Source organism: Elgaria multicarinata, chromosome 19, assembly GCF_023053635.1.
Source record: "Elgaria multicarinata webbii isolate HBS135686 ecotype San Diego chromosome 19, rElgMul1.1.pri, whole genome shotgun sequence".
NCBI lineage: Eukaryota > Metazoa > Chordata > Lepidosauria > Squamata > Anguidae > Elgaria > Elgaria multicarinata.
In genome coordinates, this window is record NC_086189.1 from 4,352,709 (window position 1) to 4,413,656 (window position 60,948).

The 60,948-nt window shown below is 49.9% G+C and overlaps 3 protein-coding genes across 3 annotated transcripts in view; 1 reads left to right on the forward strand and 2 right to left on the reverse strand.

The window, feature by feature from the left end:
• The window catches only part of NDUFA8 (NADH:ubiquinone oxidoreductase subunit A8), a 6,362-nt gene extending 3,528 nt beyond the window's left edge, over positions 1 to 2,834 (reverse strand). Inside the window, exons 1-2 of the mRNA XM_063144522.1 lie at positions 2,646 to 2,834; positions 1,128 to 1,291 (exon numbers count right to left, since the gene is read on the reverse strand). Coding sequence (XP_063000592.1) covers positions 1,128 to 1,291; positions 2,646 to 2,696 — 215 coding nt within the window. The 5' untranslated portion in view covers positions 2,697 to 2,834. The remainder of the gene's footprint in view (positions 1 to 1,127; positions 1,292 to 2,645) is intronic.
• Positions 2,835 to 3,008: 174 nt separating this feature from the next.
• MORN5 (MORN repeat containing 5) lies at positions 3,009 to 23,037 on the forward strand. The gene is made up of 5 exons (XM_063144716.1): positions 3,009 to 3,077; positions 4,905 to 5,052; positions 5,833 to 5,944; positions 7,259 to 7,390; positions 22,831 to 23,037. The coding sequence occupies exons 1-5, from the start codon at positions 3,031 to 3,033 to the stop codon at positions 23,007 to 23,009; spliced, it is 618 nt and encodes a 205-aa protein (XP_063000786.1). The 5' UTR covers positions 3,009 to 3,030; the 3' UTR covers positions 23,010 to 23,037.
• Positions 23,038 to 26,636: 3,599 nt separating this feature from the next.
• LHX6 (LIM homeobox 6) lies at positions 26,637 to 60,690 on the reverse strand. Its single transcript, XM_063144521.1, has 9 exons — positions 60,573 to 60,690; positions 58,676 to 58,861; positions 58,381 to 58,502; positions 46,495 to 46,715; positions 33,078 to 33,178; positions 32,879 to 32,974; positions 31,318 to 31,492; positions 30,263 to 30,366; positions 26,637 to 27,393 (listed from the first exon to the last, which is right to left on the reverse strand). The coding sequence occupies exons 1-9, from the start codon at positions 60,666 to 60,668 to the stop codon at positions 27,373 to 27,375; spliced, it is 1,122 nt and encodes a 373-aa protein (XP_063000591.1). The 5' UTR covers positions 60,669 to 60,690; the 3' UTR covers positions 26,637 to 27,372.
• Between the last annotated feature and the right edge of the window lie 258 nt (positions 60,691 to 60,948).

Genomic DNA, 60,948 nt, shown 5'->3' on the forward strand with positions numbered 1-60,948 from the left:
CGCCTGGCAGCAACGCTGTCATCTTTTCGGTGCCAGGTTAAGGCTGCCCTCTGCTCCCAGGCATTTAATACAATATGATGGGACATTCATGCCAGCTGTCAGAACAGGTTTAGTATTTTTACTCAAATTGTGTTTAGCAGTTTCAATTGTTCTTAAAGGTTTTCATATTTTAAATGTTTGTGCTGTATTTTATCTGTGAATTGTTGTGAACTGCCCAAAGAGCTTTGGCTATTGGCTGAGATGGAAATGAAATAAATATAATAAATTAAAAATGTGCTACAACATTCTTCATCAATCCAGCAGCCTTCAGAGGCATTGGATTTCAACCGCCCCCCCACATTTCCCAGTCAGCTATATACTATCAATTTGTATAAAAATATAAATGTTATAAAAATAATTTGTATATAAATGTTAATAATGACTAATAATAATAGTTCCATTTCACACTGAGCCATCTATGTGTTTCAATATGCGCATTCTCTCACATGCTGGATCGAGATAACAAAATATCAAATACAACTTGCCAATGTTGGCAAATGCTGTATTTCCAATTGGTTTCCACTTATTGTTGTTAATGCAGTTCTGCAATGGAAAAATTAAGCGCGGAAATTTTTCCGCCCCGCATCGCTGTATGCATCTGAATAAAAGTTGCTGAAGGAGAGAGGGAATAAATGAGGGGAATCTCCCCTCTTCACAGCCTACTTCTGGGCTTCCCAAAGGCACCTGGGCTGGCCACAGAAGGGAAATTGGGACGCTGGTCTAAATGGAGCTTAGGTGTGATCCAGGCCTCTTCTCATGGCCTTCTCTGCTCTGGCACCCCGGCTGTGGAATGAGCTCCCTAGAGAGGTTTACCTGGCACCTATGTTATACTCTTTTCGATACCAGGTGAAGACCATTTTATTTTCCCAATATTTTAACAGTTTATCATCTTAGTTTTTTAAAAAAACTTTGCTGTTTTAAATCTGTATTAATCTCTGCATTGCTGCTCAATTTTATCCTGGTTGTGCTTTTATATTGTATGTTTATACTGTTGTTTATTTTATACTCTGCATGGTTTTAATTTCTGTGAACCGCCCAGAGAGCTTCAGCTATCGGGCAGTATAGAAATGCAATAAATAAATGCATACCTGAAGAACTCCAGTGCACACTTGTTCACTTCCTTGCCTTCCCTTAAACACTTCCGCGGGTCCTTCTCCTCCCAGCGGCAAAGCATGAACTCCTTGTTGGGCTTGTCACACTGCGAGCCATAATGGTGGGCTGCTGCTTTCAGGACTGCAGAGCTAACGCTCACCTGCGGAGCAAGGCAGGAAGTGAGACACAGACTGAATGAAGAAGCAGCTTACGTGCACTCCCTTCTCCCACATCTGTAAAAGGGGGAAAGCCCCTACACTCAAAACAACACTGGGGGGCCAGAATGCAATAAAGGGCACCATGCAAGTTAACTGGAGTAATATGGATGAATAAAAATTGACTATCGCCAACATTAAGCAATTTTATACCAAGTTAGAGATAAATACAGAATTAGTGGAAATGCATAAATGCAAACAATAACAAAACACATACGCTATGTTTAAAGAAGGCAACTGCTTTGGGCAGCATGGCATTTAGCCAGCTATGACTTCTAGCACAGAAATAAGGCACCAATCCAGATTAACACATCTGGAGTGAGAGAATGAAATGTGGGACATTTTGTGGGAAGGAGGAGGAGTTAAACAGCTCTTAAGCCAATGGGCTGTGAATGTGATAGGGTTTGTTTGTTTTTTAAATCAAGGGTTTTTGTTTGTTTGTTTTAAATCAAGGAATTAAAAAGTAAATTTTCACATACATTGGACTCACACACAAGGCAGCTAATGCTTTTAATAAATCACTCTTCCCTTCCATGTGATCTCTCTCCACACACATACATTTAACACAAGGTGGTACATCTCATTCACAACGTAGCATGTATTGGTGAAAGAAAGGAAGGCTGTCAATCCAGATTAAATAAAGGGACAACCCTATGCATGCTTAGACACAAAATTGCTTTATAATTCCCAGCATTAGCACTGCATCCTAATTCTAATAAAACAAACAAAACCAAAAAGAGCCCTGTGGCATTGTAAAAAACTAACAAGTTTATTACAGCATAAACTTTTGTTGGACTACAACTCCCAGCATCCCCCAGCCAGGTTGGGAAAGGCTGTTGCACATGGTTTTACTTCAACATCAAAAAGCAGAATAAAAACATTTCAAATAAACAAAAGGTTTGAATGTGAAGCAGGGAGGGGGGGATGCTTCTGGAGAAATCCAATCCCAGCGCCTGATGTCTGGTCTGTAGTTGGGAAAAGAAGTTTTTAATTGGGGCGGGGTGGAGAGAAATAGCAGACAGGGCCCCTGACCTTGAAGTGACATGGGGAGGGGAGAACCCGATACGAGAGGGAGGGAAGTCTGAGCAGGGAGATCTGAGCCCCCTCCCAATATTTGGGGAGAGGAAAGTCATTGGGAGAACAGGAGACTTTAGGGGGGCTCTCTAGGGAGGGGGGGCTCTCTAAGGGAGCTCTTTGGGGGGAGTCATTGGGGGCGGGGCTCTTCAGGGCTGCTCTCCAAGGGGAGGGGCTGTCAATGGGGGGGGGGAGAGACACACATCCCCAATTCCGCTCCCTCACCTCCTCCACTTTGAGCTCCTCCAGTGAGGGCACTTCAATCGTGGCCGGCATAGCGGCGGAGGCGGCCGGCAGGCGAACGAGTTGACCCGGCGCGGCCTCCCCTTGAGCTCCCCTTCGCCGCCGTCCTCACGGACTAGGCCGCACGCCGACACTGCGCATGCGCCCTTGCCGCGGCCGGCTGGATGGAGATATGCGCATGCGCTCTCCTCCCTCCCCCCGAGGATTAAGGGGCGTGGCCAAGAGAGGTCTCTTTCACCTCATATAGCTCGCCGCGTTGGCCCCGCCCCTTCCCCATCTCTTCTCTCTCTCTGCCCCCGCCCTGCCTCCGAGCGGCGTGTTGCCGTGGTGACGGCCGCTTGACGAGGCCTAGTCGCCGGCCGCAACCATGAACTACACGGGCAGCTTTTACCGGGGGAACCGCGTCAACGGCAGGTGGGGAGGGAGCGAGTTCAACAAACACCTCCACCCGAAAAATGACACCGGTGTTAAAAAATAATAATTGCACGTGTGAACTATGCATCTCCCGTGTCTACGTGGCAATGACGTTTTAGTCATGGCATTATTCTCGCGGGAAATCTGAAGCTATTTATTTATTTATTTATTTATTTTAAAAATCGATTATTTTTCTACAGCTGCTAGTTTTTTACTTTTATGCTGCTGTTTCAATTTTTTTCCGGGTTTTTATGTTTGATAATGTGTTTGCATTTTATGGGTGTTTTAAGATTTGTTTTGTGAACTGCCCAGAGAGACTCAGGTATTGGGTGGTATAAAAGTATAATTAAATAAATAAATTGGGGGAAATTAAATACATAGGAACATATATAAACTCCACACAGGGATGGCATGGGAGTAGATGAACCGGTTTGCACGTAACGACAACCCAGGATTCAACAACAACCTATATTTACATGTACACTGGGTTGTTACGTGTCATCACTGCACTATGGTTTAACTCTGGTTTGTTAACCTCAAGAAGTTCAGGAAGAGAACCCATGGTTTGTTGTTGCGTTGTGAACTCTGGGTTGTTCATGGTTAACCCATAATTAAACCATAGTTGCAGGGTTTGCACATAATGGCAACCCAACTTCAAGCTTTACTTTGGGTTGCCATTATGTGCAAACCAGGCCTCTGTCTTAATATATCAGGAAAGTTCCTGACATGTAGTTTCCCCCACACACACTCCAGAGGTTGTTGGACTGCAGTTCCCATCAACCCCAATCACCATAGCCAATGGTAAAAGTTGATGGGTGTTGCAAGAGAAGGAATTCACACAGCCAGAAAGTACAAAAAACAGCATGAAAAAAGACACCTGTTTACATCTTCCTTGGGTATCTTACTGCACAATCCTACCCATGTCTACTCAGAAGTAAGTTCAGTGGAGCTTACTCCTAGGTAAGTGTACAGGTAGTATTGCAGGTGTTGGAAGAAATGAGCTTGTGGAATTGGCAGGTCATCTTTTAAACAGCTGCAAAATTAGTTGCAGTCATCAAATGGAGATTAACTAGCATTCCTTCATGAAAGGAATGGATTCATAAAATAGGATACATTGCCTCAATGATTAAATTAATAAAATTTGTTCACCTATTTATTACATTATTTTGATTTGTAGCTCACCTTCCCAACAAGAAAAACAAAAATTAGAACAACTTTGGATGGCTTTTTAAAATTTACAATCTAATCTGGATATTAATGAATATAGAGCTTTTGCCTTATCAGTGTTCATTTCCGATGTGGATAATGGCTTGTTATGTACCTTGTGAATTACGGGAGTTTGGAAAACTAGGGAGATTAAAGGTGCAATCTTGTGCATGTCTTTTTAGACAGAAAAAAAGTTCTATAACTCCCAGCATTCCCCAGACAACATGGCTGGCTGGGGGATGCTGGGAATTTTAGGGCATATTTCATGTCTTAAAATGCACAGGATTGCACTATAAGAATTTTATGTCCATGTGTTTTATTCTGTATTCATGTGTTGTTGTATTTTGGTAAGGTTTGTATTGTTTTGTATATTTTTTGTTTTTTAAAAAAGCCCAGCAGACACCCAACCACTCTTGCTGGGTAATTACTCGGTGTGGAGTATTGTTGGGTTGTATCCAGTGTTAGTCCTACTTAGATAAGACTGGAACTTAAGTTATACTAGCTCAGCCCCAGAGCCTGGTGTGTGTTTGTTTTTTGAGCTGAGGAGCAGGGTAAAACTGCTTTAACTCAATGAATGCATGAAATCCACTGCTTCAGGTTCTCTCTCCGGGCTTTCTACAGGTTGGAAGGCATGGGCACTTACACCCTCCCGACAGAAACCAAGTACGTTGGTGAGATGAAAGACGGGATGTTTCATGGTAAAGGGACCTTGTTCTTCCCCAGCGGAAGCAAATACGAAGGGACCTGGGACCAGGGGATCTCCATAGAGGTACTGCTATGAGCATATCTAAAGAGCCACCTTCTCCCACAGGAACATTCCTTGTTTTATTCAACTAGGGTGGAATCCTATACATGTTCAGACAGCAAAAAGTCCTACAATTCCTATGCATTTATAGACGGGCAGGGGGGGGGGTAAATCCTACAATCCTATGCATGTATAGATGGAAAAAGTCCTACAATCCTATGCATGTATAGATGGAAAAAACGTCCTACAATCCTATGCATGTTCAGACAGAAAAAAAGTCCTTTCCTCCAAGGTGGAGGCCCATCTCCCAGTATCCCCAAATTTAGAGGCGAGGCAAATGGGTGCTGGACAGCAGGCCTTTTCTGTGGTGGTACTCAACTTATGGATCTCTCTCCTTAGGTGTCATGTTGCAGTGCCTCTTTTGTCAACTTTCAGGCACCAGGCAAAGTCCATCCTGTTCTCTTGTGCCCATTGTCGCTTGGCCACCTCTGAATTGCCTTTCTGCTGTTTTTGTCTAGATTTCTCTCTTTACCGACCAGCTCTTTTGTCTTTTCTCTGCAGTTTTGCTATGTTGTTTGATAGCTCCCATTCTCCAAGCCGTCTAAGCGACAGCACATTCTTGTGAACATGAGGAAATAGCATTTACCTTGGGGAGATGGGAAGCGTTGGGGTGTCTTTAAACTGGAACGCAACCAGTGGATCTTGGTTTGTGGGCTTCCCAGCGGCATCTGCTTGTCCCGTGCGGAAGCAGGATGCTGGGGCTAGATGGAGCCATTCTTATGTTCTTAACCTTTGCCCTCACAGGGGAAATACACCTTTGCAGACGGTTTGGAGTACCAAGCTGAAAAATGGCATTACTGCGACGGCTATGACAGAAGGTTTTATACAGAAATCTGCAAGGGTCTGAAGCCAGCAGGTACCGCTTCAGTTAAATGTTTAGATGAACACTGTTTCTTTTATTTAAAGGATTTTTTATCCCACTGCTTAGCCAGAAAAGCTCCCATACAATCATTGAAACGAGTCCCTGCCCACTGGCTTACAACCTGAAAAGACACAACACCCAAGGAAAACGGGATGGAGAGGGAAGAGGGGGCAAATGAAGTCATCTTTCAGTGGGGTGGTGGAATGGCCTCGCTTCCCTCCCCCTCTGTTAGAGATTGCTGGAAGGGCTGCGGCTGCTGACTTCAGTAGCCTCAGCAGATGGCCAGTGAGCCAGCATGCCTACTGAGGTTAGCAAGCAAGTAGCCAAATAGGCCTCTACCCCAGAGTTCCCCAACCTTTTTGGACCCATGGGCACGTTTGGGAATTTGACAAACTGCGGTGGACACCTTCACAAAGTGGCTCCCATGGAGGGTGTGGCTAGTCACATCGTGGCAGCCTGGGTAGGCAAAGAGGTGGAGGGAGAGAAATAGCCAAGATGCAGGCTGGGAGGGAGGGGGTGTAGCGAGGCCAAAAGGTCAACAGGAGAGAAAGAGCAAGGTTAGAGGCTAGAGGCTAGGAGTGGAGAGAAACAGCAGGGTAAAGGGGCAAGTGGGAGAGAAAGGGCAAGGCTAGGAAGGAGGGAAAGAGTGAGGAAAGGGGCTGAGTGGAGAGAAAGGGCAAGGCCAAAGGCCGGGAGTGACGAGATAGCGAGGAAACGGAAAAGGTCCGTGTAGGAGGAAGAAGACTGGGCGGACCAGAAAACAGCTCTTTCCTTTTCCTGCCCGCTGAACAGCTGATCAGCGGTTCGTTCAGGAACAGGAAAGAGACCCCGGCACCCCGACGTTTTTCAAGCCTTTCGTTAGAAATGAACCGTGAAGAAGGCAGGGAATGGAGACCTTCGTTTGAGGTCCCCGCCGAGGCAGCGGTGATGGCCGTCACGGCGTTGGGGACCCTTGCTCTACCTCTTCCTTCCCCATCATCGCCATTTTCTCCCATACCTGTGTTTCTGCTGCCCACGGGCAGCCAGTCCCCGTCACTGTGTTTCCTCCAGCGCACAGCCCAGTGCCCTGAGCGAGCAGCTCCAGTCCACACCTGAGAGGCAGAGGGCTTTTCCTCATCCTTGAAATGAACGTAGGCGCCTCTGCCGACAAGGAGAACCAAGTGACCATTGGAGCCCCAGAAGGCTTTGGGTCAGGATCTCTGGTGTAAATGATTGTTTGTTCATTATAGATGTTCTGCTTCGAAGGCTTGGATATCTTTTTAAGTTGACTGTTTCATATTTTGTTATTGATCTATTATCACTTTCAAGGCATTTCCCAGCTTACGAACTTAGACCCTCCTCGGACCATCCCGGCAGGTTGCTATGACTGTGGCGACGGTTTCTATAATCCCAAGACCAGAGTGGTTGTCGATTACCAACACCGGTTTCTGAGGAATGCAGGTATGCTGTTGTTGGTTGGGTCGGCAGTGCGATATAAGGACATCAGAAGGGCCCTGAGGCTGGATCAGACCGAGGGTCCATCTAGCACATTGTTCACACAGGGGCGAACAGCTGTTGGCCAGGGACCCACAAGAAGGATGTAGGTGCAACAGCACCCTCCCGCCCATGTTCCCCTGTAACTGGTTTATACAGGCTTCCTGCCTCAGATACTGGAAGGAGCACATAACCACCAGGGCTGGTAGCCATCAATATTCTCCTCCTCCAAGAATTTATCCAACCCCCTTTTAAAGCCATCCAGATTGGTGGCCATCACCACATCTTGTGGTAGTGAGTTCCATAGTTTAACAATGTGCTGTGTGATAAAGCCCTTCCTTTTATCTGATTATAGCATGTGCTTGCCTTGTCATTCTTATTGCTGGGCCTTCTCCGGGACCCAGAATTGCCCCCTGTGATAACAATTTGAAATGTCAAAAGCCATGGGAACATACAAGAGCACACCGTGGCTTGCTCATTCTCACTTTACAGTAAACTATAGTTTGCCTCAAACTGGGGAACAACTATTGAAGGTGAACGAGATGTTGCAAGGTGAGGATTGAGGGGGTGGGGTGTAGAGAGGGGAGAAGGGGCAAGCGCACGGCTTGTCCTCGTCGGTTTGGTGTTACGTGTGAGCCGACATCTTGGGCCGTGCGAGGAGAACAGGATTGAGAACGCTGTTTGTGTTGTTTTGTGGAACAGTTTGTTGACTAAAACTCACTTTGCCAAACAGATCTATACATCCTGCCTCAACCCAGCCCCAGCCCCATCTCCACCCCACCCCCATATTAATATCATGGCTAGAAAATGGGGAATGCAGAAAACCATTTGTTTGCTCCAGATCGTAGAAGGGTACATTCCTGTAACTTTGAAAAAGCAAGCCGTTGTTGTTGTTGTTGTTGTTACAATGTTTATTTTTAAATTTATGTCCCGCCTTTCCTCCAAGAAACTTACAGTGGTGTACATGGGGCCCAAGGTCACCAAGGGAGTTGCATAGCTGAGGGTAGAATCTGAACCCAAGCCTCACCCAGTCCTAATCAAACACTCTAACCACTATACCACAATGGTTGACATTGGTGGCAGCAGCAAGAAAAAAAAGCCTGCTTTTAAAATCCCAAAGTTCCGTTTTACACTGAAATCTGGCAGTCAAAGGGGGCTATTTTAAAGCAAAATAGCCCCCTTTTGCTAGTGCGCTAACGCAGTGGCCACCAAGTGTTTTGGGCTATGATTCCCAGCAGTCCTGACCATTGACCATACTGGTTGGGGCTGGTGGGAGTTGAAGTCCAACGCAGATCAAGGGAGGCTACTTTAAGAGTTACCTGCGACTCTGTGAGGGGCTACGCTAAGCAGGGATGTGGACCTGGGTCTCTGACCAGCTCTTAGCAGCTTTTGTTCTGAAAGGTGCATAATAGAGTGGCCTTCCCCAACTTGGTGCCCTCCAGATGTGTTGGACTACAATACCCATAAGTCCCTGGAGGGCACTTCTGGTGGGCCCCAGGTTGAGAAGGCTGCAATAGATGCTGTCTGCCCACCCTCCCACCCCGCAAGAGGATTTGCGGAGTGTCTTCTACTTCCAAATACACACTGATCTAAATAGCTACTGTTGGCACCGGCCCAGAAATATTGGAACGCAGCGGCTCTGCTGATGGGTACGATAAGCACGCGCTTTCCCAAAACACAGGAACCTAGACAGATCAGCCCAGGCGGGAACGCCTAGGAATTCCAATTCTTTCTTTCTTTCTTTCTGTCTGTCTTTTTTTTAAAAAATCTCCGCTTTGAATTCTCCTTTGTTAGGTTTTATTACTATAAACTTATCAACCGTATCAGCCCCGATGAAATGGCCCATTGTACGCGACCCGTTTGGCCGAGCAATTGTCGGCCGAGCGTCCAGGCGGGCCCCCAGGTTCTTCTCTGTTTTGAGAACATGGGTGTGAAGAAGGGATGCAGCTCCAGCGTCCATCCCTTCCTTTCGGGGCATCGACACAATTGAAAGATCCAGGGCTCGCCTGACATCAGAGGAACTCCAGTAGCCCCAAGAGAAGTCGTTCGAAGCTGAAGGCCACAGAGGTGACAAAATAGGCGGGTAAATAGCCGGGCTGTGTGCGAAAGAAGCCGAGGACGAGGTCGGGAGCGAGAGGGAACGGATCCAGGACTGCTCCTTTACAGGAAAGGCAGGAAAACCCCGTCAGGCTGTTGGCCAGGTCTTGGAAGCATCAAAAGCAGATGGCAGGAAGCATTCAGAAACCTCTGGCAAAAAAACAACAGCACCTCCCCCCCCCCACACACACACACACAAAAATCCCCGGCAGGTTTGCTGAAATGATACCATCTTCCTAAAAAGCTGGGTTCGAGGAGGCCTCCCTCTCTCCACGGCTTTCTTCCCTGCCACCCCTCCTTGACATCGCTGAGCTTCTTACAAGGTTGTGTAAGGAGAGCCCAGACAGCAGCACTTACTGGAGAAGGGAAGCCATTGCTCTAAACAGAAGAAATCAAATCCTGAGCGGCTCTTCGCTACAGTTGAATACCTTTCCATGTATATTTGCCTCTGCGTGTGTCACAGAAAATGTCTAAAATGTCCCGTTACCCAAGTGGCTGTGATGTCGCAGAATGTCCATAAACATTCTGACTTCTGAGGAGGAAGCTTCAGCAACTGAAGGCTGACAGACCATGCAGCTCCTCCAAAAAAAGGGAAAGGTTGGTTGGACTAGGATAGAAAACAGATTCATAGAGAGACTAGGGAGAAGACAGGCTCCGTGCAGTAGGCATGAAATGGGGACAGAGTCAGACAGGCAGGGATGCTTTGGAGAATGGAGCGTCGATGAGATAAAAGCAGAGGACGGGAAGACCTCAGACGGGACCTGCAGGGGACATTGGAAGCTGCCATATCCCAGCTCAGACCTCGGGGCCGTCTGCATCGGTATTGCCTACACCAGCTTTCCCCAACCTGGTGCCTTCCAGATGTTTGGGGCTTCAACTCCTCTATCAGCCCCAAACTGCCAATGGTTGGGAGTGCTAGAGGTTGTCGTCCAAAACATCTGGAAGGCGCTCAGTTGCCTAGCAGCAGCGGCTCTCACCAAAACTTCAGGCCAAAGAAGGTCTTCTTTCCCAAACCCAGCCAGGAGATGATGCTGGTGACTGGGCTTGCTGCTTTCAGCATGCCAAAGCAGCAGCTCTGGCACTAAGCTACACCCCCTTCCCCAAAGCGGAGCGTCCTGTAGCTGTGCCCCCAAGGGGACACAAGTGTCCTTCCACCGTGGCTACCACCTCTCGCCCTCCCACACTGTCTGAGCCGGAGAATGGCTGCTTTTGCTCCCGCATTCCAAGGTGGGAGACCCTTGGCTTCACCACGCGGGTGTTTGCGATGCCACGGCCGAAGCCTTAGTTCTGCCGTGCCTGGGCTGGCGCCTGCCTTCGCCCCCTCCAGCAGCTCCAGAGTGCACACCTGTGTCTTTAGAAAGCAGAGCTGAAAAGTGGCCCTTGAAACACACAGGACAATTTAGCCGTTTATGTGACAGTCGCCTTTTTCTTCCTTGCGATTCCAAATTCAGAGGACGGCCACCTCCTACAAACTGAAACTATTAACTGCTCTCCAGAAAAGGGGGGGAAATGTAGTTGTTCAGATACTTTCGAAACTAAAGGCATTGGGTTTTGATCAAGCAGTGAAAGTCCCTCGCTGCTTATTTTTATTATTTCTTTCAAAAATGCTATGCTATGACTCTTTTTTTCCCTTTTTCTTTTCCTTTTTCTGTTTTTTTCCCCCCCTTTTGTATATTTAATCATTGTGAATTATAAGCCATGTGAAAGATTTCAGCTCCAGGGCATTTGCCAGATGGTTGATTCTGCTTCTTCTTTTTTCCCTCCTTTTTTTTCCTTTTCGCACAACAAAAGGCATAATGTTTGTGGCGAGCCCTGAGAAATTGTTGGTAATCAGTGTATTCTTCAAGGAACGGGCGCCAGACCTGTTTGCAAGAATGTTCAGCTTTTGCAGGGATTAATTGTGAGCACTTTTAGTCTCTGCTCCTGGGCACGGAACAAAACAAATTGTGCCAATTGTTTCGCTAGTTTCCATCGTATAAACTGGAGGAGATGGGACGTGGTTAGGTTTTCTTTAAAATGGGATATAATGTGTTGTCAATTCATTGATCATTTTCTGGCTGTGCTCAGATGTCGGGAAGACAGTTCAATGCGTAAACAAGCACCACTGTGTGGCTTAGGAACCTTGGAAGCCCTTATTAGACACAATCAAAGCATGTGTCTGTCAAGGCCGGTATTGCCTCCCCCAGCCTCCCCCAGCCTCCCCCAGCCTGCTGCCCTCCAGAAGTTTGTGACGACGACTCCCAGCATTCCCAGAAACCACCCATGTTGCCTGGGAGTTGAATTTCAAAACTTCTGGAGGGCTTCCAGGTTGGAGAAGGCTGACTTGCCCAGATGGACAGAGTAGGAGAGCCCAGGCCTCTCCCAAGGTTTCAGAGCGAGGACTTGCCCATTGCCTGTCACCTGAACCTTTTTCTCTATATGTATCTGGAGTTGCTGGCAATTGAACCTGGGCCCCTTCTGCATCCATACCATAACAACACGACGTGGGTTTCTAAAAAGCCATTGCTCCCATGTCCTGTTTCCGAAGCTTGTGAGAACTGAACTTACAACGGGGCAAAGGATTTATTATTTATTATGCTGTATTTTGTGGTTTTAATTTTTGTAAACCGCCCAGACAGCTTCAGCTATTGGGCAGTATAGAAATGTAATAAATAAAGCCAGAATGTGTTCTCTGCAGCTGAGTTACTGGCCCTTTCCGACCTATGGAGCCAATTGGTCGTAGCTCTCTGGCATGGGGAGGTCACGTTCAAGGCTCTGCTCCTCAGATCCTTTTTAACTGGAGATGCCAGCAGAGACTGAACTTAGAATCATAGAATAGTAGAGTTGGAAGGGGCCTATAAGGCCATCAAGTCCAATCCCCCACTTAGTGCAGAAATCCACCCTAAAGCATACCTGACAAATGGTTGTCCAGCTGCCTCAAGGCCTCTAGTGTGGGAAAGACTACAACCTCCCTAGGTAACTGGTTCCATTGTCGTACTGCTCTAACAGTCAGGAAGTTTTTCCTGATGTGCAGCCAGAATCTAACTTCCTGTAACTTGAGCCTGTTATTCCGTGTCCTGCATTTTGAGAAGATCATAAAGAGATCCTGGCCCTCCTCTGTGTGACAACCTTTCAAGTATTGAAACCTCTCATGTCTCCCCTCAATCTTCTCTTCTCCAGGCTAAACAGGCCCAGTTCTTTCAGTCTCTCTTCATAGGGCTTTGTTTCCAGACCCCCGATCATCCTGGTTGCCCTCCTCTGAACACGCTCCAGCTTGTCTGCGTCCTTCTAGAATTGTGGTGCCCAGAACTGGATGCAGTACTCTGGATGAGGCCTAACCAGGGCCGAATAGAGTGAAACCAGGAACTTGGGACTGTAAAGAACATCAGAAGAGCGCTGCTGGATCAGACCAAGGGTTCATCCAGTCCAGCACTCTGTTCACACGGTGGCCAACCAGCTGTCCACCAGGGACCCACGAGCAGGACACGAATGCTGCAGCGCGGGGGTAGAACACCATGCAAAATATTCCAGGTTCAGTTTCCAGTGCCTCTAGGTAAAGCTGGAAAAGAGCCCTGCCTAAAATCCCGGAGAGAGTTGGGAAAGTCAGAGTTGGGAATAATGATCTGGGGGTAAAGCACCTTATTTTATTTATTTATTAATTATTACATCTTTATACTGCCCAAACATCCTAGGCTCTCTTGGCAGTTTAAACCATAATATAACAATCCAAATTAAAACTTAAAACTTTAAAAATTACAAAAACCCAGAATAACTTACAGTCCATGGAAGGCTAAAAAGATACGTTTTTAGGACATTTTACATTTTCCGCCTCCCAAACTGCACGAAGGAGGGTTTCCAGAGGGTGGGTGCTGCTACAGAGAAGGCCCCGCCGTTGAGATTCTTCATGATGATATTCTCTTCGTCTCGGAATGGCGACCAGGGCCTGCTGGGTTCCCATTTCTTTTGGCCCTTTATTTAGAACCACGAGGACCGGGGCTGTGCTGTATTTGTAGTTGAAGGATCCTGGAGATGTCAAGGGGCCCAAACAAGGCACTCAGGAGTTCAGAATGTTTATTCTCTGCTCGGCGTCTTTTCCCCTTGTCTTCTGCCGGCTCATCTTTCTGGCGGCACATACACCTGTGTGGTGCCATTACGTCTGAGTGGTTCTGAAAGCGGGCCTCCCTGGGGAAGTGAGCAGACTTGGTGAGGAGCGGAAATGGAACATGACACTTATTTATTTCGTTTCATTTCTATGCTGTCCAATAGCCGAAGCGCTCTGGGCGGTTCGCAAAAATTAAAACCGTAAGGTATGGTGTAAAATATAAAATATGGAAGCTTAAATCCACAATATAAAAGTGCAACCAGAATAAAACTGAGCAGCAAGACAGTGATTTGAAATACAGATTTACAATACAGATTTAAAACAGCAGAGCTAAAAGACTAGGATGATAAAATGCTAAAATACTGGGAAAATAAAAAAGTCTTCACCTGGCAATGGAAGGAGTATTTTATTTATTTATTTCATTTATATCCCGCCTTTATTTCCTCCAAGGTGGCATACATAATCCTCCTCCTCTCCATTTACAACATAGGTGCCAGGCAAACCTCTCTAGGGAGCTCATTCCACAGCCAGGGTGCCACAGCAGAAAAGGCCCTCCTCTTGCTAGCTACCTGCCTCACTTCCATTGGCAGGGGCTCAGAGAGGGGCACCCCTAAAGATGATCTTAGGGTCTGGGCAGGTACAAATGGGAGGAGACGATCCTTCAGATAACCTGGCCCCAAGCCATTTAGGGCTGAATACTAATACCAGCGCTTTAATCGGACCCAGACCTGGACTAGCAGCCAGCGAAGTTGGAAAAGGACTGGTGTGATGTGGACTCATAAGCTACTCCCCGTTAACAGTCTTGCTGCCCTATTTTGGACCGGCTGAAGCTTTGAGACCATTTTTAAAGTCAGCCCCAAATATAATGCATGCATAACTGTAGCCAGACTACCTCTGTGCAGATCAGGGCATAGCCTAAGCTGAAATACCAACACCCCTTCCAATGTGTATCACACGGAAGACAAGAGAGATACTAAGCTACCTGTCCCAAGCAACGTTAGAGGCAATCTCTGCTTTGAAGCAGCTCTTTACAGCTATGGTGGCCAGAGGGCTTCCCCACCACCCCACCCCACCCCGGCCTCAGCTTCTTTCCTGCTCTCAGCTTCTTTTTGGACAGTTCTGGTCTGGCCGGTGGAAGACCCGCTGTGGCAAGGTCCCCAGCTCAGTGGGAGGGCACATGCTTTCAACATGGGATGTTCCTGGTTTACTGGTATGTCCAGTTAAAAGGATGTTGGGCCTCATCCTGTGACCTTGGAAAGCAGCCGCTAATCCAGGTAGTCAGTACTGGGCAACCAGTGGCCCATCGCAGTATAAGGCAGTGGCCATGTGTTTAAGGAGCCACAGGCTTTGGCTGAGATCTAAATCCTTGTGGTTTCCTCCAGGCCCTAAAATAATTACTGCTATGAAACCTGCAAAGGCTTAAATTCCAAATCTTCCGCTTGCCAAGAATAACAAGGCAGTGTTTGGGTTTTAGCTCTCCGCGGTGGATACTTAGAGGATTGCAATACAAGCCTCCTCGGAGCTTGTGGTCAACTGCGTTGCATAAGATTAAGAAACGTTAAAAAAAAAATCATCCCGGCTGGAAAGTTCCTTTTAATGGGCAATTTGTAATTGCACAAAGTTAAGTGGAAACGCGAGGCTAAAATGCCGCTTGTGGTTGTCCTGCACTGAGCACGTCTAAGTTTCCACTTCTTGTCAGCCTTGGGGTTTCAGAGGCCAGACACGGCCCTGGGGCTCTTATTTTTTTTTTATCAGGAGAGTCCTGAAAACCACCATCATGTCCTTAATTAATTTATTTTTTTAATCCTTTCTGGGACAAGGAAGTTCCCAGATAAATACATTTTTTAAAGAAGTAAATCAGATGTGTTCAGCTCAAATACACCACATTTCACTTTCAGAAGCAAAATCCTTAGGACAGGTTTGCGGAGCCTCTTTCAGCCCATGGTCTAAACCCCATTGCGGAGAGCCCTCGGGCAGGGCTGGTGCTACCATAGAGGCTACTCAGGCGGCCGCTTAGAGCGCCAAGGTAAGGGGGCGCCGAACGCCGCACCCGGAAGCCGCTCTCCCACAGCGGCTCTGAGAGGGCGGCTTCCGGGCACGCCGTTCCGAAGCCGCCCGCCTGCCCCAGCATCCTGGCTTCGCTTTGGCTGGGCGCCCACCCAGCCAAAGTGAAGCCACGCCCACCCACCCCACCCCAGCGTCCTGGCTTCGCTTCGGCTGGGCGCCCACCCAGCCAAAGTGAAGCCACGGCCACCCACCCCAGCGTCCTGGCTTCGCTTCGGCTGGGCGCCCACTCAGCTGAAGTGAAGCCATGCCCATCCACCCCCACCCCAGCATCCTGGCTTCACTTCAGCTGGGTGGGCGCCCAGCCGAAGCGAAGCCAGAATGCTGGGGTGGGGGGACGGGCGGGCGGCTTCGGAATGGTGCACCCAGAAGTCACTCTCCCAGAGCAGCTTCCAGCTGGGTGCACCGTTCCGAAGCCACCCCAGCGTCCTGGCTTCGCTTCAGCTGGGCAGGTGAGATGGCGTCCTGCGCCCAGGTATGCTGGGGTGGATGTGGGTGGGTGAAAGCAGCTCACTTGCCTAGGGAGCAAAATAGTCTGGCACCGGCCCTGCCCTCGGAGCTCACAGTTCAGTAGTGGGCAGGGCCAAAGGCAAAAGAGGCCCCAGATATTTTAGCTTAAAGCCCTTTTTCATTATTCCAAGCCCCTCCCTCCTTCCTCAGAGACATGTTGCCGAGATTGAAAGTATTTAGCAGATCTCGGAACTTGATAGCAGGAAGCAGTCGGGGATTGGTTACCTGGGGTCACTTGATTTCTCCCTTGCCAGTAATCCTGTCCCCTGGTTCTGAATATCCACATTATTCCGAGGAGGACCCTGTGGCTAACTCCCCTGCAGCTTCTCCTGTCCTTCACGGTCCAGAACCCTGGCCCCTTGTCCTCAGAGGAGTAGGCTCCACAGTTAACGGTTCAGGGAGAAGACATCAGAAAGGCATCATGAAGCTACCACCACCCCGGGTCTTAATTCTCCAGAAAGTCTCCAGGGATCAGCTCCCCTGCATCCAGAGGAGGTTGCGTTACTGTCCTCAGATTCTGAAGGGTCAGGCCGTGAGGAAACTAGCCTGTCACAGCAACACACACATAATCACAGCCTGAGATTGCTAAAACAGGCCAGGCCCCTTTAAAAGACAAAGCATGGAGGAGGGGCCAACCAGTCTAAATCCAGCAGCACTTCTATTTAAACCTCAGTCTTGCTCTGATCCTTGCTGGAGTAACATGGAGATAACCCCGTCTGGCTTCCAGGCCCCCTTAGAGCTTTCTGTAGTACTGATCTCTTTTTATCTTGCTTCTTGAGAAACCTGACCTAACCTGACCCCTGCTCCAGATCTGATTCCTAGCAGAACTCTGCAACCCAAACCACATCACAGAGCACCATCGGAAAACCCACAGCCTGAAATGTTACACAGCCATACAGGAGCATGAGACTGCAGAAACAGACAGCCTTTAAGAAATGCAGTCAGCATCCAACAGGGATGGAGCTGCTGAAAGGCCAAGCTCTGCCAGCCATCTTAAGGCCACGGATGGCTGCAGTCCTTTGCTGGGACAACAGCTACTTATAGGAAAATGCACCAGACAGCACTTTCTATTGTGGGTTATCCAAATTCCTGGTGTAACCCAGAACAAACATTGAGTGCCATGTTGCTGTCCACTTCCCCTGGGCTTCACGCCTAGTCAGGACATCCAGGAGTAGTCTGGCCTCCCATGCTCCAGCTTGAATTGGCTGCAATTCCCTCTTCTAACCAGTGTTGCTGGTGGGTCAGAGAGCAAGGAACTGGTGCCTGACCAATGGGGCTCTGACTCTGAGCTCTGCAGCACCTGATGCCCAGGTGATATGACCGCCCTTCACACTGCAGGGAGGGCTGGGCTTGCGCAGAAGAATTCCCTACTGAATCGTGCCAACGGATCTGATCTGTCTTGTCTCCCGCTGGGCTGTACTTTTGGGCGGAGCTCAAACGCAGTGGCCTCACTCTGAACGGTTCGTGTAGTGCCACATGCCTTTGACTAGCGCACCTCTCCAGTAAAGCCATTCCTTCCCTCATCAGGTGGGATACAGTCTTAAGCGCCCCCCGAGGAAAGCGGCATCTCTGTCAGGATTGCGCGTTGACCATGCATTGCATTTGCAAAATCTCCCAAACCTTGGGAGAACCCGGCATCTGGAACCAGCTTCCTGGAAAACTGGGTCGGCCTTTGTACATTCTTTTGACATCTGTGCACCCCTTGGGGGTGATTTAGAACATCTTGGGCTCTTGCCGTTGTTTCCCTTTTACTGCTACGCTTGTCGCGGGTCTTTCTCAACGCCTGCTCTACTAGGCGTTGAAACCCAGGTCCCGCTGATAGCTTCCATGCTTTGGCACATCAGTGGCTCTCCGTGCTACTCTGTCAGTGGCAAACAGCTTGGGGGAATAAGGGCAGAAGATGGAAAACGGAGATGATGAAAGCAGCCTCTCCTACGCCGCCACCTCTGGTGGGCTGCAGCCTGTTCTCATGGGCCAGGGACACGCGTGGCACAGTTCCAGAGCGCACTTCAATTGGCTAACCTTGGCTGGTGCCTTCAGTGCTAGGATACAAGGCCTACACTGTGGTGGGGGGGGGACATGGGGGCAGGGGAGAGACCGAAAATGTACAACGGTTACCTAGGTGCAGACCCCTCCAGTCTTACCTTGCAGTTGTGAAGCAGGTCACTTAGGAGCTCAGCCTGCATTTTCGTCAGGACACGCGGAAATTAACAAATTGCCATTTCGGGAGCCAACCACAATTACGAGCCCGTGGCCCATTTTTCCTTTCCATGCAGATCTTCTGCCTTCCTTTGTTTTCTTTCTTTCCTTCCGTTTGTTTCTCAAAGATGTCCAGCCCAATGGCTCCTGTTTTGACATGAATTGAGGCCGCCAATCAGGGGGCAATGGGAAAAGGATGCACTTTTAAGAGAATAAGCGGGCTCTGATGCAATCCTCAGGCATAATAGGAAGAGTTGCCTAATTGCACCAGGGCGATAATTTCCAGCTGATTAAAGAGTATTTGTATTCTCTCCCCACCCCCACCCCACTTTTTTAAAAAAGAGGAAATCACATCTGAAGATGAAGATGTGCTTTGGTGCTCATATTAATATAGCCCAACAATTGCCTTTGCAAAAAAAAAGTAATTACAACTTGCCGTCTGGGAGCGCTAATCAAACTCCGGGCTTTAATTCCGTTTTAAATATGGATGAAACCCAACTCTCCACGCTCACCCTGGTGTTGCGGGGTTACGGCAACTGCCGGGGATGGCACAAGGGGACCGGCGTGGTTAACAAGCAGCTGCCGCCAAGCCCGAACGGCATCTGTGATTTAAATTGTTAGCTGCACAGTCAGGTAGAGTGTAAAAAGGGTGGTCGAGAGGCTGTTAAGGCCCTGGCCGCCAATTACGAACAATCAGGGCGGAGTCTCGAAACTCGTTCAGTACAATAAACCCAGTTTGTCTTGTTTCAGGGGTTACCGCTGAAGAGGCTGCAGCTGCACTGATTCAAATACCCGGCAGCCACAGTGATTATCAGGCAGCCTCTTCCGTTCGGGTGGCCAAAGTCGGAGGCTCAGCCCGCGGGTTAACTCTTTAGCTCCTAACGGGCTTTGGACGCTTTGCACGTCATCACCGCAGCCCTGCGACGCTGCGCGCCAAGGACACATTTAGGGTGGATTCCTGCATCGAGCAGGGGGTTGGACTCGATGGCCTTGTAGGCCCCTTCCAACTCTGCTATTCGATGATTCTGTGACACAGGCAATGCCAGTTAAGAGGACAAGAAGCGCCCCAAGGGCCTGTCCAGGCCAGCCTCCGCCTTCCCACAGTGGCCGAGTAGATGCCTCCGGGAAGCCCACAAAAAACAGGGCTTGTAGGCCGTTAGCCCTCACTCGTTGTCGCCTCCTTCAGCACCGGACATTTAATGGCATATGGCCTCTTTACGTGGCCATTTCATATGGACGGTCCCCACGTTTCCATCATTCACGCGGTCGAAGCCACTGCCCCTCTTAGGTGGGCGAAAGGGTTTGCCAGACATGAAATGCAAACGCGGACTCAGCTTCCAGTTGGGATCTCTCTGTCAAATCCGAAGGGAGTCTCTGGCGTTCCACATCCCACACTTTGCAGCTTTTCTCCGGGGTTCTTGAAAGGCACGCTTAACGTCACTTGGGATTAACCAGGCCTTTCTCTCAGTCCCACCAACGCAGGAGAGGGCCTTCTCGGTGGCTGCTCCAAGGCTCCAGAACGCCCTTCCCAGGGAGGCTAGGCAGGCTCCCTCTGTGTAACAGCTTCGGAGGCAGGCAAAACCTTTTTGTTTCAGCAGGCTTTTGGAACTATGCTGGACCTGCGTTAATGTATTGGATTCCCTCCCCCTTTTTGATCTGTTACTGTTTTTTTAAAAAAAATTAACGTGTTTTTAATTTTACGGTAGGTTTAATTCTATTTTAACTTTTGTAAATTTATATTTATATGTTTAAATTGTACATGTTTTAATTTTGTAAACCACCTTGAGTCCCAGTACTGGGAAAGAGGCCTTCAAGAGGCAGCTGGACAACCCTCTGTCAGGGATGCTTTAGGGTGGATTCCTGCCTTGAGCAGGGGGTTGGACTCGATGGCCTTACAAGCCCCTTCCAACTCTGCTATTCTATGATTCTATGAAATATAACAACAACAACAGCAGCCCCCTTTGGCAACCCCTCGGCAGTAGTTGGGAGTTTTCCTGTGCACACAAAGAGAGTCACCTCAGCCAGGCTGCCTAGCTCAGTCATTCTGGAGGCAGGTTTAGAAGCAGCATAGTGGTCTAAGTGCTGGGCCCTCAGAGATCTGGGTTCAGATCCCTGTTCAGCCACGAAGCTCACTGGGTGACCTTCGTCCAGTCACTCCCCCCACCCCCGCCTGGTCTTCCTCACAGGATTGTTGCAAAGACAGAATGGGGAAGCCCTCATATGTGTAACACTGAGCTTCTTGCAGGAAGGTGTGAATAGTGATGTGGCAAATAAGGCCGCTGGTTCAGAAGGCACGGCTCTCTTTAGGGTACGGCGTTAAGTACACACGGGGTTGGGGACTGTCATTCCCCTGGTATATATTGAATTACTGCAGTTGGGGCTGCCTTTGAAAACAGTCTGGAGGCGTCACTCTGCCCAAACCAGGGAGGTTCTATTGTTCATGGGGATGGATCAATACGGTCACATTGATCTGCTAGGATCACCTTCTGCGCAGGCTGCCTGTCACTTCCAAGCCCAATTCAGAGTGTTGGCTTCAGGCTTTGAAGCCAGAAACAGCTTGGGGATAGGTTACCTGATGGAGAGTCTCTTCCCACATTTACCTTCCTGGACTCGCCTGAGGCTCTTCTCCAGGTGGCTACTCAAGACAGGGCCTTTACAGTTGTGGCACCCCCAGGGAGCTTCGCCTGGGGCCTACGTTTGGTCATTTCAGCACCCGGTGAAGACCGTTGTAATTGTCCTTGGCGTTTCAGGGACTGTTTTTAGTACTTTCAGATCTTCACACTGTTTTATCCCTGCTGCCCATTATGTCTTGTTTTTTATCTGACTTGTTTCATCTTGGTTGGATGTTACTTTATTGCTTTGTGGCTATTTTGCATTTGAACGTGTTTTTTAATTTGTACGCCACCCATACAACTGAGGTTACTGGGCAGTTTTAAAAATATAATAAATAAATACTAACTTTTACTGAGAACATTCCACTGGGAGGTTATTCAGCATGAGCCCTGCTAAGGGAGCACTGCTGTTTTCATTCATTGCTCTGCAGCTCGTGCAGGAGAACAGCCTGATGGATTTTGCCCTGAAATACATTATCCTGTTGTGTTGATCCTGATAGCTAAGCTACACTCTATGTTAATGTGTAGGGTATAGCTGATCATAACACACACACCCTTTTTAAAAAAAACTTTAGCAGAAGTGCATGTGGCCCTGATCTGGATTGGGACCACTGTATGCACTAATGGAGGTTTCTTTCACCTTTCTTTATCCCTTGCATGGCAGGGTGGACAATTTAGTTGGAGAAACCAGCTGGGTAGAACGATTTAACCTTCCTTGCCCCTGACTCTGGATCAGTGGCCTGCATAGTTAAACTAAAGTTAAAAAAAGAAAGAAAGAAAGAAAGAAAAAGGTTAGGATCAGCTACACTTGACGCATTTAACATAGCTTGTAGTTCAGCCCTGACTCAGGCCGTGACGTTAAGCATATGTCTTTGAAACTAAGTCCTGTTGACATTAACGGGACAGCATTCTTGAGTAAATACGTTAGGATTCTGTGCAACTGCACACCAACTGCACATTGTTGAAGGAATGAGGAATGATGTCATACACATCAATCGTGCGAAGAATGCTATCGTGCACAGCTACTTTAATGATGTCGCCCGCGTTAAGGCCGCCATCTGAGAACAGCAGACATTACGTTCTATTGACTTCAGTGAGACTTAATTGCCAATAAATCTAGGATCACAATCTGGTTTTATAGGAATACAAAACGGCAGGGCTTCACCCTTAAATTGGTTTAACAGATAAATCAAGCAATACTCTAGCTGATGACCCAACATGGTCCAATTTTAATTGGCACATCCAGAAGTTAAAGGCACATTAGTTTAAGGGATTCTTTTGGTTCAAAGCATTTAAATGAAAATGTTAAGAACGGCCTCTCTTTCTAGCAACATGTGGCACTTTTCAATTATCTGATCATGTTCTCTCTTTCACACTTCCTTAAATATGCTGAACAAAGGCATCTATATTGAGGTTTTGACAGTATGTAAAACGACCTAAATTAATTGAGCAGTTAAAAGGCATATTTAGACCGCAATGTTATACATCCTTACCTGGGAGTAAGCTCCATTTAACTCAGTGGGACTTCCTTCTGAGTAAACATGCACTATTAGTAAATGTTACTTTTACACGCCACCCAAAATACAGCTTAGTTTTTATTGTAAGTAGGCCAGATATGTGTTCTGGGTTCCCCAAATTCTTCCGTAATATTCTGGGTGGTGGTGTTTTTTCCCCATTCCCATGCCTTCAGTAACGTCTGGATAATTTTCTGTCTCTCATCTCCACTCATTTGATCTTTGCTAACATCTAGCAAGAACTGTGCCCCCCAAATCTGACGAGGCAAGGTGAGCAGTCTGAATAAAAATCTATTTTGATGCTCTTTTCTTTTCTCCACCCCACTTCAGATGACGATGAACACGAGTGGATTGTGAGGACCTGCCGGAAAGGCTGGGACGAATTTATTGGTTTTAGGCCGAGCGAGAGGGGTCCCCTCGAAAGAAACAGCGAGCAAAGCTCCCCATTGAAACCTTTGGCTTCCCTGTGCAAGGAGGACCCAGCACCTATAATTTCTCCATTAAAGTAGTTTTTGTTACCTTTTCTAACAAAATAAAACGTAAAACCCTCACTTCATCAGCTGCGTTAAGAGGAAATTGTGTGACTAATCACCCTCTACTTACTATAATATTCCCATGAGGTGTGCAACCTACTAGGCTTTTTATACTGTGAGCACAAAAGAATTAACTCGCTGCCTCGGCGCGCATTGTACACCCGTCGCATTTACACCCACAAGCCACAGTGGATCCCTGCTCCCCGCGCTTGGGTATCAATTGCCTGTTGTAACGGTGAGCTCAGGGGCGGTGGTTTTTAATAACCGGTTTGCCAAGGAAAGAACAAAACCGATTTGCCGTGCGCTTCAGAGCTCTAAACAAAAGAGTACGGGGCGGGTGGCCGTCGTCGGATTATAACTCTGCAGAAGCATTTCTGAAACGAAAGAAAATAGAATCGCACGGTTTCCTTGATGTAAGTGCCAGCACTTCAACTTGCGTTAACTTTATTTATTACACAAATAAGACATTTACAAAGCACAACAGTAAAAGTAGGTAACAAAACAGACATTGGTTTTACAATTTAAAAAGTGCTTTACATTTCCCCCCCCCCTTTCCGTTTCTTCTTCCTCCTCCTCCCCCCCACCACCACCTCTCTTTTTAAATAAATATCGAGTCCTGGCTGACTGTTTGTTCTTCGGAAGGGTATTTTTAGCCGTGGCAACCAAGACATCCACAATCGCAACATGCTACAAAGAAAACAATCTGCTCTTTTTCAAGAAAAAAAAATTGGCCAGGTCTCCACAGCCGGCAGCCTCACCTCGCGAGGCCCTGGCTGTTAGCGGGTGTCTCTGCCGTTTGCAGCCCCCTAACCCAGCTTATACAGCGATCTTAAGTGCTTCTTGTTTTGAAGTGCATTGCTAATCCAAGCAGTTCTTTTGAAAAGTGAGAGGAGAGGGGGGGGGCATCACCCTGGCTCCCAAAGCCCCGCCAAGCCCACCCTGAATCAGTTATGGAAATGAAGCCAATTTACATATATTTGCATGATTCCTTCTGTTTCTGCCAGGAAAAGACAGAGAGCTAGGCATGTAACGTATGCTTTGCCCACCCCAGTTACTGGAAACTGTTCTTCAGATCTGCTCTGCCTCCTGAGCAAGGTTCCACCAAGTTTCACCTTTTTCCCCAGCCTTAAGGGCTAGCAACTTGAGCTTTAAAAAAAAAAATAGAAAAGAAGAAAGAAATAAAAGAAACAAAATATTAAAACATATTATTTTGAAGAATCTGAGTTCCATAGCCAAGACCAAATTATGTATTTGCCAGGAATACTTATCGAAGCCATCCTTTGCTGTTTTAGGATTGGGGTTGTTTGTCAATGCATCAGGTGTTTAACCCAAAATGTCTGGGGGAAATGACATAGATGACATTTTAGCACCCATGTTTCAAATTACTCCATTTCCAGGCTGTCAGAAGGTTTTTGAGATTAATTTTAGCTCAAAGGTTTAGAAGCAGAAAGGCATGGACAGGAACACATTTGTAAATAGGATTTTATCGAAGTTTAGCCATAGTTCAAAGCTTCAGCGAGGTTCAAGAGGAGCAGGAGCCTGCTCATTCAGTGTCACTGACTGGAACTCCATCAAGCCATCGCATGCACATCAGGACCGTTGGATTGGGGCCAATGCCTGCTCTCGTGCGCTGTAGAACCCGTCTGGCAACCACTGAGTCAGTAAAGCGAGGACAAACCATGGTGGTGTTCGAAGTTTTCAAAAATGGATGCAAGACAGAGGATGATCTGAGCTAAGAGCTTTGTTCAACGCCATCAATCAATGTGGGACACGTTGGCTAACGAAAGTCACTGGGCTGTAGAAATCAGGGGATGCCTTACATTCTCGGGACAGGCATTTATTTTCCATAGACATAATTTAGCTAATGATGAATTGTTTCCAGTTTTGCAAAACCACCGGAGGGTTTTTTTGTTTAAACTTGGCAGAGGGAAAGCAAAATCCTCAAGTTTAAAAAGCTAGTCCTGGCTGCTTCCTGACATTCCCAAGGAATACAGCCCAAAGCTTCCTGCGGGGTGGGGCGTGGGGCTTGCAGCTCTCACTCTTAGATGAAGCTGCAGCTGCCCACTCCGGAATGGCCTTGGCCTTCACCTCTGGGCTGCTCAGTTAACGGCGCACGTGGAGCGCCCATTACGTTTCCCCCCTGCGGTACAAAGAGCACTTTTGCTGGAGGGGCAACGTAAACTGGAAACGTAGTGCGGGAGAGTGTTTAAGGGACTCTCCAAGAGCCATGGCCCCGATTCAGTTTGGGTGCCCATGCAGCTCCTCTTACCGTTACATTTTTAAACGTAAAGGCATCCCAATGTCCCTCTCGTTTGGCCCACAGCGTGTGTCCTATCTGGCCCTGCAATTAAGACTGCATTGCTATGCACACAAGCCACTGGAGAGCACTGGGTTCATTGCAGCCAAATGTCTCACACTCCCCTAGGTCCATGATTCCATGACTGCCTTGGATCCAGGCATTCTGGACCAATACAAACAGGCCTGTCATGCTCAGCCAGAAAGACAGGAGCCACCTCTGAAAAGCAGGAAACCTTTTTTCCTTTTCCCTGGGCATCCCCACGTAGGGAGCCATCTTTGCTGGCACTGCATTGATCCCCCTCGGCTGCATGGAACAGGAAGAGCTGGTGTAGGCAAAACACACACACCCGCCCCAAGCCTAGGCCACGGTCAAAAGCACTGGAAAAGCAGGCCTTAGCCAGGTTTGTGATACTCTGTTGACACCCCTCCCCTGCCTTTAGGGCTGTTCACACAACACGCCAACCCACCCTCAGTAGTTGAGTGTGGGTTGTTGTTGAACCGTGGGTTAGCGTGTGGACTGGACGCAGGACATTTTCCCCAGGGTGGCCATGCAGTGCAGCTCGTTAACCATCCTGAACAATTCAACAACGAACGATGGGTTCTCAAGGTGGCTTGCTGGAGAAAAATAAGCCACACGCCACCCTGCGGAAAATGCCACCTGCGGGTCGACAAACAACCCACATTCAACCACTGAATTTGGATTGGCGTGTTGTGCGAACCCAGTCCCTGAGTCAGCAGCCCCAAGAGAAAGGAGGCTAAGAAATCTCTGGCCTAATCAGCTCCAGCAGGGAGGGGCTGACGTAATTGCTCATGTCCCCTGAGAACAGCTATGGCATGGCATGGGGGCAGTGGGGTGGGTGGGGGGAGAATTGGATCTAAAGGAATAAGATGCGAGGAGGCCTTTCTCACAAGAGAGCCAGTCTGCATGCCAGGGCCTCAGGTGGCCCCCTATTTGTGGCGGGGCAAAGCTTGAGGCCTTGCAGAGGAGACCATGCTGTGTGCACCGCGGATCTGACTCTCGGCTCCATTTAGCAAGAGCTCTTCCTGAGAGCACCGAGCCCTATCTGTAAAAAGAGAGACCCTCCAATTGAAATTCCGGTTTTGCCAACCGTCTTTGCAGCGCTGTAAAAATCCCAGGCACCCGGTCACCCCAAGCCAGATCCTTAAAAAGTTGGACACCAAGGAATATTTAAGTATTTTCTTAGCTCTGTGAAGAGCTTTGGGCCTGAATGATTTGATTCTGGCTCCTAGGAGTTGGAAACATGTTTGTTTTTAAATTCCCCTCTCCTCCTACACAGTACTGCTGGACAGTTAGGTTAGAAGCGTACGTGCCGGTTTGTGAGCAAACGAGAATGGATCCTTCCAATACAGACCACGGGCATTTGGTTTCAGAACTGCAAACTCCTGCCTGTCAAAGAAGTAGACAGATGTTTCCGACAGGGAAGGTCAAAGACCCGATCATTTTAAAAAAACTGAAAGACATAGGTCCATAGTTCCGGCTGGTGACACTCCGTTGAATGGAGAAAGAATTTAGCCTCCAGGTCTCTGTTCAAAGGCTGGGCAGGTTTGTCAGTAGACTTCACTTGATTCTTACAGGGGTTTAAGATCAACGGTGACCAACACATAAGAAGGAACACTTTCGCCCAGGTGGCTCAGTTTCTTTTCCCCGTATGGTTTACTGGTAGTAATGGACACATCCACAGCTTGGCCACCAACTTTCCCTCTTCCTTCCATTCTGGGAGTGATTGCAGGTCTCGTGGCTTTCATGGGTTGGTCGGAGAGGGCACTGCCCTGCAATCTCTGCCAGCCAACGAGTCCCAAAGAGGAGGAATGGCAGAAGTACACAACCAGGCGCTCAACAGGTGGTGGTGACGGCACTACCGGAGGTTGGTTGAGAGCCAGGTGCCAGATGGGTCGACGGGACTCAGAATACCAGAGGCGGCTTCCCATCGCTCACGGTTGCCATGGGTCCAACGGCAGGTGACTTAGCAGCACGGCCGCACCGCAGGCATCCCCGGGAGATCAGGAAGAGCGTGAGCAGTCAGTACTGGAACAAGATGACCTGTCAGGAAAACCGCACAGAGGGACTCAGCGATGTAGAGGGAGAAACCCAGCAATAGACAAACGTTGGGGGAAAGGAATGGTGTTGCAAAGGGGCGGGCGGGGGGGGGGGGGCGGAGAGCCTGCCTGCCCATCCTCCCCTCCCCAGGATACAGATCAGTGCATTTTTCACCAGGATGGGGGTCTCTGCCCAGCCCAGATTCCTCGAGCTTCATCACCAGCTTCAGTCTGAGCCTTCTGGGAGGCAACTGTTCCCCTCCTCTCCCTCCTCCTGAGGAGGCAAATGAAGCGCCACACTGCAAAGGGCCAGGGGCTCTTGAGGGCGAGAGGCTGGGGGTTGTGGGAATGGCCGACCACGCCTCTCCAAAGGAAGGTATGTTTCTTCTGCTCCCTGACCATCCCTAGACAGGTAGCAGGTTAGTAGCCCAGGATGGTCAGCTGATGGGAGCTCACGGCCAGGGGAGCCTGTGAGTTCTGGATGAGGTTGGGGAAGGGGACACCTCTCCAGAGAGGGAGAAGAGCTAGAGAGAGTTGTGAGATGGTGGGAGGCAGCTGGAGAGAGAAGGAGACGGTCGCTCCCCCTGGAGATCTAATGGTTGAGCTATTGGGCGATCTAGAAATGTAATTCAGGAATCAATTGCTGCCTCGTAGGAGCGCCGGCTGTTTGCCTCCACTGATGCTCTGTTTGTGTATTTGTGAATGAGGGAAATGTTGCAAAGGTGCCGTAAGCCTCCAGCGCTCTTCCTCTCACCACAAGGAAGCTGATCCCTGGTTGCGCTGCTCAGGGCCTCCTTGCCTCTAGGGGCAGCGCGGAGCACAAAGCAATCTGCCACGTACTGGGAGAGACCTTGGGGCTGTCCCAGTACGGGCCCCCACTACTGGCTTCTCAGACTGGCGGCTGCTCTCTCAAGGTCTCCGGATCGTGCCCCGCAAAGCTGCCTCAGGTACTCTGGGGATTAAACTGGGGGTCATCTGCATGAAAGCAGGCGCCCCAGCACCGAACGATGGATCTTCCTTCTATGGAGTCAGATTCTGTGCGAGCGAGGGATTCACTCCCAAATTGGTTAGGGCAAAGCTTAAACTGGACCAGACCACAATCTAATGAACTGATGATAAATTGGGGGGTTTCCTCCTATTTTGGCCCTGTGTTTGATGTGTGCATCTCCCAAACGCCAACAGTTTCATAGAATCATAGAATCATAGAATAGCAGAGTTGGAAGGGGCCTACAAGGCCATCGAGTCCAACCCCCTGCTCAATGCAGGAATCCACCCTAAAGCATCCCTGACAGATGCTTGTCCAGCTGCCTCTTGAAGGCCTCTAGTGTGGGAGAGCCCACCACCTCCCTAGGTAGCTGATTCCACTGTCGCACTGCTCTAACAGTCAGGAAGTTTTTCCTGATGTCCAGCCGGAATCTGGCTTCCTTTAACTTGAGCCCGTTATTCCGTGTCCTGCACTCTGGGAGAATCGAGAAGAGATCCTGGCCCTCCTCTGTGTGACAACCTTTTAAGTATTTGAAGAGTGCTATCATGTCTCCCCTCAATCTTCTCTTCTCCAGGCTAAACATGCCCAGTTCTTTCAGTCTCTCTTCATAGGGCTTTGTTTCTAGACCTCTGATCATCCTCGTTGCCCTCTTCTGAACACGCTCCAGCTTGTCTGCATCCTTCTTGAATTGTGGAGCCCAGAACTGGACGCAATACTCTAGATGAGGCCTAACCAGGGCCGAATAGAGAGGAACCAGTACCTCACGTGATTTGGAAGCTATACTTCTATTAATGCAGCCCAAAATAGCATTTGCCTTTCTTGCAGCCATATCGCACTGTTGGCTCATATTCAGCTTGTGATCTACAACAATTCCAAGATCTTTCTCATTTGTAGTATTGCTGAGCCAAGTGTCCCCCATCTTGTAACTGTGCATTTGGTTTCTATTCCCTAAATGTAGAACTTGGCATTTATCCCTATTAAATTTCATTCTGTTGTTTTCAGCCCAGCACTCCAGCCTATCAAGATCACTTTGAAGTTTGTTTCTGTCTTCCAGGGTATTAGCTATCCCACCCAATTTGGTGTCATCTGCAAATTTGATCAGCGTTCCCTGCACCTCCTCGTCCAAATCATTAATAAAAATGTTGAAGAGCACTGGGCCCAGGACTGAGTCCTGCGGCACCCCACTCGTTGCCTCTCCCCAGTTTGAGAAGGTTCCATTGATAAGTACTCTTTGAGTCCGATTCTGTAGCCAACTGTGGATCCACCTAATAGTTGTTCCATCTAGCCCACTTTTAGCTAGTTTGTTAATCAGAATGTCATGTGGTACTTTGTCAAAAGCTTTGCTGAAGTCAAGATATATGACATCCACAGCATTCCCACAGTCCACAAGGGAGGTTATCCTATCAAAAAATGAGATCAAATTAGTCTGACAGGATTTGTTCCTGACAAATCCATGTTGGCTTCTAGTAATCACTGCATTGATTTCAAGGTGTTTACAGATTGACTTCTTTATAATCTGCTCCAGAATTTTCCCAGGGATGGATGATTCAACACAAGTTCACCCGTTCACCCGATGTACATAATATAGTACCACTTCTGCAAGATGGCAGAACAACCAGGAATGGTGTCCTCTGGCCCAGGAAACGTGGTATTAGGCTCCTAGCCAATCAGGGATCCAAGTACGGCCTAAGAGAGCCTGGATGAAATGGAGAGGGTTGGGAAAGGGCTGGGCCGCCTCAGGCCAGAATGGATGAGGCCTTTGCTTCTGGACCCCAAAGCACTGGGTTCAGGTCTCGTGACGGAAGTGTTGTGGAAATGGGATGAGAGGGGAGGACGTCTGAGACCGTGGAAGCAGCAGTGGTCATTGTCAAAGCGAAGGAGGCGTTACCTTTTCCCCCCTACTCGATAGGGGTCCTTCCATGTCGGCTTTGAGGTGCACAGGAGGGGCAGTGTAGGGGAGGCGGCAGTGCATTTGCCCACACTGGACCTGACCTGTGAATGAGAGGGAAGCGTCGGGCCTTACTCTTTTGTGCCAGAGACCGACACACCGTCCCCGTCCTGCCATTTAACAAGAAAGCCTCCCGCGCGTGCACTGAGCCAGAAAGGGGTCGAGGCTGGGAGAGCCACGACGGGTCAGAAAAGCACACGCTGGGGATCCTTTTGAAAAGGAAAAAAAAGCAAACCTCTAACAAGGTTTGTTGACAGAAGGTTGTCATCTGTCCACCACCACCACCACCACCCCTGTCCCGTACAGGAAGCAAAAGGCAGGGCCACAGCTGCCACAGCGCCCCTCAACCCCCTCGCCCATTTCCATTGCCTCCGCGATACGTCCCACTGCAGGCGCTGGTGACTGCTGCTCTGGTCCCCGCCGCCATCTTTCCGCACCACACTGGACATGCGCGGTACCCAAAGGAAGCACGATGTCCCCATCATCACAGTGGATAATTAAAGGCAGGGGTCAGAGGCATAACGGCAGGTGAAGCAGGATTCCAGATCCCAGAGGAGGACAACGCGTGCGCTATTGAGCCGCCACGAGGGAACGTTTTTCTCTGCCCCAACTTTCACAGAACTCACATCTCCTTTTCACAGGGTCATTTCTTTCCCCGAGAAATCCCTGGTCTCTCGCCAGCTTCCAGCACGACCGCGCTTAGCACCCTGTGTACTTTTATTTGTAAGAAAGCCCCACTGTGTTCATTGGGGCTCACTACCAGATACACGTGTTTACAGCTGCCACCTTAGCGTCTCATTCTAACATGATCTTGTTAGAATGAGGTGTATTATCACCATGAGGCCAATCGGAGAACTGAGGCTCAGCGAGCCAGACAGCAAACTGCCCAGGTGTTTGTGCAGAGGTTCGGTTCGGACCTGATCCGCACCTCAGTCTCCCAGCCACCGCGCTCCACCATCCAGGGCTACGCTTTAAGCGCGCGCGTCAACACTTACTTTCTATGTAGCTGTGCAGCGTCACCATCCTGGCCCTCTCGGGACTGCTGAAGGGGGAATAGTGGATGTCGTCAGGCAGCACCGAAGGGATGCGGGACTGGGAACCTCCCGACGGGGGCACCGCGTGTTGGGGCGTGTGCTTTTTATGTCGCGCCCTGCAGTTCTGAAACCAAACCTAGCATGGAAAATCCCCACCCCCAAAAGGACATTTTAGAGGGGAATCAGGATAATAATAATAATAATAATAATAATAATAATAATAATAATAATAATAATGGGAGGTCATCTTTTACGGATTATAGGTAAGATACTCTGGTAACCTGTTTGGCAGAGGAACAAGCTAAAAACACTCCAAATTACTAGGAATGGAGGGAGCTGCCCAATACTGAGTCAGACCCTTGGTCCATCTAGCCCAATACTGTCGACACTGACTGGCAGCAGTGACTCTCCAGGGTTTCAGGCAGGAGATTATTATTATTATTATTATTATTATTATTATTATTATTTATTTATTTATTTATTTATTTATTTATTTATATAGCACCATCAATGTACATGGTGCTGTACAGAGTTTTCCTAGCCTTACCTGGAGACGCCGCTCAGGGTTGAACCTGGGACCTTCTGCCCACAAAGGATATCTCCTCCCACTGAGCTATAGTGCTTTCCCTAAAAATAATTCTAGTCCTTATGTTTCTAAACAAAGGGCTGAATTAAACAGGAACGAAGCTGCCTTCTACTGTGTCGGACCATTGGCCCACCTAGCCCAGTGTTGTTGACATGGACTGGCAGCCGCGGTTCTCCAGGATTTTCCCAGCCCTACGTGGAGATGCTGCCATAGAGTGATCCTGGGAAGTTTTTCATGCAAAGCGAGGGCCCTACCTCTGAGCCACTGCCCCTCCCTCTATTCAGCACCCACAGTGAAGTAGGTCAACCTGGCGCCACACCGATGAACTACATCTCCCATAAGCCCTACCCAGCATGGCCAATGGTCAGAGGTTAAGAGAATGTTTCCGCTGGTCACAACAGCCTTCCACGTGCGAGTGGTTTTAGCCACCTCCTTAACGGCAGCCTAACAATCGTTTTAAATACATGTTAACGAAATGAACTGAAATATTTCCCGGTTTTGGGGCCTGATTAAGAAGGCCCTTTGTGTCTTTGCTGGACATTTAAATCAGCCCTTACTGAAACTTCACATTCTTAGCTTCCTTGCCCACCTTTTCTACTGCTTCCAACAACCCCTCATGCTCTGTATGGGTTCTTTCTCCCCCACCCTCAGCCAGACAGCCCTTTCACTTCCCTCACAGCAAGTAGACTGTTGGGCAGCATCCTGTGACTGTCACCTCCATATACAGAACGTTGATGAACATCCCACAACCCAGAACAACAACAACAACAACAACATGGGCTTGAGATTTCCACGGTGCCCTATTGGAAGTTTCCTGGGGCATCACTCTGGCTGCTCTCGGAGACTAAGGAGCTGGGCTAGACAAATATCTCAGTCTTACCAGGCCGGACAGGTTTGAGGGCACAGGGCTTGTCCTTTGGGCTGCCAGGGTCTCACCTGAATAACTCTTCTGCTCAGGCCCGTCATGTCCGCCAGCTTCTGAAGGGTCTGTGCGTCCGGGTTGTTATCCTGAGCGAACTGTGCTTGCATGACCTAAGGGGAGGACGAAAGGCAGAGTAATGGGGCACATGGCCAGCCTCTCGCATCTCACCACGGTTCCGGAGAGAGCCCTGCCTCACCCACCCGGGCTCGCTACCTGCAACTGCTCCGCCGTGAAGGACGTCCGGGCTCTCTTCGCCGGCTTCGGCTGGCTGTCTTGCTCGGACGGGACCGCCCCTTCCAACGTGATTCCATTGCCTGCAAGAGAGTGACGGGTCAGCATGGACCCAAATTCTGAAGCTGAGTCTCTTGGGGATGTGTGTTGGTCGGCAAAGCCCAAAGGGGCAAGAGGAGGGGACCCGGACATTTCATAAAGACCAGTGAGACTCCCCTGCTCCAGCCTTGACATCATTGCTCAAGATCCTGCCCCTTCCTCCACATCTGAGGTTAGGCAGCTGTGAGTGAAGAGAAGCCCTCTTTGATGGTGGCACTCTGTGTATGGAACACCATCCCATAGAAGCACAGCCAGCGCTGCTTTTGGGATTACTTTAGAGCTAGGCAAAGATAAGAGCATCAGAATTGCCCTGAGGCTGGATCAGACCAAGGCTCCATCTAGTCCAGCACTCTGTTCACCCAGGGGCCAACCAGCTGTCAGTCCACAAGCAGGACATGGTACAACAGCACCCTCCCACCCATGTTCCCTATATAACTGGTGCGTATAGGCTTACTGCCTCTGATACTGGAGGTAGCACATAACCATCAGGGCTAGCAGCCCTTGAGAGCCGTCTCCTCCAGGAATGTATCCAATCCCCTTTTTCAAGCCATCCTTAATGGTGGCCATCACTGCATCTTGTGGTAGGGAATTCCATGCGCTGTGTGAAGAAGAACTTCCTGTGATCTGTCCTGAATCTCCCACCAACCAGCTTCATGACATCATCCCAGGTTCTATTACCATGGGAGAGGCAGAAAAATGTCTCCCTCTCCACATTCTCCACACCAGGCATCATTTTGTACACCTCTCTCATGCCTTTTTCATTCTACCGTGAAGGCGAAGCTGGTTTTAACTGCGGTTTTATCCACGTTGCTCTTGCATATCCACATGCTTTCTGCTATTTATACGTTATGTTGGCTGGGAATGATGGGCATTGCAATCCAACACATCTGGTCACCAACAGGTTGGGGAAAGGCTGGGTCATGTGATTTTATATCGGTAGGTAGATTATTTTTTATTACAATAATTATTTTATGTATGTCATCTTGAGAACGTGATACCAAAGGGCAGCATAGAGATTTCCAAAACCGAGAAGAACATAAGAAGAGCGGTAGTGGAACAGACCAAAGGCCTGTCTAGTCTGGCTTTCTGTCCCCATGGTGATCGACCAAAGCCCTCACAAGCAGGACATGGTGTAACAGCACCCCCATTGAGCAGGGGGTTGGACTCAATGGCCTTAAAGGCCCCTTCCAACACTACTATTCTATGTTCCCCAGGAACTGGTACCGAAAGGCATGGTGCCTCCAGTACTGGAGGTAATATATACCCATCACGACTAGTAGCCATGGATCGCTTTAGCCTCCTCCATGAATGTGCTTAATCCCCTTCACAAATCACCCTAGTTGGTGGCCATCATGACATCTTGTGGTGGCACGTACCATAGTTTAACTCTGTGCTGTGTGAAGAATTGCCTCTTCTTTATCTGTCCTGAATCTCCTACCCGTGATCTTCATGGGATGACCCTGTTGGGTTCTAGTATTATGCATCTTCACATCATGCATAACGTTATACACCTCTAGAATGTTATACACCTGCTGCACTGCCGCCTTACTCGCTTTTTTATTAAGCCTAAAATGCCCCCAATGCTGGATCCTTTCCACATAGCAGAGTTGATCCACCCCTTGATCATTTTGGCTGCCTTTATGTTATTCAGAAAGCTTCTAAAAATGATTTGGGGCGATGGACTGAAGCTAATTGCAAACCAACGGGGTCATCCCATGAAGCTGATGGATGGGAGATGCAGGACAAATAAAAGAATCATAGAATCATAGAATAGCAGAGTTGCAAGGGGCCTACAAGGCCATTGAGTCCAACCCCACGCTCAATGCAGGAATCCACCCTAAAGCATCCCTGACAGATGCTTGTCCAACTGCCTCTTGAATGCCTCTAGTGTGGGAGAGCCCACAACCTCCCTAGGTAACTGATTCCATTGTCGTACTGCTCTAACAGTCAGGAAGTTTTTCCTAATGTCCAGCTGGAATCTGGCTTCCTTTAACTTGAGCCCGTTATTCCGTGTCCTGCACTCCGGGAGGATCGAGAAGAGATCCTGGCCCTCCTCTGTGTGACAACCTTTTAAGTATTTGAAAAGTTCTATCATGTCTCCCCTCAATCTTCTCTTCTCCAGGCTAAACATGCCCAGTTCTTTCAGTCTCTTCTCATAGGGCTTTGTTTCCAGACCCCTGATCATCCTGGTTGCCCTCCTCTGAACACGCTCCAGCTTGTCTGCATCCTTCTTGAATTGTGAGCCCAGAACTGGACGCAATACTCTAGATGAGGCCTAACCAGGGCCGAATAGAGAGGAACCAGTACCTCACATGATTTGGAAGCTATACTTCTATTAATGCAGCCCAAAATAGCATTTGCCTTTCTTGCAGCCATATCGCACTGTTGGCTCATATTCAGCTTGAGATCTACAACAATTCCAAGATCCTTCTCGTTTGTAGTATTGCTGAGCCAAGTATCCCCCATCTTGTAACTGTAAAAGGACATCTTCACACAGTACATAGTTAAACCATGGGATTCACTACCACAAGTTGTAGTGATGGCCACCAATTTCGATGGCTTTAAAAGGGGTTTGGTTAAATTCCTGGAGGAGAAGGCTATCCATGGCTATTAGTCCTGACGGTTATGTGCCACCTCCAGTATCAGAGGCAGTAAGCCTGTATACACCAGTTGCTGGGGAACATGGGCAGGAGGGTGCTGTTGCACCATGTCCTGCTTGTGGGTTTCCCATGGGCAGCTGTGTGAACAGAGTGCTGGATTAGATGGACCCTTGGTCTGAGGGCTCAGGGCTCTTCTTAAGTTCTTATGATGCTGCCTTGTCACCATTGTTGAAATGACATTCAGCTGGAATGAGGGGGGGAGGGGTCATTTTGTCCTTCAACACAGTCAGGAAAATGTCTTAGTCGCACCCTGCTGTAGTGCCAAGACAGACCAAGCCTCCCCCATCCCACTCAACATTTCACCCACGTCCTCAGAGTCCCGCGGCCAAGGCCAGTGCTACCATACAGGCCACTCAGGCGGCCACCTAGAGTGCCAAGCTAAGAGGGGCGTCGCACACCGCACAGCAGTCACACGCGTTGTTGGCTGTGAGCCAGCCCAGCCCGAGGATTCAGCTGGGCCTGGGCGGGCGAGATGGCGCCCAACGTCCGCCCAGCCGAAGCGAAGCCAGGGACGCTGGGGTGGGGGGGTGGCTCCACATTCGGACTTCCACCTGGAAGCCGCCCTCCCAGAGCCGGGAGGCCGCCGCCAGAAGAAGAAGAAGCAAAAGCACATGGCGAGCTCGGCCCTGGCCCAAGCCAGCCTCTGCCTTACTCCCGAGGAAAGAGCACCAGGTCGCCTCGCCTCTCTCCTCAAACAGGCCGCGATGTCCAGGCAGGTGGGCAAGCGGGACTCCCTCTCCCTTCCCCCAGGAAAGCTAAGGACTTGTGGACTCCTCGCAAGGGAAACTCTCCTGCTTCCCAATCCTGCGCGCGTGGATCAACGGGACTTGCATCCGAGAAAGCGTTGCACCGGGAGGCACCAGTGCGGCCCGATCCGCCTATGCCTCCTTGCTCGGAAGCCTTATTCCCCCGAGTAAATGTGTGGAGGGGATTGGGATGCCAGGCTGCATAGCGGGTTGCGTTTGCACAGAAGTGCAAACAACCTAGGGAGGTTGTGGGCTCTCCCACACTAGAGGCATTCAAGAGGCAGCTGGACAACCATCTGTCAGGGATGCTTTAGGGTGGATTCCTGCATTGAACAGGGGGTTGGACTCGATGGCCTTGTAGGCCCCTTTCAACTCCGCTATTCTATGATTCTATGATTCTATAAGTCCTGGTGAATTCCAGACGGCTCGGTCCCAAATCGAAGTGAGCCAGTCCCAGCTCTCCACTCGGTGCACACGTTCGGACTTCCGTGCAATTTGGGGGGGGTGCAAGTAGCTCGCCTTGCCTAGGGCACAAAATAGTCTGGCACTGGCCCTGCCCGCGGCTTTCACTTTAAGGATTTGCTCTTTCCTCCACATTTCTGGCCCTCGCCTTGCCCTAAAAACCTCCCCCCATCCCCAGGAACCAGAAGCCCTGCGTGTCCCAGAGACAGCACTCAATAACAACAACGAAAACCATCCACCAGTAAAAGACCTAGAGGATTAGATCATCCAGTTCCTTCCCCCTGGTTGCTCCCCCCTCCCCCGCTAGTCATTTTGGGGTGGGGTGGGGCGTTTCCTTGTATTTTTCCCATCTGCATCCACCACTACAATGACTTTAATGGGGAAAACAGAAGTGGGGGACGGATATTATTATTACTCCTGCGCACATGGATGGTCTTTTTCCACCCAGAGTCAGTCTGTTAATGAAAGACAGGTCCAACTCACACTTGAACCGCCTACTAATATCCAAGAGAAGATGGCGGGTTCCCGGGAACACAGCACTCCAGCATCGAACACGATCTCTGCTCAATTCTACAGCTCCTCCCAAGTCCCCAAACCCCATTATAGCTTTGCAGCCACAGCCCTTTTTTCCTTCCAATAGCTCACAGTCCCTGTCATATATATTTCCCCAGCCGGACTGACCTTTCACTTCCCTCACAGAAACTGTACTGTTTTCCAGCATTCAGCAACTGTGCCCTCCACGCATAGAACGTTCATGAACATTCTGCACCAATGACCAAAAAAACCCCAAAGCCCATGGCTCAGCCCACAGTGCTGTATCTATCCTGTGGCTCTTTCCACCCGCCACGAGGCCATGGCAGTTACCTCCTGTTTTGAAGGCACATGTTGCAAGTGGTTTAACAAGCGACGGCGATTCGAAGCCAGCCATAGAGGGAGACTCCAGCAACTGTGGGAACCCATCACCCGCTCAGCTCAGGCGTTCCCTCAGCTCTCTGAGATGTTCGGTTTGGAGGCAAGACTTGGGATGTGATTATCTTGGCCCAAGTTGAAGGAATTTTCCTTTTTTGTTTAGCCGTTTGACTCATTGCTATAGGATGATTAATGGCATTCAGCTTCAGCAACATCTGTTTATTTTCCCTTCTATAGAAAACCCTCTCGCGCAGGCGAAATCGCTTTGTAATTCCCGGAGGAAACATACACTCTAAATGGAATTGCCGTTTTCGCCTTTGCGTCCCCTCCCAGGAGCTCGCAGGAAAGGGCACAGCAGACCACCACGCCCAGCTGCCACCTGGCCTCTGCCCACCGCCTGCCCTCAACGGTGACATCTTGCCCTTCTGGGAATTAGCATCCTGAGCCATAGGAAGATCTGGCGGGAGTTGAGGGGGGCAGGGCCTTCCCTGTGCCGAGACGTGGCTCCAGGTTAAGGCAGGCCGTGGGATGGCTTCGCTTCGGAGGCGGAGGTGCAGCCAAGCTGCCAAGCAGCAACTCCATTCGTTGGGTCTTCAGCTGAGCCAGGCCAAGCCCCAGAAACGATTGGCTGAGGCAGCAGGACGCGCCAACCCACTGTGCACAGGCCTGCTCAAATTTGATGCAAAGTGCTCAGCCGTGCACTCAGAGCAGAGCGGAACTGTTGAACGAGAGCAGGATGCTTTCAGCTCCTACCTCTGCCTTAAGCAAGCTCCGCTCCTCATCCGTAAAATGGGGATAATATGGATCTCCACCTCTGCTATTTCTTTATTTCAAAAATGTATACCTGGACTCGCAAGGGATACCCTTTGCCAATTAAAAACTCCACAGAGAGTTTTGTGATAGAGAGCCCCTGTCATCAGTGCCAACCAAGGACATGTGAAATAATAAGTGTGTCTGAGCATGTGGGAAGTGCATTTCCCATGCTGTTATCCCATCCAGTACACACATGTTTCTCTTTCTTCAGAAATGACTCAATCCTCATTTTATGAGTAGCTGCTTATAAGCACTGTAAGGTCTAAGACAATGTTACGCAACGTAACGTGATCCAAATGCTTTTAGAGGACCCCAAAGCGGTCCTCTGACCATCTGCTTGCCAATGAATCCACTATAATCCAGGCTACTGAATTTGCCACAAGGAAAGAACCACGGATAAACCTGGAAGAATACAAGCGGAGCAAACCGCTCCAGATGGCTTGGTCAAGCTCCACCTTACAATGAAAAATAACTAAACGAAACCCCTGGGGAGCCCTGAACCACAGGTCCATCCAGTCCAGCATTCCCCTCATCACAGTGGTTAACCAGATGCCTCCAGGAAACCTATTGAAGCAGAATATGAAGGTCGGATCCCCGTCCTGCAATGGCTCCCAGTAACTGGTATGTAAAGGAATATTGCACCTGAGCATGGGAGTCATATGGATCTCCACCGCTGTTATTTATTTATTTCAAAAACGTATAGCCAGTCTTGGAACCTAGACATCGACTAGCTAAGAGCCCACCTCTGTGATACCCTTTGCCAAATATAAACTCCAGAGCTCCCATGCCTGGTATCCATTGCCAGAGCATTTCCCCAGGAGTTATCCCTTATAAAGCTTAGAGGAGAACTCCTTCCCAGTCCCCAATAGAGTGATCCATTAGACCTTGAGCAGGAGTGAAAAACCAACCAAGACGCTCCCCGCCACCTCACACAAAAAGCACATGTGGGGCGCAACTGTTATTGGCATGTAAGAAGAGGGCAGTTCACTGCAATGGAGGCTAGACGCACGAGGGGCAGCCCGTCCCTATAGGTGACCTAGGCGGTCGCCGAAGACACCGAGTGAAGTGGGGTTCTGAATTCAAGAGGGGGAAAATACAAACGAAAATGAAAATTTTCTCTCTCTCTCTGATCTCAGAAACATTGAACAGATGGACGAACCAAATAATTATGGCTCTGTTTACATGAATACACTTAAAAACATTAAGTGGAAAGGGGGCAAAATGTTTGCCAAGAAGCTCAGCTAGTTCTGCCCTTGGGGTCTGGGGGGGCTGCGTGGTTCACGTAGGGCGCCAGTGACTGGCAGCTAGTCCAGAGCGCCCCTGAGGCATGCTGAGTTTAGTCCCTAGGAGACTCAAGTGGCCCCAGATGATTCCACGAGGCAATGTGTCACCCCAAATGATTCGCTTACGATCATTTACATGTATGGATGCACATTTAGAAATTGTTTTAATAGACATACAATACATCTCAGCGGAGTCCACAAGACTGTGACCAGGGGAGCTTTGTGCCAGCCTGCTTCGCCCACTGCCCAGGTGCAGGCTGTGGACAGGCAACCCTTCTTTGTGGATGGGCTCTTTTATCTTTAAACCAGAAGTGAGCAGGACAGCCTTTCCAACAGAGAACACCGTCAAATAGAGGACCATCCTCTGTAAACAAGGACACCTGGCTATCCTATACACAACCAGAGACCACCCAAGGAATTTTGGGCAGGCCAAAACAACAGAGGTGTTGATCTAAGGCGAAAAAGTAAAATCAATAAATAAACATCCAAATAACACATACAATAAAAGCAAAGTAAGTAAAATAAATAAATAAACATCCAGATAATCCACACACCACTCCATAGCGGTGAAAATATAAGCGTAAGTGACATGGCGGACAATTTTGCTGCCCTGTAACAGCACCACAAAATCTGGGTGTGATGGATGCCTCCTCCGGCCCTCTGTGTGCGATTGCTGGAAGGACAGGAGCCCTCGCTGAGCCTGGGCCTGGCAACCCAGAGAGCAAGACCCCCCCTCCCCCCCCGCCCCCACCCCCAGCCTCGTTTCCTCTCATCTCCTAGAAGAGCTGGAGACACGTCGCCATTCGCACCGCCTCCTAGCGCTGGCCTCCCCCATTTTAAAACAATGCGCTCAAGAATGCGCTCTCTCACTTGTTAGCTCACTTGTCTTGTCTTTTCCTTTTTTGCCGGCCGCTCGCAGTCCCCTTTTACAGATGGGAGGTCCGAGGTCAAGGCAAACCTCCATTTGTTCAGGCAAGGCCACCCAGCAAGTTTCCATAGCCCAGAAAGCATCTGAACCCGGGTCCAAGTTCAAGCCGCTAACAAGCCGCTGGGCCACACTGGCCGGGGTGTCCCGCCAGCGAGCAACTCCGACGCCCAAGCCCCCTTCCTCCAGCCCGCTTGGGCATCTTGTTTTGATTTTGTTTTCATCTCCTCGCTTAAACCTTGTAAACAGAAACACTGATTATTTTCATTTTCAAATTCCCCCCTTCTTCTGCTGCTTCTCCGAAATCGTTTCCATCTGCTGCGCAAGACGGCCTGCTGAAGGCCCCCATCCACCCACCTCTCGCATTTGCTCAGAAAAAGGGAAATCAGACAACTTCCTAACACTGGGGCAAAGTTTTATCTCGCAGGGATCACACTCAAGCTAATTTGGAGGGTGAGGGAAACACCAGGGTTGGAGGAAGTCTCATGGGACCCAAGTTTGAATCCTGTTCTCTTAGAATCATAGAATAGCAGAGTTGGAAGGGGCCTCCAAGGCCATCGAGTCCAACCCCCTGCTCAATGCAGGAATCCACCCTAAAGCATCCCTCACAGATGGTTGTCCAGCTGCCTCTTGAAGGCCTCTAGGGTGGGAGAGCCCACAACCTCCCTAGGTCACTGATTCCATTGTCGTACTCGCCCTTTGTAAAAAATGGGAAGAACCAGAAAACTGACAGCCTTAGAAAGACAAACACGGGCATCCCTAAGACGCCAGCTGTACGTATTCCAAATAACTATCGTTTTAGCATATACGCAAGGAATCTGGTATCCGGCACAAAACTTCCGATAATAAAGACGTAGGAATAGACACAACACACACTCTAAATTGGAAATGGCTGCATCAGCTCAGGTTCAGCTTAGCCAGACAACGAGCCTGCTCTTGCAGTTTTTCCTCTGTGCTGTGACAGTCTCAACCTGTCCAAGGATGGCCATGACAATCTTGAGTGGTGCCCAGCATCTGGTGCAAGATGCATCATTGAAACACAGAGCCATCCAAAGATCAAGGTGAGGATTGCTCCAAACGGAGGGCCGTTTGGCGGTTTTTTACAAATAAAACCACAAATAAAATGAATCACAAATAAAACATGTCCCACGGATTAGAAAAGAAAAAATTGTCTCAAAAGGATGCCAGCATGATTAAAAGTGCAGTATCAGGAAAGGTGTAAAATAAAAGGGCCTTTCGTTAAAAAGTGGAGGTCTGGCCCAAATAAGAAGGAGTACAAATTCTGGTAAAACACACGGATTCAGATCTGCCTTTCCTTCTATCCAGGAGCAAGCACTTTTGTTTAATAAGGTGTTCTAGAGTTTCAGTTAGAACTGTGTTTTTTATTAAGTCATCTCTTGCCCTGCATGGAGAGAGAAGCATCTTCAATATCAACCCGTGATGCGACCACGTTCAGACAAGCTGGAGCATGTTCAGAGGAGGGCAACCAGGATGATCAGGGGTCTGGAAACAAAGCCCTATGAAGCGAGACTGAAAGAACTGGGCATGTTTAGCCTAGAGAAGAGAAGATTGAGGGGAGGCATGAGAGCACTCTTCAAATACTTAAAAGGTTGTCACACAGAGGAGGGCCAGGATCTCTTCTCGATCTTCCCAGAGTGCAGGACACGGAATAACGGGCTCAAGTTACAGGAAGCGAGATTCCGGCTGGACATCAGGAAAAACTTCCTGGCTGCTAGAGCAGTATGACAATGGAAGCAGTTACCTAGGGAGGTTGTGGGCTCTCCCACACTAGAGGCCTTCAAGAGGCAGCTGGACAACCATCTGTCAGGGATGCTTTAGGGTGGATTCCTGCACTGAGCAGGGGGTTGGACTTGATGGCCTTGTAGGCCCCTTCCAACTCTGCTATTCTATGATTCAATGATTCTATGATTCTATGTCCTGCTTCTGAGCTTCCAAGAGGCTTGGTCACTGCTGGACACTTGATGGTGATGGACCAGATGGACCTTGGTTCTGATTGAAAAGGGCTCTTTTTATTTGACAAACAGTAGAATAGAATGTGTTGCCCTTTCTGAACTCTAGCATAAGCAAGTGATAAGGCTCATATGGCAGCAGGAACTATGACTTTGGGAATGGATCCCATGTCTGAAATTTTGCTGAGTTTGCAACACAAAGCTGTTCAAAGGAAAAACTACTGAACAGCGTCTACTGGAGACTCACAGGTGAACTTGCATGGGTGTTACTGGCAATGGGCTCCTCTGGAAAACATCATCAAGGTGATGTCACACGGTGTGAAATTTGATCTGCCGGAGATTGGTTTGCAAGGACTTTGTGTTGCATGTGTAATTATTTGTTGTAGGCATCATCAGGGAGACAAGCTACATATAAATGCCTTTATTAGGCTGACTCAAAAGTCACAAACAAGATAACACACCTTGGAGATATCCAGGTCTCTTCATCAAGCAAGATGTTACAAAAATCAGGTTTGCAACGGAGGGGGAAAGGCTGAGTTGATGATGAAGTCCTCTGAGTCAGAGGATATGGAGGAAGAGACTTCGGAAACATTCAAACAGGGCTCTACCAAGTGATGGGACGGTTTCTCATTTCAATGTCTGTAACACCAAACCTTGCACACTTTTGCAGCTTTCAGTCAAAATTCTACTGCCGTCCACCCAACTCAGTTTGCATTTGGGAGCCAGGCGCTGGGATTTCCCCAAACTCCAGAGACTATTCCTGTATTTGGGGGGGGGGGGGGCTATCAGGTGCAGTTTACACAAATAGAGATTTGTACAAGTTGTAGACAAAAATTGCATAATTTGTGCAAACTGCACCAGTACTTCACACAATTTGTGAAAATTCCGCAAAATTCTGCAAAATTCAGCCGTAATTTGCACAGATAAAAAACACACACCCCAAAAAATCCACTAACTGGTCCGGCTCACAGCAGACCAAAGTCTGGGAGGAAGCGGGGGGAGGGGTGAACTGACACAAACTCATTGAATTCCATTATCCCATAAGTGGACGACTGCAGCATCCCTAAGTAGTTACGCAAACAAGGATTTGGGGTGGCTTTTTTTCTTAGAGCCAACATGGCTCCCTTTGCTTTTTGCATATAAATACTAGCAGTCAGAGGAGGTAAATTGCACTTTTCCCATCATAAGAACATTAACCCTGGATAGACATAAAAATCAAAGACTACCGGAGCCATTTCTGAGCTGCTTTAGGGTGGATTCCTGCATTGAGCAGGAGGTTGGACTCGATGGCCTTATAGGCCCCTTCCAACTCTGCGATTCTATGATTCTATGAGACGGCCATCGCAAAACACCCAATTCCGCCACTGCTGCCTCCGCCACCCTCTGCCAAGCAGCTCCTCTGTGGCGTCTCCCGGTTCTGTGCCAGAAATGAATATTCACAAACCTCCCAAACTGGACAAGCAGAACCATTTCCATATAACCCTGCTGCTGCCTGTCCGCCTAGGTCAGCCGGAAGGGGCCCTTTTGGGCAGCTCTCGCTTCTATCTGAGGTGCAATTGGCTCCACTGGTATCGCTAGCCCTGAACTCATGGGGCCCCAGCCCCAAATCTCTTCCCCATGACCTCAGAACTCTTCCCCATGACCCTGAGTGTCCTTTAGCGCCAATAGACATTTTGTGGTGTACAAAATTATGCCTGGAGAATGTGAGTAGGGAGGGATTTTTCTCCCTCTCTCATTATACTAGAAAGCGATGGGGTCATATCCCATGAAGCTGAATGTTGGGAGATTCTGGACAGATCAAAGGAAGTCCTTCTTCACGCAGCGCAGAGTCAAACTATGGAATTCACTACGACGAGAAGTAGTGATGGCCACCAGTTTGGATGGCTTTAAAGAGACACCTAAATTGCGTGAGAAGGCTATCCATGGCTACTAGCCCTGATGGCTCTGTGCTACCTCCAGTACCAGAGGCAGCAAGCCTGTACACACAAGTCACTGGGGAACATGGGTGTCCTGCTTTGTTGGTCACTGGTTAACAGCCGGCCGGCCCCTGTGGGAACAGAGTGCTGGACTAGACGGACCCTTGGCCTGATCCAGCCTCAGGGCTCTTCTGATGTTCTCCTCAGCTTAATTGTCGTGCAGGGAGCAATTTTCCGGGGAAATTGCAGCTGGGCAAGGCAGGGTTAATCCTGCCTCCTCATATGTTGCAATGCCCCCCCAATGCCCCCCTTCTGCATGGCAATTAAGCCTGGGGGGGGGAATCCTATTAGTGCCAATAGGAGGTGTTTCCTAAACTAAGCTGCCATGGGGGAGGCGGAGGGAGGGATTTCCATGGGGAACACGGTTAGGGAGAAAAGAGTTAACCCTTCCCTCCCTGTACACTCTTCCCCCTCCCCAATTTCCCCCCCCCCCAGCATTCCATCTGGTCCAAAGTCTTTTCCATCCCTAGCAATGCCCCTGATTGGAAACATAGAAGGCTGCCGTTGAGTGGGGGGTGGGAAGAAGACAATTGGCTCCGCTGAGACACCACCTCTACCTGGCTCATCTTCTTCTCCCTTGGCTGTTGTCTCCCAACCGCCGTTCCACCAGGGCAGGGGGCCCCAAGGTGGCGCAAACCCCTTTGTTCCCTGCCCCCTTCAACAACAACATTTTTTTTAAAAGGAAAAACATTGAGGGGAGGGGCAGGTTCTCTTTCCTGTTCCTGAACCTGCTGCCGATCAGCTGCTCAGCAGGCTGGAAGTGAAAGCAAGGCCAGCGAGGGGAGGGGAGAGAGAAAGGGCGAGGCCTCGGATTGGGGAGAAACCATGAAGGGCAGGGGGGTGGGGGTGGAAGAAGGAGGCTGGCACTAGGAAGGGAGAGAACGAAGATGGCTAGGGACACGGACGGGAGGGAAAACAGCGAGGCAAGTAGTTGGGAGAGCGAAATAGTGAGGCTGGGTGTGGAGAGAGAGGGGGCGAGGCAACAACACCCTCCATCCCCCCCCAGCCTCTAGCTGCATTATTTCTCTCTCACCGCTACCTACCGCTTGAGTAGCCAGGCCCTCCAGGGCATCCTTCGTGTCACTAGCCACATCCTCCACGGAGGCCATTTTGAGCCTTTTCTCCCATGTCCAGTGGTCGTGGGAGCCCTGCACAAGGGACTGCCTGGATTGCTTCTGACCTTTCGTCGGTCATTGGCAGCCCTCCAGATTTCTTGGCCTACAACTCCCACAACCCCTCACCATTGGCAATGCTGGCTAGGGCTGGGGTGTGTGTGCTGCTGCAGGCCCTAACATCTGGAGGGCCACAAGATACTTTCCTTGGTCTTCAGAAACCGTCTCGAGGGGGAAAGGTTAACCCTTAAAGGCAGCATTTCTGATGAATAAAAATAAATAAATATGAACCAGACTCAGGGAGAGACCAACGCTCTGGTTTTCCTATCTGAGCTGCAACGAGGCCCCACTGCGTACCAATGCTTTGTTACCAAGCCAGGAGGGAGGGGTAGCCCACCTCTACTCACGCAGAGAGCAAGCAAGCTTCCCGGAGAGACCACGTACCGTTCTCTGCCGCCCGTTTGAGATTCTCGATCATGGTGTCGTAGTGAATCCGGCAAAGGACTTTTTCCTCCACCAGGCCGAATTCCTCGCCGGTAGACAGCTGCCTCTTGCAAGAGAAGCAGGCGAAGCAGGCCAAGTGATAAGCGTTGCCACGGGCTCTCCTGACCCAGTCGCTGGCATAGATCTGTCTCCCGCACCGGGCACATTTTGTACCAAACCGACTGAAAAAGGAGAAGAAACAGAAAGAAAAATGTGGTCAGCCCATGGATGGAGGTGTCGAGCAGCCACCTTTACATACCCTTTAACCTTCAACGGCAAAATCAAGGCATCTCCTTTTATAATATTATCGTCAGACTACCTTTCTGCCTGAAATCCAGAAATGGTTGCCCCAAGAAGGTGGGTCTCTGGGACAGTGAATTAAGACTGGCGGTCCCAATGAAACTCTGGTCCAGCAAAGAGATGCAGTGCACCTGTTTCCCCTAAGTTAGATACCCCTGGAGGTGTTGGTAGGTACATCTGAACCCAGAAGGAAAAGCCACACTAGAAACCCAGAAGGAAAAGCCATGCTAAAAACTCAGAAGGAAAAGCCATGCTAGAAACCCAGAAGGAAAAGCCACGCTAGAAACCCAGAAGGAAAAGCCATGCTAGAAACCCAGGAGGAAAAGCCACGCTAGAAATCAATTTAAGCGCCACGTTGTTCCACACAGAGAGAACCCTGGGATGAACATTTTGCAGAAGGCTACAGGTTTTCTTGAGGGAGCAAGTTGGTCATGACAATTAAACCAACTCTAAGTCACAGCATAAACAATCAGTTCATGACAAAACATGACCATCATTAAGGAAGGGAGACGCTGAGGGTCTTGCCATGTGTGGCTGCTCTCAGACCTCCCCAGCTGGTGGCCTCCAAAGGTGTTGGACCCCGTGGAGGCTGGTGGCTCCAATGTCAGTGGGGTTGTAAATCCGCTCTGGGTTTCAGTCAGAACCAGTCAGAACTCTCAAGGAACTCTCAAAGCACCACCCTCCATGGGTCATACTGCAACACCCATCATCAAATCTCAAGGACCATGTTGGCTGGGAGTGATGGGAGTTGCAGTCCCAACACATCTGGAAGACGCGAGGTTCAAGAAGGCATGTATCAAGAATGAGGAAGCTGCTCTCTCCTGGCTGAGGAACCACCTCCCTCTGCAAGGATCTGCAGCTTTCCGCCATGGCTCAGGCACTTCTCGTTATTCCGTGATGATACTCCAATGTCAGTCCAGATGATCCCTCTCCCTTCCTTGTGGATGACCTGAGCGCAGTGGTGTAGTGAGACCAGGGCCCACAGGAACGGGGCACCAGGGCACTTTTATCAGCAGGGACACTGACTACGGATGTCAGACAAATCCACAGTGGAATCAAATGAGTTTGAATTTCTGCGAATCCGACCCCTGAATTCCGCAACGGACGTTTTCCCCCCAAGTTACACAGATTCCATGAACTTGCAGAATGCTTTGTTTACTTTCTGGAATTTTATGCAAATTTAGTCATAGAAAAATGTGTAAAAAAAACCCACCCACTGGCCAAAAATGTGATTTCCTTCGTAGGCCAAAGCATGAAAATGTGCACAGGGGAGATTTGCACAGTTTCGCAACTATGATTTTGCACATATACAAATTTGCACAAATTTGGAAAATTGTGGGGGGGGGGATCCAATTCTGACAATGAGCAGACAAGAGAACGAAAAGCACCTGACAATCCACGAAACACAGACGACACCGTTTGACAAGATCCATGCATCCCTCATGTTGGCATCCTCTGCCATCTCCCCTCAGAATTCTGCATTCCTTCTGGGCGCTGGGGGGAGGGGGAAATCAATTTCCCCAGTGGCACTATATTGCTCCGTTTTGTCATGCAAAAGAGTTTGGGGGTTGGCTTGATCTCAAATGGCCGATTCAGGCCCATTCACTTTGCAAAAGACCTGCTCAGGCAGCCGGAAATTCCTAGAAGCAGTTTGTTGATATGGATCAACTCATCCGGCTGCATTTGACTCCCCTTTGGAGGTGTGGCTATGGGGACGGTCATGATGAGCGCCTGCACACCCAAACGTCCCCGTACACCACTGGCTGAGGACTCCAATCCCAAGTCTGAGGCTGATGGCTCCACATCTCAACTATGGCCATCCATGACTCTGTGACGACGGATTTCATTTTCTGTGCCCATCCTTGGCCTCAAGCAGCAAAGCATATTTGGCCCTCCAGCTGCCAACCCCTGGACCAAAGAAGTTTCCTCCTCACCCAAGAACCATCATAAAGGTCAGCATGCAGTTGAACTCAGTGATGTATTCAACCATACAGTTTACGGTGACCTGTTGGTGTGTGGATTTTGCTCTTATCTGAGGCTAAGAGATTGCTAATCTGTATACAGGGAAGCAAACATAGGTGTACTGTTGGCCTGGGACTCGGGTTCTAGTCCCCACTGTGCCAAAAAGCTCGCTGAGTGACTTTGGGTCAGTCTCAGACTCTTAGCCCTGGCCTACCTCACAGGGCTGTTTTAAGGATAAAATAGGGAAGAGGCAGGGGATCATGGAAGCCGCCTTGGCTTCTTCAGAGGAAAGGATAAATGTAACAAATCATATTTAGATTTTTACAAAATCTAAATCCTGGAAAGGATTTTTACAAGAGGCCTGATTTTTACAAGAGGGGGGGCAGGAGGGAGAGATGACTGGAGGAGGTATGAGGTACGACGGCTGCCTTCCTTCCACATGTTGCTCAGCTCATTTAGTTAAGTCATCCCTGTGCCCTCGCAGAATGGTGGTCTGCTCGGCTCTGGGTCACGACAGTTGCCCTGCGGATGGATGTTCAGGACTGAGCACCTTTTGGGCTCATCCAGCACAGGGAGCCTGTGCACCAGGTCCGGTTGAAATGCTCCACACTTTTTGGGATGAACACACACACACCCTATTCTTTTGAGGAATTTCCACTGGATTGGGGGGCAAAAGCGAAAGGAAAAATTGACTAACAAGCTCTTTGGAGCCGCTTCCAAGAACGACAGCCGGCGTTTGGCAAAAGCAAGCAACCCATCGCTGGCAGCAAAGTCGTTCCTGCGACGGGCCTCACTCAGAAGCCCTTGAGCCAAAAACACTCTGGGCCACAAAGCAACTGAAATCCATCCCAGAGAGCCTCACCTGAGCTGGCGCCCGTCTCCCTTCCATCCCTCTTACAAAACCGGCCGTGCCTGGGCCAGATTTTTGCTGCTGCTTTTTAAAAAAATGCAAGTGAAGATTTTTGCTTGAGCAGAACCAATGCCAATTCGGGAGGGGGGGAGAGAAGAGGAGGGAAGAAAAAAAGGGCAGGAAAAGCTGCGGAGGAGCCGAGGTTTTGCTAATTTCTTGCATATGGGGAATGTAGCAAGCTGACGACGCAGCGCTTGGTTTGTGCGACTGCACAAACAAAAGGACCGTGTTAATTAATTGTTCATTCTTGCAACAGATTCGGAAAAGCTGGGGTCTGTCAAATGGGACCTCGCAAACCGCATCAAAAAAAATGTAAAAGGGGAGGAAGGCTGCAACATTTTTCTTTGTCCTGTATAAATGCTTTACCTAAAAGGGCTGCAAGCCTTCCTCCCTTTACTAGGTAGATCAATCAACTTGAATAGCTTCATTGGTGGGGGAGATTATTTTAATTAGGGAGGGCAGATTTATAGCCACCGATGGGCATCAACGTTAAAAAAAGAATCGTCTCTTCCTGTTCCCTGTTTCAATAGACCCAGACCCACCTTGAAAAAATGACCTTTTAACAACGAGCAAACGCTTTTATTTAATCAACTGTATTCGTATTTAAGTTAGCACTGTATTTTTATGAACTCATTCCCTGCCCTCTGTGGCTGGAGTTGCTCATGACTCTCTTAACAGTTTGTCCAGTTCGAGATGTCATTCAATCCCAACAGAAGCAAAGCAGTTAAAACTAAAACCATCCAGGTAGCATAATCAGGAGTAGAACCATTTCTTTGCGTTTAAAGAGAAGGAACAGTCAGCTTTCCCTTTAGTTAGATCTGTTTCACATTCCGAATAAGCCCTGTGATTATTTCTTTCTGCCAACAGAAGTTTGAAATACACACTGGCGCAGCAGGAAAACCCGAAGCGCGAAACCACGTCGCTGGTGTGGCCAAATCAACATGTCAAAAACACCCCTGCGGTGTTTGCCTTTGTGGATTGATCTAGGCAACAATGACTATGCATCCTTGCTTTCAGGTTTAAATTACAGCCTGCATTCAAGCTTAGCACCCCAGTCGATCAGGATGTGTTTAATTTAAACAATTCACATTTAAGTCGGTGCTTTGGTGGAACAGGAGGAGAGGTGCTAATAGGAAGAGAGTCAGTCTAAGCATGTTCTGGGCAGCTTCTGCTGTCCACTGAGGAACAGATGCCAGCTCACACATAACTGGGACCAGAGAAAGAGCTTCTCCAGCCAGACGAGAGAGATACAAGCTCCCAAGCAATCTTAAGGCTCACTTTTAGAAACCAAGCCGTGGTGTCCTACCTCACAGGGCTGTGGGTGTGATATATTAATAGTCCAAATTAATTTCGAGAAGATGTATTTTTCAATTAGATCTCTAAGAGACTCTCAACCCCCTGGGTTGGATTCCTCTCCTAAGAAAAATAGTGGAGTCTTGTAACATCTTAAAAACTAACATTTGTTCTCGCAGATGTTTTCTTGGTCACTGTCCGCTTCGTCAGAGGCAGATGATGAAGCGGACGGTGTCCACAAAAGCTTCTTCCATAATAAATTTGCTAGTCTTTAAAGCATCACCAGATGCGGAGAGATTGACAGGGCTGGAAATTTTCCTAATTTACTTTCTCAGTATGCGATTACATGGCTGCATCTGATCTGCTTCAAACCTACCTGCCCTCACACACGACCAACACACGACCATTTCTGGCTCTTTCTCACACGTGATGCTCAATTCTACACACACCCCAAATCTATAATCAGAATGTAATGTACCTAACCTTGCCTAGAACATTTCAAAATCCTTCTATATTGCTTCATATGCCGCATTAGCACAATTCCTACCCGCCCCAAATAATGCTAAAATTATTATTTCTCCTCTGATTGCCACCAGCTTCTCCGAGAGATGCCAGCTTCTCCCAGATTCTGTGCTGAAGTTGAGTCTATATCTAAAGTTAGCGGAGATGTCACCTTTCGGTGACATGGGCTTTGCTGCTAGGAGGAAGGACCCCATACTGTTTTTAGAAAGATCATTGCTCCATTGACAAAATCATCCCTGTGCAACTGTTTTTAGATGTGGAGCTTTGACAGTAATGCAGGGACTTGGACTTGTGTCTACTCAGAAATAATTCCCGTACTTTCTCCCAAATAAGTTGCAGCCTAAACAGTGTAAGTTATTACGTTCCTTCAGTTTATTATTTTTCTAAGCACACTAAAATTAAAGTATTGGCATGTGCAGCACATGAAAAGTGAAGTGATCAAACCATTAAAAATTAACAACAGTGCAATCCTATGTATGTCTACTCAGAAGTAAAAAAACCATTGAGTTCAGTCGGATCCCCCAAGTAAGTGTTATGTAGCACTACAGTCCCATCATTTTCATTGGGGCTTTTCCCCATATCACTTACATAAGTCCAAGGGAACTCAATAGGGCTTACTTCTGAGTAGACATATATACAGTTGCACGGTAAATCTCTCACTGGTTGACAGCCCCAACAGACGAAATACAGAGGACTGTAGAAACCTTTTAAGTTCCAAAGAACTAGTATCCCACTTTTAGAAACCAGCTCTGCCCCAAATGAAAATATTGTTCAAGATTTCTAGGCACTACACCAGTAAACTCTGGGGAACTCTTAAGGCATCGCGGAGCTCTACAAAATATACCGTTACTAGGTTATACATCAATTATCAAATTCCACAAAAATAAATGGAACTTAACCTTTATCCAAAGTATTATTTAAAAAATTGTGTATAATTTGCTGCAAATTAAGCCTGTTTCTTGGTTCTAACTGAAGAAAGGTTCTTTGTCACTGGAAACCTTGCACAATTTAACTCAAGCAATAGTCCTTGCTTTGATGGAGGACCAGTCAGCATAGGGACTTAACTTATAAAATTGTTCCATCACCCGCAAAAAGTCCATGTAATTAAAAAAAAACACAACACCTTTTCATTTCGCTTTTACTGCCTAACCTTCACTCTCATTTTACAGATGAAGAATTGGTCCAGGAATTAATCTATGAGAAAAAATATTCCAAAATATTTTTGGAAGAAGCCATAAGAAAAATTCCAAAATCCATATTCCAGCAACTTAACAGTCACAAAATAGTATGCAAGCTTTCAAGTTCTCCAGAACTCTTCATCAGGCAGATAGTTAACAAAGCAAAAATGGGAGGGGGGAGTGGCTGATGTTGATGCTATTCAGGTGAGGGGTGGGGGGAAATAAAACAAATTATTTGTTGAGAAATCCCAATAGACCTTGAGGGAAGTCAGGGGGAAACCATTTTGGGGTTGGACGTTGTGCGCTTTAGATAGTTCAAACTAATTATATAACACCAAAGATGCATGTTGCCTCCACACTACCCTCAAATCGAACCTCTGGTGAATGACCGTTCTCACTTCTGCGTTGCCCTTGGAAGTCCTAAGATTTATAACTGCGCCGCTCGCTTTGAATGACGGCTGTCTGTGAGGTGTGGGAAAAGAGGCAGCCATGTGTTCAGACGGATGCAGAAACCTGCTGGCATTAAGGGAGTTTGGGGATTTTAGAGACCTTCTAAAAAGCATAAGCTGTTTTATATTTTAACACAAACTGTTAAAATATGATGCTGGGTTGCACATCCTGGAGGGTTTGGCTTGGGATTTTAGATGCACAGGTGAGATATATAAAACATTTGATCGATAGATCCAGAACCATCCCTCGAGTTTTCTAAGGAACATGCAAACTCTTCAAGGTGTTGCAGGACGTTTTTTTTAACAGGTTTATGTAACGGATGCACAATTTTTCAGTGTTCTGGGGCAATAAATGCTTGAGGAAAACAGAACTGCCCAGAGAGCTTCGGCTATTGGGTGGTATAGAAATGTAATAAATAAATAAATAAATAAAATAAGTGATACATAAATAAACCATATATATTTATATAATATGTGTACGTGTGTGTGTGTGCATCTATATATGTGAAAAGAATCAGCAAATAATTTGCAGCACACAAAACCCTGCGCATGTTTACTCAGACATAAGCAGGGCTTCCTCCCAACGAAATGTCTATATGATTTGCCCTCTTATTTTATTATTTGTTTATTTCATTTTTATACCGCCCAATAGCCGAAGCCCTCTGGGCGGTTCACACAAGTTCTGGGCGGTTCACACAAATTAGTCTACTTTAGAAATGTCATTGGCCTGCAAAGCTTTGTGAAAGTGCACCTTTTCTCTTCACTAAATAGCAATACTAATAATGAATTCATGTGCATAGTAATACCAACACAAAAAATACCAAGGATTAGCACATAATGAGATTAATAAATAGGTTTAACAATATGCAACAAAGAGTCATTAATGTTAGTGGCCATTTAGTTTAATGTTTTGGCTTCTGCCTTCCTTAGTAATAGAGATGAGATTTCAAATCATATATAAGAAATAACGTGTATCATTTGCATGTTGGTATCTCAGTTTCCCGAGGGGTGTATGTGGAGGGATACTGGGAAATAAATAGCTCTATCCATTACTACACTGGGAAATAAATGCTCTTGGCTTTAATGAGATTTATTGGCTAAGGAGGATTTTCAGGATTTGAGCCCCTTGACTGCGAAACAACGAAGAATCTTGTGGTATCCTCAAAGCCAACACGTTGATGATGGCATAAACCCTGGCTCCGAGGGGTTTTTGTTGGTGGTGGCGGTGGCATGTGTGTTTCTGGTGGTTTTGTGGGTGGGGGGTGAAAAGCTCCACCACATTTCTAGGGAAACGGACCCCCACCTGCGGCGTTGCTCCCTTCCCTCCGGAGTCTGCCCCTGCTGCTCAGCCCCCACAACGGGACTATGTGGAGACCGGACCGCCAGCAAAGCCTAGTATTGGGGAGGGCATCCCAGGTCCACTTAAGTTGCCCCCCACGATCAATGGCAGGAACGCAGTTTCTTATTTACACCTGCCCTCTCGCCCTCCCCCCCCCCCCCACGCCATGAATGTTGCGGCCCGGGGAGCGGTTCTGACAGGCGCCCAATTGGTGGAGCATCTCTCGTTGCTGCCTTCCAGAACAGATGGACCTGGCTTAATCGATTACTGTAGACTAATAATGGCAACAGCCCTCTTCCTACACACCCCCACACCCCCCCACACACACCCGGGGTGCTCGTGGGGACTCAGCCATTCTTCTCCCGAAGGTCACCATTCGCTTCCACGGCCCGTCTCGCCCCCCCTCCCCGCAACACCTCAGCTCAGGATGGTTCTGTAAAAGAAAGCCACAACCGCGCAGTTCCAGGCGTGTTTCCTCCGAAGTCCGTCCCGCTGTGCCCAAGGGGGCTTGCGCCCAGGTACGCGCGCGAGAGGCTCGCCGCCTGGCCAAGGCTGCCGCGCGAGAACGGGGGCGCTGAGGCAGGCGAGGGGTTTGAAAGGCGGACAAGGCGCCAGTCCTCTTTGCGCCTCTCTTCCGTTCGGGTTTCGGGTTTTCCCGCTCTGCGCCCCGGAGACGGTGGCCCGCCCTGCAGGTCCCTTTCCCCCATTCCCTGGAGGAAGGTTCTCCCTATCAGCCCACCCCACGGCGAAGCGGCCACGGGCGCCGTCCCAGCCGGGCGAAGCTAGCCTCCGCGGGGTCGGCAAGGGAGCTTCGGCGGACCCCCGCCGGCCGAGCAAGCGGCCGGTGGCGTCTAATAACACGGATTTAAAAGGAGGGCGGGTTTCCAAGCGCATCAGGTCCCTTAACTCACGCGAAGACTTTAGGGCACAGCCCTGCCAGGGTTTGGAGGCATCTCCTAAACCATCACCCGCACCCCTTTTCTCACCGCGCTACCAAACCCGGGCTGGAGTGAGATTTTAAAACTGGAAGGGTTTGCGTCGTGTAAACGCAGCGTGGGAGCCGGTTTTGCAACAACAGCGAAAACGCCGGAGGGAGCGGAGGAGGAGGAAGAGGAGGAAGAAGAGGACGTCTTCGCACCCCGCAGCCTCTTCGGCTTGCGGGGCTCTTTGCTGGGGCAAATGCTTTTACCTGTTGGATCGCGTTTATTCCCGAGACAGAGAGACTCTTTCTTTCTTTCTCCTCGGGGGAAGAACCAGGCCCCAATCTGGTTACTCGCAAGTAAATCCCATGGATCTATAAAACGCAGCTCGAACTTACGCCTCGAAATCGCGAGACGCCTCCCCCCCCCCCCCCCAAGAAATTCGCGGTTCAGCGGCACAGCTCGTGCGCGGTCTCTCCCCGTCTAAGTTCAAAATCTTTGGACGGCTACGCAGAGCTCTAAGGATGCTCCAGATTGCCTGCTTCGGAGGAGGAGGAGGAGGAGGAGGAGGGGAGCGCGCAGAACTGCTCGCCGCCTTAACTCGGCCCCGTGGAGGAATCGCGGCACAGGGCGTGGGCCAAGCTCTGGAGACTAAGACGGGGTCAATTCCAGGAGGCGGCGAAGTTGTCCGGCAAGCCGCTTCACCAGAGGGTCAATGGAGGGGCGTCCCGGCGTGGTGGTCCCCGGAGAGGAGCTCCCTGGCCCCGGGAGAGAGAATGAGTGCTAAGGCTGCAAGACTGAGACACGTGGCTGCAGAATTCCTCGGAAGGGGCAGCTTTCTCCGCTATCCTAAGTCAGGAGAAGTCCCCCCTGCCTCCAAAAATGTTTAATTTTAGACAGGAAAGGTACGGTAGGACTGCACGGGGCCGCCGGTGTATGTGCAGCGGAGATCCACAAAGTCACCTTCAGAAAAACAAAACAACCTTAAAATGAGAATTAAAACAGGAGGCGTTTGCAGCGCAACTCTTGGAGTGCGGGGAATGTCTTCGACCGCGGAGCCCTAGGTTTCATGGGGCCTGTGCGTAATTACGCACCGAGCGAGATGGTTACGGCGAAACTCCTACGCGCGACTACTCAGAAGCCAGCCTCATCGAGTTCAATGGGGCTTGCTCCCGGGTAAGCGTGCAGGCAGGTTTCGCTGCCTCAGCCCTCCCCTTCCTTGGAAGCAAGCCCCGCGGCAAGCGTTGGGCTTCGACTTCCGAGTAGACCGTGCCGAGCAGCTGGTGCGCTTCTCCTCCCTTTCTGACCCCGCTTGGAGATGAGGCGCCCGTCCGCTTTCTTTGCAAGCCCACCCAAAAGTTGCCCGTGGAAGCGCTATCGCGTCCAGAGCCTTAGAGTGGGTGCTGTTGTAGTTGTTGTTGTTGTTGTTGTTGTTGTTGTTATTATTCAGGACCTGATTCAAATCGGGCAGGATCGGGTGGCACATGGGCATCGTCCTTTGCAAATGCGCCTGGAAAAATCCCGCACAGGCTCAGGGCAGGCGGTAAAGACGCTAAGGCACTTTTTAAAAGGATATATATACTTTTAAAAACCCGCAGTCTCTGATGGAACGTGATTCGGCGGCTCCTGCAGCACCGGTCCCCTCCATGCCCAGGGGAAGGGGGTGCAGTGGGGGTGGGGGTTGCGCCTTCACCCGTCCCTACCGTCCAAGATGGTCCCCAAAGCCACGTCCACACTGGCACAAGGGCGGGAGGAGCCGGGTAGGGCGTCCCCCCCCCCAAACATCTCTTCCAAGGGAGCTCCTCCAGGCCCCCTCAACGAAATCCAGCCGCAGTCCCTCGCGAAGGAAGGTCCATGCAGCGCAACGGGGCGGCCCTGACCGAGAGGCCCACCCGAGAGGGGCTTCCTCCTCCTCCGCCTCCCCGCTCCTGTCTTCACCTCTCGACGCCTGGCGCAGAGATTTGCGCACCGAGCGATGATGGAGTGCCGCCTCGGGCGAACCTATCCGGACCCCCCCACACACACGCTCGCCGGCCTGACGTTAACCGCACCACCACCCCGACCAGCCGTGGGAAGCTGTGCTCCGAGGCAGAGTTCAGACGGCCTGCGAACGATCCGGATTCTTTTCTCCTCCCCACCACCAGAAACCCTACTTCGGATCTGGGCCCTGCTCGACACCGGTTCTGACTCCAGACTTCCTTCCAGGGCGTGGGGTCCCCCCAGGCTGGTTTATTTCTTTTGAGAAAAGCCGCCCCGCGCCTTCCCACCCACCCAAGGCGCACAGCGGCGCTCGCCCCTGTCCCAAACAGAAGCCCTGGACCGACTCCACATCGAAACCGAATCGAACAACCGCCACCGCTCCAGAACTAGAACAAGCTACAAGCTCCAGACGGATTAGCCACAGACCTGGATGGCGCCCAGTTCATTCACCTGGATGAAACCGCGCCAGCAGGGCAGAATCGCCTTTCTAGAAGCAAGCAGGAGTTTGAGAGTGACCGTGAAGGTTGGGGGCGGTGGGGCGGTGGAGACCAGGATTCTCAGTACACACACACACACACACATACACACGTGGTTCTTAGCCACTGAGACGGGACATAACGGTGTCAAATCTAGATCTGCTCCAAAGCCTCCTTCACACCTTCAATTCAAGGTCGGGCGCAGCTAGGCTCGCGCAGCGGGTCAAGTGCGAGGGCGACCGGCGAAGTGGAAACCGAGCATACCCAACGCGGATTTTCTTCACGTCTCCAGAGAGAAGAGAGTTTCGCTCTGAACCCCCACGAGGTGACCGAGGTGGGCCCTTCTTTCTGGGGCCATGCGGCGAGAGGTCTCCAGAACAACTCTTGCGCCCGTCGCTGCCAAAGCGATCCGGAGTAAGACGGCGGCGTGCTTGAGCCACCCCAAGGCAGCAGCGGAGAGCGGCCAGCCCAGAAAGCCGCCCAGGCCCGGCCTGGCCCCGCAGCCCCTCGGCTCCTACCTGAAATAGTCCATCTTGCAGAAGATCTCTTTGTTCTTCACGTAGCAGCTGTTCTGCTGGCGGAGCGAGGTCCGGCACACGGAGCATTCCAGGCAGCGCCCGTGCCAGGTGAGGTTGTTCACCTGCGAGGTGGGCGGAAGAGGCGGAAGGAAGCGAGGTGAGGGCGGGCGAGCCAGCGAGGGGACCCCTCCGCCCTCCGCCCTCCGCCCAGCCCTGCTGCCTGCCTGCCCGCCTGCCTGCCCGCCTGCCCGCCTGCCTCCATCGTCCCGGCCCAGGACTCAGCAGCTCACCTTACCTTGAGCAGGTACCGGTCCAAGATCTCCAGGCCGCAGCTGGAGCAGAGGTTCTTGGCTCCCGACGGCAGCGAGGACGAGGCGGAGGACGGCGGGGAGCACACGGAGGGCGTGGAGGGGGTGCTGGCGCCCGAGCGCGCCTCCTCTTTCTCCAGGGCGCAAGGGAGCGCCTCCCCGTCCGGCTGGGCCTGCGGGAGGGAGAGCGAAAGAGATGGAGAGCGTCCACGGAGGGCCAGGGCCGCGGCGGGGACGGGGCAGCCCGGAGCCTGGGAGCCCGTGGGGAGCCGGGGTGGGGGTGGGGAAAGGCCTCCTCTCCCCACCCTGTCCTGCTTCGCTCCCGGCCCGACCCTCTCGCCTCCTGGCTTCTCCGCGTCCTCCCCGTCGGAAGAGCCTTACCATTCGCCAAGGAGCCGCGGCTGCAACAGGCGGAGGGGGGGGGGGCGTGGGAGGCTGCAGCGCCGCTGGTCGAGGGCTCGACTATCTGCGGGGCTCCATGGCCCCCCCTATATAAGCCCGGTCCAAACAATAAACCCCAACTTTGTAGTGGCCATAGAAACGGCGTCGATCAAAGAGGGAGAGGGAGAGGGAGAGAGAGAGAGAGAGAGAGAGAGAGAGAGAGAGAGAGAGAGAGAGAGAGAGAGGAGAAGGCGAAGAAGGCAGAGGAGGCGGTGGGGCTTGTTAATGGAGCAATTTGCAGCCGGGGAGGAGGAGGAGGGGGGGCAGGAGAGGGGAGGAGGGGGCGGCTTTGAAAAGCGCCTCTCGAGGTAATCGCCGCGCTTCGAGCGCGCTCGCTTTGCCAAGCCCGAGCCGCGGCTGCGTCGTCCTCCTCCTCCGCCGGCGTCGCCGCCCCGAAGCACCTGCAATTAGCACCGCCGCCCGAGGCCCGGCCGGAGAGGCGCGCCTGTCAATCAGCCGCCGTCGGTGGGGGCCGCCCAAAGGCAGCAATTACCCAGCGCGCAGCCTTTTCCTGCGCTCCCCCCACCCCGTCGCACTTTCTCCTCCTTCCTCTACCCCCCCCCACAACCACAATCTCAGGGGAGACCCCCGGACTTGTTAGGAACCTCTTTTCGACACCCCCTCTGCCAAATTCCCCGTCATTCCTCAACCGTCAGGCCAAGGAGACCCCTGGAGGGGGAGGTTTAAACACCCCCCTCCCGCACCAAAAAAGAAAAAGAAAAACGCGCCCGGGCGGGCGAAGGCTTGCTTGCATCAAATGGTCAATTCCTCCCCTCGCAATCTACAAGCAAGAAGTCATCTTCACGGGGGACACCGTCCGACCCCCTGACCTCAAATGGTTGGGGTCAAACTCTCCACCCCACCCCACCCGCGGAAAAATAAATACGCAGGAGAGAGGGAGACGGAGGGAAATCGGACCCCTCCGAGGGTAGGAAAAAGTGGGGAGTCAATCTCATCTCCCCCGACATAGAAAAAGCAGGGAACAGGCAAGTTGTCACTTTTGGAGATGGGGGGGCATCTGTACAGAGAGGAGCCCCTACAAACCCTCCAATTAATCTGGCAAGGTCCCCCCCCCTTTCAAGGAAATTAAAGAGGAGTTCACACCCACCCTGCTTTCTCCTTGGAGGCTCCTTCCGCCTCGACAAAGGTGTGGGGGGGATCTCTCTATCACAAACCCCCTCCAAAGCACCATTCAGTGAAGGTGGAGGGATGGGCAAGGTGGTGCTTTCGCTCGGGGGATCGGGACCGGTTCTGCCCCAGGCCGCTTCCTGCCTGCCTGCCTGCCTGCCTTCCCCTTCGCTCTCCTCGCTAGACAGTCCGGAAGGGTTTGCCTGGTACAGTCTGTGTGTGTGTGTGGCGGGGGGGGGGGGTAGCCACCGACCCACCCTCCCAGCCAGCCCCGGCCATGCATAGATGGAGGACCCCCGTGCCATCAAGTCTCACCTCAGTCCGCGGCTGCTGCTCGCCCTCCGGCTGAGGGGCGGAGGTCTCATCCTTCCAGAACATGGACGGGGCGGGGAGGGCACGAGGGGGCGGCATGAGGAGGGGAGCGCCCCTCCGCAGCGGCCGCCCAGACGTGACTCACCCGAAGCGGCTGCTTGGGAGGACTTTAAATGTTCCTTCTTCAAAAAAACAAAAAAAAATCCAACCAAAAAAATCCCGGGACGCCCCAAGTTCCTCCTTCCTTCCTTCCTTCCTTCCAGCTAGATGTGGCGGGGGGGGGGGGGCGGAGGAGAGGCAAGGCGTGTGCGAGGCGCAAACACACCCGGCTCTCTGGCTGCTCCCACAGAGAGCAGCTCGGTGCCTGTATGAGAAACCG

Bases quoted from the DNA above. Each gene is read 5' to 3' on its own strand.
- LHX6 (XM_063144521.1), bottom strand. From the start codon at position 60,668: ATGCCGCCCCCTCGTGCCCTCCCCGCCCCGTCCATGTTCTGGAAGGAT. The intron at 33,179-46,494 runs GTACGTGGTCTC...ACTCTCTTGCAG, and splicing joins CAAACGGGCGGCAGAGAACG to GCAATGGAATCACGTTGGAA. The intron at 32,975-33,077 runs GTAGCGAGCCCG...TCCTCCCCTTAG, and splicing joins TCACGGCGGAGCAGTTGCAG to GTCATGCAAGCACAGTTCGC.
- MORN5 (XM_063144716.1), top strand. From the start codon at position 3,031: ATGAACTACACGGGCAGCTTTTACCGGGGGAACCGCGTCAACGGCAG. The intron at 3,078-4,904 runs GTGGGGAGGGAG...GGCTTTCTACAG, and splicing joins GGGAACCGCGTCAACGGCAG to GTTGGAAGGCATGGGCACTT. The intron at 5,945-7,258 runs GTACCGCTTCAG...ATCACTTTCAAG, and splicing joins CAAGGGTCTGAAGCCAGCAG to GCATTTCCCAGCTTACGAAC.